The sequence below is a fragment of the Muntiacus reevesi genome, chromosome 10, assembly GCF_963930625.1.
Source record: "Muntiacus reevesi chromosome 10, mMunRee1.1, whole genome shotgun sequence".
Lineage (NCBI taxonomy): Eukaryota > Metazoa > Chordata > Mammalia > Artiodactyla > Cervidae > Muntiacus > Muntiacus reevesi.
The window spans coordinates 32,102,950-32,175,038 of NC_089258.1; the positions used below are offsets into that span (position 1 = coordinate 32,102,950).

General features: G+C 39.2%; 1 protein-coding gene across 1 annotated transcript; it reads left to right on the top strand.

Annotated features, from left to right (window-relative positions):
* Positions 1-20,035: 20,035 nt before the first annotated feature.
* Positions 20,036-55,478, top strand: UGCG (UDP-glucose ceramide glucosyltransferase). Its single transcript, XM_065947223.1, has 9 exons — positions 20,036-20,311; positions 38,145-38,286; positions 44,773-44,875; positions 45,520-45,621; positions 47,161-47,273; positions 50,324-50,502; positions 52,859-52,945; positions 53,437-53,626; positions 54,361-55,478. Exons 1-9 carry the CDS (start codon positions 20,214-20,216, stop codon positions 54,529-54,531), a joined length of 1,185 nt encoding a protein of 394 aa, XP_065803295.1. The 5' UTR covers positions 20,036-20,213; the 3' UTR covers positions 54,532-55,478.
* Positions 55,479-72,089: the final 16,611 nt, after the last annotated feature.

Below are 72,089 nucleotides of genomic sequence, written 5' to 3' on the forward strand. Positions count from 1 at the left end.
GGAAAAAAATCCCAAAATCTTCCTTGACTGCATGTCCCCTTTATGTAGTTCCCTGTTTTTCTGCTCTGCTTTATAGGACTCAAGTATCATCTATGTCTTCCCCAGAAAAGGTGGCACCACTCAGTCAAGTCACTAATGATCTAATTAGGCTAATGGTCTAATTAGTCACAAATCTAATGGTCGTTTCTCAGGACTTATTCTATTGGACCTCTACAAATGTTGGTATAGTTAACCATAATTGAAAGTAAAAGTGTTAGTTGTTCAGTCTATCCAGCTCTTCGTGACCCCATGGACTGTAGCCCACCAGGCTCTTCTTGGGATTTCCCAGGCAAGAATACTGGAGTCGGTTGCCATTCCCTTCTCCAGGGGTTGTCTCGACCCAGGAATCCAACCTGGGTCTCCTGCATTGAGGGTGGATTCTTTACCATCTGCGCCACCAAGGAAGCCGAATCACAATTACTCATAATCATATTTCATAATTAATCATGTTCTTCCCTTTTACCCCTTTCTTTAACTTTTTTTTTTTTGGCTGCACTCTATCGCATGTGAAACTGTAGTTCCTCAGCCAGGGATCAAACCCACATTCCCTTCTTTGGAAGGCAGATTCTTAACACTGGACCACCTAGAAAGTCCCTTACCCTTTTCTTTATCTGACTTCTATAACACTAAAGTCTTCTGATTTTCCTCCTACCTCACTAGTTATTCTGTCCCAATTTTCTTTGTTGGATTAATTTATTTTGCTAATTTTAAAAGTCTGAGTCTGAGTATCTCAGAGTTTAGTCCTCAGGCCTCTTTTTAAAATCAATACTCATGACTTTATCAATTTGTTCTAACAATTCTTTTAATGTCGATGATTTTTTCATCTTTTGGGCCTGTGGATAGAATGGTATTTCAAAATAATGACTTCTTTTGTTACAATTTATATTTTGCATCTAAAAACATTTTTTTAAAAGAAAGGATTCATAGAAATCTAGATTACCAAGAAGTTCTATGGCATAGAAAAGGTTAAGAACACCCTGCACTATTTGTTTCATGACTTTAATGTTTATTTACATTGAGATGACCCTCGGATTTATATTTTCAACACTTAAATTTTATTCCAGTTATTCACTGCTTTGTAACAAACTGTCAAAAAACATTGTGGCATAAAACAACAACCGTTCCATTATAGCTCATCATTTTGTATGGAAGGACTCTGATATTGACAGAGATCGTTCACTGGTATTCGACTGGCAGACGGCCAGGTCCAGAGAGTCAAAGATAGCTTCACCCTGGCAGTGATGGCTGAGAAAGCTTAGCTTATCTATCTGGGCCCATTAACTGAAAAACCTACTGTGGCCTCTCCAGCATATCTCCAGTCTGAAAGCAGTAAGATTTCTCACACTGAGAATTGGGGCACCCTGGAGTGTGTAACCGGCATGGGTAAAAATTGCAAGGCTTCTTATGGCCAAGGTTTTCCAAGATGCCACTTTCTTTACCTTTTATGGGTCAAACAAGTCTTTAAAGCAGTCCAGATTCAAGAAGAGGGGAATCAGGTTACACCTCTTAAAGGGAAGAGAAGCAAAGAATCCATGGTCATCTTTAATCTACCACAGATGTCTAATAAATATCTTACTTGTAACTCATCCAAGCAAAACTCTTAATTTCCTCTGCAAATCTCCTTCTGGTGATCACCATCCCAGAAAACTGGACCACTATGCACCCAGTTACGCAGGCTCTGTATCTCAGAGCAGACACAACTGTCCTCCTTTTTTTCATATTCTATATTTGGTTTTATTATATTTGCCAATCCTGTTGGCACCATCTTCAAAATATATCCTGAATCTGACTGCTCACTCTTTCCACCTCCATTGTTCTTGTTTTCATGGATCTTATATTCTAATGACACAGGCAAGCAATAAATATAAATATACCCTCACCATCCATACCATTTTCCCCCTGAACTATGTTAAAAGTCTCTCAAGTAGATGATTAACTCATATCCGCATTGTTTCTTCCTTATACAATAGCCAGAGAGATCTTTTTAAACTATGAGTCAATCCTGTCATCCACATGCTCATAATGTTCCAGTGACTTCACATCTCAAAGTAAAATCCAAAGTCCTTACTATGACCTTTGGAACCTTAGATTGCCTGGCCTCTGGCCACGGCTCTGTCCAATTTCCTCCCTTTCTTCCCTTCACTCATTCTACTTAGCACCACTGGTTTAACTGCTCTTCTTCCAAGAAGTCAAATGTGCTCCTCTGCAGGGCCCTTCCACTTGAGCTTCCATTAAATGGAACCCACCTTCTTTACACATTTGCATGGCTTGTTCCTTCACTGTGTTTGGGTTTTACTCAATTGTCATTTCTTCAGAGAAGCCCTCTCTTGCTGCAGCATGCATATTCACTCTCTCACACTACACTATGTGTTTATTTTTATTGTCTGCTGGCTTTACAAGAATATAGGCTCCCAAGGGATTTTCCTTGTGGTCCAGTAGTAAGACTCCATGCTCCCAATGCAGGTGGCTGGGTTCAATCCTTCATCAGAGAATTAGATCGCACATGACACAACAAAGATCAAAGATCTGGCATGCTGTGACTTAAGACCCAGTGCAGCCAAATAAAGAAATAATTTTTTTAAAAAAAGAATATAGACCCAGAGAACGGGAACTTAGTGATGCTCACTGCTATTTCCCCATCACTCAAAACAGTGCCTATTATGTTAACAGGTGCTCAATAAACATTTGTTGAATGAAATAATAAGTAAATGTGATTAGTCTGCCAGTTGGGTGATCCAACAGGAGCCAGATTTTCACTAAAATCTTGGGGATAATTTGGCTCAAAGTATCCAACATCAACCCTAATGGTAATAATGAGGAGATTCCATTGCAAATCAAAGAAAGACATAACATTTTTGAATCAGCTTCTCATTTATTTTTCCTAAGGACCTAATAATAATAGCACCTCTTGGAAGAGTTATGAATTGCCAAACATTAATGCAATTACTTTCCTTTTGTTCCTTCTTTAGAAAATTAGGTTCTTTCCTGTCTCTTTCTGGTGTATACATTTTATAATGCTCTGACAGTACTCCAGTTCCACTGATAAGTGTATGCACCCTAATCAAGGTTAATCAGTGATCTAAATCATGGCGTCAGTCAATGCCCATGGACCAGATGAGTTGGTCAAGGTGAGGGATGGCATAGACATAAGAAGGGTACGAGAATGGTGCTGTAATAGGACGTTATTAGTACTTGTGAAAATTTCCCTTTCCTAGTCAATGTTAAGTAAGGACATAGCCTGAGCCCCATTGTATCACATATTCTAAATGGTTAGTAAAATACTCCAAGCTAACATAAAAATATTTAATTTTGTATTTTTAAAACACTAAAAGCAATGTGAACACTATCAAAAATGGTCAAGTTTAACTAACTCTAAAAATTACCCAAAGACCTGCAACTATCTGAGGAGACTTTATTTAAGAAAAATGGCAAAAATCTAGGTAAAAAACACTTAGGTTTTTGACATTTTCATATGTACCTTATTTGCTTACCTTGAGTGAATGGACACAAACTCCAATACACCAAAACTTATGGGATAGAGCTAGAGCAGTGCAGAGAGAAATTTAAAGCTCTAAATACCTGTATTAAAAAAGAAGAAATCACACATCAATCATTTAAGCTTCTACCTTAAGAAGTTGAAGGAAAAAAAAAAAAAAAACAGAAGAAACTAGGAAACCGCTGGTGGTCCAGTGGTTGGGACTCAGTGACTCAGTGCTTAGAACTTAAAACTGTTTAGAAGTGCCATGGCCCAGGTTCAGTCTCTGGCCAGGGAATTGAGATTCCCACAAGCTGTGTAGAGTGAGCAAAATAACAAAATTTCTAAATGCAAATAAAAGGGGAGGAAGTTAAACCCAAATGTAAGCATAAGGAAAATTATAAAAATTAAAGTGGAAATAAAGAGAATAGAGAATTTTAAAATAGAGAAATCAATAAAGTCTGAAGCTGGTACTTTGAAAAGATAAAATTGACAACCTTTAGCCAGACTAACCAAGAGAAAAGAAGAGGATTAATGTTACTAAAGTCAGCTAGGAAAATGGGGCCATGACTACCAAGTTTACAGAAATAAAAAGGACTACAAGGGAATAATATGAACAACACTTTGTCAGCAAATTAGATAACCTAGATGAAATTCCCAGAAAGAAACAAACTACTGAAATTGATTCAAGAAGAGATAGAATATCTAAAAAGACCCATAACAAGTAAAGACATTGAAATGGTATTTTTAAATTAATTTATTTATTTTAATTGGAGGCTAATTACTTTAAAATATTGTGATGGTTTTTGCCATACATTGACATGAATCAGCCACAGATGTACATGTACCTCCATCCCAAAACCCCTCCTACCTCCCTCCCCATTCCATCCCTCTGGTTTGTCCTAGTGGTCTGGCTTTGAGTGCCTTGTTTCATGCATTGAACTTGGACTGGTGATCTATTTCACATATGGTATTATACATGTTTCAGTACTGTTCTCTCAAATCATCCCACCCTCACCTTCTCCCACCGAGTCCAAAAGTCTGTTCTTTATATTTGTGTCTCTTTTGCTTCCTTGCATATAGGGTCATCATTACCATCTTTCTAGATTCCATATATATATGTTAATATACTGTATTGTTGTTTTTCTTTCTGACTTACTTCACTCTGTATAATAGGCTCGTTTCATCCACCTCATTAGAACTGACTCAAATGCCTTCTTTTTAAGAGCTGAGTCATATTACATTGTGTATACATACCATGACTTTCTTATCCATTCTTCTGACAAAGGATATCTAGGTTGCTTCATGTCCTAGCTATTGAAAACAGTGTTGTGATGAACATTGGGTACACATGTCTCTTTCAGTTCTGGTTTCCTTGGAGTGTATCGCTTCCCTGGTGGCTTAGACGGTAAAGCATCTGCCTGCAATGTGGGAGACCCAGGGTCAATCCCTGGGTCAGGAAGATCCCCTGGAGAAGGAAATGGCAACCCACTCCAGTGCTCTTGCCTGGAAAATTCCATGGACAGAAGAGTTTGCCAGGCTACATTCCATGGGGTTGCAGAGTCGGACACGACTGAGTGACTTTCCTTTCTTTTTCCTTTTCTTCGGTGTGTATGCCCAGCAGTGGGATTGCTGGGTCATATGGCAGTTCTATTTCCAGTTTTTTAAGGAATCTCCACACTGTTCTCCATAGTGTCTGTACTAGTTTGTATTCCCACCAACAGTGTAAGAAGATTCCCTTTTCTCCACACCCTTTCCAGCATTTAGTATTTGTAGACTTTTTGATAGCAACTATTCTAACTGGCATGAGATGGTCCCTCATTGTGGTTTTGATTTGCATTTCTCTGATAATGAGTGATGTTGAGCATCTTTTCATGTGTTTGTTAGCCATCTGTATGTCTTCTTTGGAGAAATGTCTGTTTAGTTCTTTGGCCCATTTTTTGATTGGGTCATTTATTTTTCTGGAATTGAGCTGCATGAGTTGCTTGTATATTTTTGAGATTCTTTGTCAGTTGCTTCGTTTCCTATTATTTTCTCCCATTCTGAAGGCTGTCTTTTCATCTTGCTTATAGTTTTCTTCGTTGTGCAAAAGCTTTTAAGTTTAATTAGGTCCCATTTGTTTATTTTTGCTTTTATTTCCATTACTCTGGGAGGTGGTCATAGACAATGTCGCTGTGATTTATGTCAGAGAGTGTTCTGCCTATGTTTTCCTCTAGGAGTTTTATAGTTTCTGGTCTTATGTTTAGATCTTTAATCCATTTTGAGTTTATTTTTGTGTATGATGTTAGAAAGTATTCTAGTTTCATTCTTTTACAGGTGGTGGACCAGTTTGCCCAGCACCACTTATTAAAGAGATTATCTTTTCTCCATTGTATATTTTTGCCTTCTTTGTCAAATATGGGGTGTCCATAGGTGTGTGGATTTATCTCTGGACTTTCTATTTTGTTCCACTGATCTATATTTCTGTCTTTGTGCCAGTACCATACTCTCTTGATGACTGTAGCTTTGTAGTATAGTCTGAAGTCAGGCAGGTTGATTCCTCCAGTTCCATTCTTCTTTCTCAAGATTGCTTTGGCTATTCAAGTTTTTTGTGTTTCCATACAAATTGTGAAATTATTTGTTATAGTTCTGTGAAAAATGTCGTTGGTAGCTTGATAGGGATTGCTTTAAATCTATAGATTGCTTTGGGTAGTATACTCATTTTTACAATATTGATTCTTCCGATCCATGAACGTGGTATATTTCTCCATCTATTTATGTAATCTTTGATTTCTTTCATCAGTGTTTTATAGTTTTCTATATATAGGTCTTTTGTTTCTTTAGGTAAATTTATTCCTAAGTATTTTATTCTTTTCATTACAATAGTGAATGGGATTGTTTCCTTAATTTCTCTTTCTGTCTTCTCATTTTTAGTGTATAGGAATGCAAGGGATTTCTGTGTGTTAATTTTATATCCTGCAACTTTACTATATTCATTGATTAGCGCTAGTAATTTCTGGTAGTGTCTTTAGGGTTTTAGAAGCATCCCAAAGGAAAGCCCCAGCCCAATGGTTTTGATAGTGAATTCTACTGAACACTTAAAAAAGAATAAACACAAACCCCTCAAAAACTTTCCAAATTTTAGAACAGGAGTGACTACTTCTCAACGATTCTATGAGGCCAAAACTGCTGATTCCAAAACCAAAGATACTGCAAGAAAATAAAACTACAGACCAGTATCGTTTATCAAAGTGAGTACATAAATCTTCAACAAAATACTGGTGAGTTGAACCCAGCACTATATAAAGGGGATTACACATTATGAACAAGTGGGATTTACTCCAAGAATACAAGGTTGCTTTAACATCTGAAAAATCAAAAATGTTATACATCACATTAATAAAGCACAGAAACAACAGTAGAAAATGTATGTGGTGAAATTCAACACCCTTTATAATCATTTTTTAAAGCTTTTGTATTGGGGTATAGCCAATTAACAATGTTGTGATAGATTTAAGTGAACAGCAAAGGATTCAGTCATACACATATGTGTATCCATTCTCCCCCAAGCCTCCCTCCCATCCAGGCTGCCACATATTACTGAGCAAAGTTCTATGTGCTATACAGTAGGTCCTTGTTGGTTATCCATCTTAAATATGGCAGTGTCAACACACTTTTATGCTAAAAATATTTAACCATCTGTGAAAAGAAAGGAATTTCTTCAAGCAGATAAAACTCACAACTAACATTGTAATTAGTGGTGAATGACTGAGAGTTTCTTTATAATCAGGAATAAGACAATGTTATCTAATTCTGCCATTGCTATTCATTCATAGTCACATTATACTGGAGGTTCTAGCTGGGGCAATTAGGCAAGGAAAAGAAATAAAAGATACCCAGGTTGAAAAGAAAGGAATACAATTATTTCTTTTGGAAAATCATGATATTATATATAGAAAATCTTAATGAATCCTCAAAGAAGCTATTAGAACTAACAAACCAGTTTGAGAAGACTTCAGTATGATCAACATACAAAACCAATTTTATTTGTATACACTAGCAATGAACAATCCATAAATAAAATTAAGAAAGTAATTTCATTTATAATAGCATCAAAGAGGACAAAATACTTGGAATAAATTTGACAAAAGAAATATAAGACCTGTACACTGAAAACTAGAAAGCACTGTTGAATGAACTTAAAGAAGATCTAAATAAATGGAAAGTTATCTCATGTCCATGGATCAGAAGACAATTGATTAAGATGGCAATTATATCCAAATTGATCTAGTACCTCACCTGTCAAAATCTCAGCCATCTTTTTGGCAGAAGTTGATGAGCTGCTCCTAACATTCATGTTGAAACTCAAGAGAGTCACAAAAAACAAAACAATCTTTAAGAAAGAACAAAGTTGGTGAGCTCACACTTCCCAATTTCAAACTTACTACAAGTCTACAGTACCATATGGTACTGGCAAAAGGATAGACATATAGATCAATGGAATACAATTAAGAGTTTAAAAATAAATCCATATATATATGGTCAACTGATTTTTGACAAGGGTGCCAGGACCATTCAATGGGGGAAAGACTAGTCTCTTAAACAAATGGTGTCCAAACTGAATGTGTGTGTGTATTAGTCGCTCAGTTGTGTCTGACTCTGTGACCCCATGGACTGTAGCCCTCCAGGCTCCTTTGTCCATGGAATTCTCCAACCAAGAATACTGGATTGGATTGCCATTCCCTTTCCAGGGTATCCTCACAACCCAGGGATCAAACACAGGTCTTCTGCATTTTGGGTAGATTCTTTACCATCTGAGCCACTAGGGAAGCCCAAATAACTGGATATCCATGTGCAAAAAATGACAGTGGACCCCTGCCAAGCACTGTATTCAGATATTAATTCAAACTGGATCAAAGACCTAAACATAGGAGCTAAAATGATAAAACTCTTAGAATAAAGCATAGGAGTGAATTTTGTGACCTTGAGTTAGGCAGTGGTTTCATTGATATGATGCTAAAGCTCAAGTGACAAAAGGAAAACAAACAACAACAACAACAAATATATATATATAGCATTTAAAATAGAAAATGTTGTATTCCAAAGGACACTGTCAGGAAAAGGAAAAAGACAACCCACAAAATGGGAGAAATATCTGCAAATCAATATCTGATGGGGGACTTGTAGCTAGACTACATGAATAGCTCTTTGTGCTAAGTCGCTTCAGTTCTATTCAACTCTTTGTAACACTATGGACTATAGCCTGCCAGGCTCCTCTGTCCATGGGATTCTCCAAGCAATAATACTGGAGTGGTTTCCCATGCCCTTCTCCAGAGGATCTTCCCAAGCCAAGGATAGAATCCACGCCTCTCGTCTCATGCATTGGCAGATGGGTTACCACTAGTGCTACCTGGGAAGACCTGAGTAACTCTTAAGTTTCAATAATAAAATGATACAAACCCAATTTTTAAATCAGCAGAGGATTTTAATAAATATTTTTCTAAAGAATATATACAAATGGGCAATAAGCACATGAAAACATGCTCAACATCTGTCTTAGTCTGTTTGTGTTGTGAAAACAAAATACCATAAACTAAGGGGCTCATAAATAACAGAAATTTATTTCTCACAGTTTTTGTGGCTGAGGAGGCCACAATCAAGGTGCCAGCATGGTTGTGTTCTGATGAGAACCCTCCTCAAGGTTCATAACTAGTGACTTCTGACTGTTCACATGTGCTGGAAGAGGCTAGAGAGCGCTGTGGGCTCCTTTCTATTTTTTTTTTTTTTTCTTTCTTTTTTTTTTTTTTGTGGACAGGTCACACAGCATGTGGGATCTTAGTTCCTCAACCTAGAATTGAACCCACATCCCCTGCATTAGAAGCACAGAGTCTTACCCATTGGACAGCCAGAGAAATCCCTATAGGATTTATTTTATAAGAGCATTAACTGCATTTATGAGAGCTCCATCCTCACAATCTACTCACCTCTCAAAGACCCCACTTCTTAATAACATTACCCACTTTTAGGAGTTAGGATTTAAACATATGAATTTTGGGGATTTATGTTCATACCATAGCAACATTATTAGCCATTAAGAAAATACTACCAAAACCATAATGAGATACTCTTCACACATACTAGGATGCTGGAATTTCCTAGTTATGGTGAGGGAGTGTTGAAAGGGGAACCCACATTGCGTGCTGGTGGGATTGTACAATGATGCAGCCACTTCAGAAAGCACTCTGTGGGTTCCCCAAAAGATTAAAGTTCCCATACAACTCAGTACTTGTAGACTTAGCACCAAGAGAAAAATATAAGGAGATGTGGGATTTGATCTCTGGGTCAGGAAGATCCTTTGGAGAAGGAAATAGCAACCCACTCCAGTATTCTGGCCTGGGAAATCCCATGGACAGAGGAGCCTGGTGGGCTATATAGTCCACGGGGTTGCAAAGAGTTGAACATGACTTAGCAACTAAACAATAAACACAAAAATCTGTACCTGACTATTCATAACAGCATAATTCATAATAATCAAAGGATGAAAACAACCTAAGTCCAACTCAACTGATGAATAGGTAAACAAAATGTAGTATATTCATACAATGAAACATCATTCAGCTATTAAAAAATGTGATTAGGTTCTGATACATACTATGACAGGAATGAACTTTGAAAACATTACACTGTGAAAGAAGGTAGTAACCAAAGGCTACATATTGTATAATTCCATTTTTATTAAATGTCAGTGTAGGCAAATCTATAGACAGAAATTCCATGAGTGGTTGCAATGAGCTAGGGGGAAGGGGAGCTGGGGAATGACTGCTAATGGCTATGAGGTTTCTTTCTGCAGTGATGAAAATGTTCTGAGGTTAGGTGGTGATGGTTGTACAACTTTGTAAATATACATCAAGTCACTGAATCAAATACTTTAAAAGAGTGAATTTTACGGTATGCGTGTATCTCAATAAAGCTGTTATTAAGGGACTTTTTCTCTGGTGGTCCAGTGGCTAAGACTCTGCACTCCCAATGCAGGGAGCCTGGGTTTGATCTGGGAACTAGATCCCACATGCTGCAACTAAGAGTTCACAGGCCACATGTAAGAGTTTGCATGCCAAAACTAAGACTCAAGGCAGCCAAATAAGTTAATTAATTTTTAAAGCTGTTATTAAAAACAAAAAACTGAGAGTTTAACTAGGATCTTTCATTTTTAAAACATCCTAGCAATCAGTCATTATTTTGTGAAAACTCAGTGTAATGGGGATGAGGGTTACTTCTCCAGTTCTACTTTCCCCATCCATTACATAGCTGCCACGCAGTCTGAGTGAGATTATCTTTACCACCAGCTTCAGTGGGTCCTAATTTAACCATTCTGGTCTTCCTTGCCATAACATAAAACAGTACACAAGTGGCATCAAGGGTATTCCAATTGTGGGGATGTTGGGGCGGGGGGAGGCCAGATTTTTGTTAGATAGGTTGTGAATAACTAGCACATTTTCTCTTTTCCTGCCTGTGAAGGGAAAACCATGAGGTACAGGTTAGCAGCCATCTTCCAACCATGAGAGAAGTCAGCTTGAAGACCTAAGTGACACATAGAGGAGGAGAGCCAAGACCAAAACAACAACAACAATGGAGTCAGAGCCCTGACTGAGCCTTGCTGGACTCCTTTAAATAATCTTTTAAATACTTCTGTGTGACCATATGGCTAATTTGCCTATGACAGTCTCAATTTACATCAGATTTTTCTAGCTTGATAGTTTTCTTTCTCAAAAGTGTCCCATTGGACAATCATTTATATGGTCACCCTCAATATAAATGGATTTTCAACCACATATCAATTAACTTAGCAGTTAACTAAGGTGGACTGTTTTTCAAGCTGTGTTCATTTGGACTGTTTTCTGACTGCCTCCCAGCATCCTTCCAGAGGCTATTCAGTTGTCTCGATTTAAAAAAGTGACCATGTGAGACATTCTGCTTTCTTCTTACTCTTTCTTCAGGACCCAGGACCTCTGCATTCAGTCTTGCTAGACTTTTCTAAATAAAAGTAATTATTCCCAACTCCCACACAATTCTCCTCCTCCCTCTTTATCCACGCTTGTAACATTGCATTACCATGATCCTGTTCTTGTCTTTATCTCCCATAGTCAACTGTGAAATTCCCCTGAAAAAAGGATTTTTATCATTTTTAACTTTGTATCCAAAGCATGAGAACAAGGTACTCCTGGAACATAGTTTCTTTTGATGTGTGCTGAGGAATAAATGGAAGGAAAGCCATTCATTTGTTTGTCATTTTAACAGTCTGTTCAAATAATTTTGCTCAATATTTTCCATTGTATAGCAAATAACAATTAACAAGGTCTCCCAAGTCCAAATGATCTCAAAATAATTAAAATGGGTAATTGAATTTAGGGATGAGCTTAATATATAGGACCCCCAGTAGTTGTTTCTGTTTCTTTGAATTGCACAATGAATTGTTTCATGCTTCTCATATTTGAGATAATACTTCAAATATATTATACCCACAGTGAAATAAAACCTTAAAAACAATCTGATATGATTTCTGAACAATTAAATTACCAAAATGAGTGGAGGGCTCATCTTCTTCACAAATTCATTTTAATTTGGTCTCATTCATACAGAATATTACCTTTAAAAAAAAATTTAGACCTTTAAAAAAAATTGTCATGTAAACTAGACTCTGAAAACTGCTTTCTGTTAATGCTGATATCCTGACACATTTTATTCTAACTATTTAAAGGTATTTATTAGTGAAAATAACATTAACACTTATTCAATATCATTGTTTCATACATGTCAGAAGACCTCATGTGTATCTAAATACCTTTTAAATCTTATTCTTTGCTTGTAAGAATATTTCAAGGCCTGAAATTTATTTTTCTCATGGAATAAAAGTATCTTTGTTTGCTCTCTACTTTGTAATATTATTCCTATTCTACACAATTATCTATTTGCATTTGTTTCTGATTGACTAAGCCAGTTACGTTAGGAAAAAGATGAGATCTCTAGAACATCCTGGTTTGTGTAATAAGCAAAAATTGGGGGTTGTTGAATGCTTCTGCTTACAGAGAGACCAATTTGCTTTAAAAAGAAAATCCTTTTAAGTGTTGTTAATTTTGAAAAACAGTAAAGGAAGAAATTGAGAAAATAAAAATTAGTGATCTAGATGAAATTAGAATGAATGAATGCTTTCTACTAAGGAATAATAATAAAATTTCCATGAAATGTACATGCACCTGCAACCATTCTGAATATTTTATATATGTTAATTTCAGTCCTCACAACTCAGGTCATGTAGCTGGTAAATGATATAACTAGAATTTAAACCCAGCCAATTTGACATTCACAATGTATGTATGTATGGGCTTAACCAATAGTCTTCACTGTATCCTCAAACAAAGCATTTTGTAGAGATCCTGAACTCAAAAGACCTAGGTTTCCTGGACAGCCTTGGTTCCTTAGTAAAAGTTAAACTCACACTTTATTGATATTGCTATTAATACTTTGAAATAATATAACAAAAAATAGGTTTTATTGGCCTTTTCCTGATCTTTTAAATTCATCTACTTGTTGTGTACTCTCTTAGATGAATTGTTCTGAAATGACAATGTATTTCATGAAATTCCTCTCAACTGAAGAAAAAGATGTGGTAAAAGAGTAAGATGTTTAAATTGCCAGTGCAATTTAGCATGAAATATATGATCTATTCTTAATATACTTTCCCAGGTCTCAGATGTTGAAATTGACATCTACAGAATATTGGTTAGCAAACTAAATAATGTTAAACCAAAATCTATCAATACTTTGCTATCTAAACTTGAGGGTTGAACATCTACTATGTTTAAATTAACTTAATATTGGATTTTTTTTTTTAAATATAAAGAGCACTGGCTTTGAAGTCTGACAGACCTGGGTCCAAACTCCAGCTCCCTCACTTGTAAGATGTGTCACTCAGTAGTTACCTTTATCTTTTTGGCTTCCAATTTCATGACATTTGTGAAAGTCAAGTTAATATTTTCAAATTTGCCTGGCACATAACTTATGCTTTTGTGTTCAAATAAATACAGTTGCCTTCCGCACCCACAGGCTCTGAATTCATGGATTCAACCAACTGGAATTCAAACCTAGAATAGAAGATATTTGGAAAAAAAGTTCCAGAAAGTTTCAAAAAGCACAACGGATTTGCTGTATGTCCTGGCAACTATTTACACAGCATTTTATATTGCCTTAGGTACTATGAGTGATAGATGATTTAAAGTACCCAAGAGTTCGCTTCAGTCGTGTCCAACTCTTTGCAACCCTATGGAGTGTAACCTGCCAGGCTCCTCTGTCCATGGGATTCTCCAGGCAAGAATACAGGAGTGGGTTGCATGCCCTCCTCCAGTGGATCTTCCTGACCAGAGGACTGAACCTGAGTCTGCCTGCATCTCTTGCATTGCAGGCGGACTCTTTACCAACTGAGCCACCTGGGAAGCCCATACAAGAGTGTGTGCTTATATAATACATACCTGTAGTGCTTTGGTTATATGCAAACGTTATGTCACTTTATATAAGGGACTTCAGCATTGGTGGATTTTGGTGTCTGAGGGGGTCCTAGAAATAATCACCCACTGATACCAAGGGAGGAGTAGATTTCAGTCCCAGTCTCTGTCTCTCTCTCATTCTCCAATAAATCTACCAAGTTGATTTACATACACATATAGATGCACACACATGAAGCATAGGTGAAGGTTTTGACATTGTACATTTAAATAAATAATTGAATTGAGTCATGAATCTCTATCTTCAAAAAAGCAAATTCAAAAACATTTTGAAAAAATAATTGATATTTACATGGGATACATTTGGAAATCTTTAGAATTTAGCTTCCTTTAGGAACGAACATTGGTGCTTCAAGCTAGCACACCATGGATTAAAATAAAATCAAGTATAGCATTTAAAAAGAAATGAGTATAATTAACATTTTAATTAGTCATTTGAGTACCAGTTAGCAAAACAGCTGAGAATAAAATGAACTTTAGTAAACTCTTGACTCTACCCTGGACCACACCTGTAACATACAAACACACTATACCAGTGGTTTATCAAGATGAGGCCCTGAACTGACAATCTGCCTAGAAACTTTGTACCTCTGAAGTCTATTCATAGTGATACAGTATCTTAGGATCTGAAGGCCTTTACGAAGTTACCATTTTGTTATGGGTAACAAAATGACTGTAGGTTAAGCACCTGAGCTGATAAGTAAGATAAAGCATTTTTTCTACTAATTTCAAACAGGCTTAGGGGATAGGGGGGAAGACCAAGAATTAAATTGTTTCTTTGGGCATTAGCACCACAAATTTGTAGAATCAATTGATTCTAACTTTGTTTTTGAAACTTCAAATTTACCCAATTTCTGGAGGGTCACTTTTTACTTTTCAAAGAAGTTTTTTTTATAGGGCTGAAGATTTACAGTAAACTTATCTTTAAAAAAATAACACATCAACCACATTCAAACAACATCAGATCATGTAGCACTGTAGTAGTATTTACTGAAAAAAGAAATCTGTGTCTAAGTGGACCCCTGTTGTTCAATATTGAATGTCCAATATTGACATAAAAATGATGCTGTTGACTCTGCCAAGCAGAGCACGGGCTTTGGGGCAGGTCTTCAGATTGTGATTAGGTGAACTAATATGTAGTTACTCTCACCCTAACTCTGTGGTCTAACTTTGTAATCTGAAGGAAGGGCATGGGTAGTTAATGTGTATTTTTTTTTCTACAAAGGAAAAAAAAAACATGTTTAAAGCATTTGCAAACAAAGGAGAAAGTTGAGCAATGTTTCTAGTGATTTCTCTCAATGCAGATCCATTTAAATAAACTAATTCACTTGCTCAACAAATATTTGACTGCCTAGAAGATGGGAAGCCCTGGGATGTGATGACAAACTAGTTTATTTCATGAATTCAGACACTTGGAATGTTTCCAATACTTTTGTGTGTGTGTGTCTAGCACTCACTAATTTTTTTTTTTAATAGACTTTATTTTTTAAAGCAGTTTTAGGTAAACAGTAAAACTGAGCAGAAAATAGAGTTCCCTTATACTTCTCGCCCAACACATGCACAGTTCCCCACTGTCAACACCTTGCCCCAGACTGGTATATTTATTGTAGCTGATGAACCTATATTGACACATCACAGTCACCCAAAGTCCATAGTTTACATTAGGGTTCACCCTTGGTGTTGTACATTCTGTGGTTTTTTGACAAATGTGTAATACATATATCTACCATTATACAGGAAGTATTATACAGAATAATTTCACTGCCATAAAAATCCTCTGTAACCTGCCTCTGTTGCAGGAAGGGGGACCCCCCCGCCCCCGGACTCACTCCCTTCTGGCAATCACTGACATTTTTACTGTCTCCATAATTTTGCTTTTTCCAGAATGCTATATAGTTGTAATCCTACAGGTTGTAGCCTTTTCAGACTGGCCTATTTTATTATACTTAGTAAAATGCATTTAAATTTCTACATGTCTTTTCATGACTTGGTAATTAATTTCTTCTTAGCACTTAAAAATATTCCACTGTATGGATGGACTGGACAATAGATTTATCCATTCATCTACAGATGAACATCTTGGTTGCTTCCAACTTTTGGTGTGCATGCTTGCAACCCTATGGACTGTAGCCCACCAGGTTCCTCTGTCAATGGAGTTCTCTGGGCAAGAATACTGGAGTGAGTTGCCATGCATGCTCTCCTCCAGGGGATTTTCCCAACCCAGGGATCGAACCCACATCTCTTATGTCTCCTGCATTGGCAGGTGGGTTCTTTACCTGAGAAGTTGTGGCAATTAGGAATAAAGCTGCTATGAACATCTGTGTGCAGGTTTTTGTATGAGTATGTTTTCAGTTCATTTGACTAAACAACAAGGAATGCGATTGCTGGATTGTATGGTTAAGATTAGGTTTAGTTTTGTAAGTACATGTCAAACTATCTTCCAAAGTGATTGTATCACTCATAATTTTTATTTTAAAAATTTTCAAATGTTTATGTGATTTTTTTTCATCATTGATTAATTCATTTATAAAATAGAAAATGGTCATTTTTCTCTGTGGAAATAATAATGTTCAGTATAGAAAGTCAACAATATAAAAAGGTAGATTTTAAAAAATCAACATATTTCATTTCTCAAAGACAAGTAGTTATAACTGATGAACTGATGATTGATGCACTATCTTTTAGTCTTTTTTCTGTATGCATAGCTTTTGTGTCACATTTTAAACATGATTTTTTTTTAGAAATCTCACTAAATATGATTTTTCTTAGACACAATCCAAACTAAGAACCCTGATTATTGAAAATGTTACAACTTTTAAAAATGTAAATGCACTTTTAAATATAGGCATTTGGGGCACAGTGTAACGATCAACTTGCCAAAGTTTGTTTCATTGCTATAAGTTAACTTAAGTACCTATGTTCTCCCAGCCTCTATTCTTGTCTTTTCTGGGATATAGAACTAGAACCAATATAATTTCATTTCATTTGGAATCAGCTACAGTTATTTTGGTCTGGATTTGGTTCAAACCAAAAATGTGTTCCAACTACATGGTTGAACTAGACATTTAAAATCCTTTTCTTGTTAAGGTTTTAAAACTAAACTATCCATGGCCATTAAATGACAGTCTAATTTGCTAAAAACACTGCTCCTTAAAAATGTACGTATTTAAATCACTAATGCTACTAAATTGACACTGAAAAAAATCAGAGGCCCTAAACTTGGTAGAATTGGTGTTCAAAGAGACAGGAGAGCCCTTTAAGACAAGCAACCAAAACAATGTAAACTGCCAAAAGTAAGATCAGCGGACAAGCTTTTTACTAAACTTCTATGCTGCTATGCTACATGGAAGAAGTTTATACTTTTACCATATCTAAAGAATGTTGAAAGTGAAATAAATGTGTTAGTCACTCAGTTGTGTCCAACTCTTTGTGACCCCATTGACTGTAGCTAGCCAGGCTTCTCTGTCCCTGGAATTCTCAAGGCAAGAATACTGGAGTGGGTTGCCATGCCCTTCTCAAAGGGGTCTTCCCCACTCAGGGATTGAACCCTGGTCTCATGTCTCCTGCATTGACAGGTGGGTTCTTTACCACTAGCCCCACCTGGGAAGCCTATACAACCTTAGGATTACACATTCTAATGCTACTCCTCTAAAATCATCAACCAGGCTTGGACAGACCAAGTTTAAATAGGCTAAAGTACAACACAGCAAATCTTCTATCTACTGGTTATACCCAATTAGAGGAGTTCTGTTAACTCTTAAGAATATTTGATTCTTTCACTTTTCTTTGGTTTCATTTTCCATGTCATTGATTATACAGTATAAAATCCTTTGTTGTAAGGTTCCAAAAACAATTTGGATAAATGCAGAAGAAAACAAAATGCTTAAACTGACCAATTGACGTAGATCATCATATCTGAAGAGTACATTAGTGGTAAGATGCAGCATTATTTTACATACAACTAAGAAAAAAACCACCAATTAATTGTAAGATGCCATTGACTGTGAGATCCATTTCCATTTCAGAAATGTTAAAATGTATTCAAATGTTTCTTCTTAAGTCAGAATTGATCAAGGAAAACAGTGACGTTTTCAAATTTTCACTTGCAGTGTTATTTCCATGCTAGTACACTATTGGGCTATAATTTTATCAGCCAGTAACTCTCAGCAATGAAGTCTGGTTTCTAAGCCTTGTTCTTTCTTACTGACTTTACCCAGGTAAAACAAAGGATACAGCAAGTCCAGGACTGGTTCTCAACACAGACATTAAACTCTTTTCTGAATGTGTGCATACACTCAAGTCGCTAAGTCGTATGCAAGTCTTTTCTATCCCATGGACTCTAGCCTGCCAAACTCCTCTGTCCATGAGGTTTTCCAGGTAAGAATACTGGAGTAGGTTGCCATTTCCTTCTTCAGGAGATCTTTCCGATGCAGGGTAACCCCCATGTTCTTCATGCAGGTGGATTCTTTATAACTGAGCCACCTGGGAAGCCCCTTTCTGATTGTAGTTTATCATTTAATTGTAGATTGAGGTAGTTAATTCGATCAATATTAACTATATACATAACAATGATAAACAACCTCTTTCCAAAATTGAATTCTATTCTGAAATCTCTCAAGGAAGTCATGGATTATGTAAAAGGAAATCATTTGAAATAATAAACACTGTCTAAACATAAAACAATGAAGAAACTATATAAACTCATCTAGGCTAAAGAAACAAACAGAAACGTTTAGTACTAGATTAAAACATCTCCCTGGACTGATTTAAAATTAAGATAAACACTAGGTTACCTTACTATCCAAAATGCCACATTGCATCTTTCCATTTTAGAGTGCTATCCTCTTGTGTAACTTAAAATCTTCTAGTAGCTAGCAGAATTTAAAAAACAACAGCAAAGCCTGAATTAATTTTAATAATTTAACTCAACGTATCAAAAAATTCTTAAAATTTGTAATCAATATAAAATTAATGAGGCATCTTCATACCAGGTGTATGACTTACATTCGTAACACAACTCACTCAGTTCCTACTATCCATATTTGAAGCGCGCAATAGTCGCCTATGGCTATCATATCGGGCAGGAGTCTTAGAGGGCTTCAGAATCAGCTGACTATTTACATCCTGAGTTTGAGAATTTCTTGTACGTTACATGCTGCTTCTAAGGTGCTTAGAGATCTGTGAAGCAGAAGATTTCATTCTCGGTACGTTGTGATCCAAGGCTCGACAGCATTGAAAGTAGCAAGGGAGGAAGGCAATGGGACACCCGGACGCCCAGGAACATGCCTTGGAGGAAGGTCTGGGCTGCTCCGGGCAATGCCCGGCGCAAAGGCTGCGGACACAGCTTTGGAAGTTGCACTGCGAGACAACTCGGGGCTGCCTGGAACCCCGGGTCTTTTCCTAGGACGCCCTGGAACACCAGGGCAGGACAAAGGGAACGTGTCCTCCGAGCTGGACACAGGGTCGCGCTCCGCCGACAGAGGCGGGCTCACGGGTGCAGCGCGGGCTGCCTGGGTCGCAATCTCCGGTCACCAAGAGGTGGGCGGCGGCCGCAGCCGCGAGAGGAACACCCAGAAGAACCCTCCCAGGGGCGCGCTCACGACAGTGACGCCACCAGCGCGAGGGCGGCAGGGTGGGCGGAGAGGAGCGGCGCGCACCGCCCCTCGGAGGGCGGGACCGCGGTTTCGGAGGGCCGGGGCGGGGCGGGGTGCGCCGGAGAGTCGGGGCGCCTGCCGGCGGTTTCGATTAGTGCGCGGAGCTGCGGCGGCAGAGCAGGGCGCGGAGCTACGCTGCCCGGGCCCGGCGCCGGGGCTGCGAGAAGGCGGCGGGGCGGCGACGGAGGCGGCGGCGCAGGCGCGCGGGGTCCGGCCGGCGGCCGCGCAGGGGTGGAGAGGCGAGCGGGAGCGCGGGGCTACGGCTGACCTGACCACTGAGTCCGGCCACCGCAGCGCCTGCATCCGCGAGCGCGCCCGGGCCAGCGCGCGAGCGAGCGCGCGCGGGCGGGGGCGCGCAGGCCCTGCCCGCCCCTTCCGCCCCCACCCCCTCCGCCCCTTCCTCTCCCCACCTTTCTCTCCCCTTCTGCGCCCCCGCGCCGGGCGCCCACCCAGTCCTCCTCCTGCGGGAGCGCTGTCCGCTGCGGCGGCCGGAGCGGGCCGGGCCGGGGGATGGCGCTGCTGGACCTGGCCCTGGAGGGAATGGCCGTCTTCGGGTTCGTCCTCTTCTTGGTGTTGTGGCTGATGCATTTCATGGCCATCATCTACACGTGAGTGAGGGGCAGCTGGAGGAGCCCGTGGCGGGGTCCAGGCCTCGGGGACAGGCGAGGGTAGGAGGAATTCCGCTTTGGAGGAGATTGGGCTCGGATGGGGGTGGAGACAGCCAATTTTCAGACTCTTCTTCCCGGTCTCTCTAGCCTTGGATCAGCTGGGCCGGGGGTTTCATTGGAAGAGAGAAGTGGCTACTGAGGGGGTTGGCTGGGCTGCAGGCGACTTCACAGCCAGGAGAAAGAGACTGTACTCTTTTTATGTGTAGAGCGGAAGGTTGCTTGCTTGGTTTGATTGTGGTACGGATCCGTGTGGTTTTTCATCTGGGCCAAGATGTATGGTGTATTTTTTTTTTCCTCTCTCGACCCGGGCCACATTTCTATTATGATGATGATCGCTTCCACTCTTCTGGGAGCTGCACGGCAGCCACCTGGAGCCTTCCCTGTGGATTTTCTTCTTCCTGGATGAGCTCTCTGCCCTTAGATAGGTGTGAAGCACCTGTCCATCTTGAAAAACGTCCACCAAACCTCTGAACTGGTGTTGTAACCTTAAGTCATGTCAGCTTGTACATTTCAGCTTGTACATTTCACCCCCCCCCAACAATTCCTTGTTTTTTCTTCTTTAGCTTGGGTCCCCCGCCCCCACGCACATACCTTTTCATTAGATACCATTCACTGAAGACAGTAGCAAGCACGACAGAATTCTGTCCTCATAGAGCTTACATTCCAGAAGGGAGAGACATAATTAAGATCCGAATAAGGTTATTTCTGATAGTGATAAAGACTATGAAATAAAAATCGGGTAATGGGATGAATATGACATAGGGTGTGTAGCTACTTTTGATATTTCAATTGTTTGAATGTCTTTAAAGTGGAAAAAGTCTTTGTAAGGAAATGAAAGAATTGACACAGTCCATTACTCTTGGATTCACTAGACTTTTAGCTGGGGGGAAAAAAAAGATTGTGCATAGTGAGCTTTACCACAATTTAGAATAGGGTATATGTTAGTAGAGGAGAGGGTAGGACTTTAAGAAATTAATTACTTACAGTTTTTCTTTCCCTTTTCACTGCAGAAAAAGTGTACTTCTTCCTTTTAGAAATGCTGCATTTTATTAGTATAGTGTGGCCTTTCCTGGTAGTGGAGAAAGATGCTACTGATACATTGTAAAGACATGCTGGTATTTCTTTGAAGATGAAGGAAAAATGCTTCTTGGATACTGTTGATTTTAGGTTTTGGAGTTTGTGAGCTATCGGCAGTGAACATTCTGGAGTTCATTTTAAATATATGAGTTCTTTAAAAGCAATTTTGTTACTTTATCTGATCATAGAAATAAAGCAGGCTTACTGTATAGGGAATTTAGACTACAGAGAAGAAGAAAGAAGAAAGTTAAACACAGGCACCAAAACTCCACTGCCTGTCAACCTTTGTGCTATCCTTCCAATTATATTTCTGTAGGGGGAGGGAAAGGAAGGGAGGTCAGGAAGGAATGAGGAAGGGGCCATACCATGATTGTTCTGTAACCAGCTTTAAAATTCATCCATTTAGTAAGTACTTCCTAGGAAGCTGTTTTGTACAAGGCACTGTTCTAGGTGCTGGAAATAAGATTGAAGAACAGTATACCCAAGGCCCCTGCTCTCATGGAGCTTCCATGTAAAATGTCATGAGTAATTTTTTCATGTCAATAAATGTATGATCTCTCCATCATTTTCAATAGATGCATGACATTTTTGTTTATGAGGCACTAATATGTGTTCATTATTATTATTGGTAGGCGTTTAGGCTATTTTCAGTTTGTTACGATTACAAACAGCACCGTGATGAATGGCTTCCATCTTTGAGAAATGATCTCCTTAGTTTACATTTTGAAAGAGGAATTATTGGACCAGAAGTGGTGCACATTTTAAACTTGGATACATATTACCCTACAGAAATGTATCTGTTCCTAGTCCTGGTAACATTGTATGATGGTCCCCATTTCCCCTTACTAAGTATTAGGGTTTTTACTGTTCTCTGTTTTTATTTTCATTCCTTTAACTACTGGTTTCATCAAATGTGTTTCATATATTTAATGCCAGTTACAGCTAGTTGTAAATTTCATATTCATAAATCTTTTGCTTGTGCAATCTATTGCTATGCTAGTCTTTTTCATAGGAAGATTGTACTGTGATATGCTGCATTTTTTTCCCAACTTGTTTTTTGTCTTTCAACTTTGTACATGTATTTCACACGTAGAAAAGTTTGTGTGCCTGTGTGTTTTAGATAGTCTTGTCTTTCACCCGCCCCAACTGGTAAAATTTTTTATCTTTTCCATTTCGCCTATTATGTAATATCTCTTTTAATATTTTGAGTTTTCTTTTTCTTTTTTTTTTAACACTTTACCCCTTATAACGTGTACCAGTATCCACTGTTTTAGTGAAGTATTATTACCTTTATTACAGTGTTACTTGGTGATGCTGGCCCCTCCTTATTCTTTGGTAAATTTTTTGACTTTTATACATTTTTACTTGAACTTTAGAACCTTTTTCCCTCCAGACTCTAAGTAATCTTGTATTTAAATTGGAATTGTTAAATTCACAGCGCAATTTGAAGAAAGTTGCCGCCTTTTAACATAGGACTATGATGGAACACCTTGTCTCTATGATGTGTGTGTGTATTTGTGCATGCTCAGTCCTGTCTGACTGTTTGTGACAGTTATAGACTGTAGCCCACCAGGCTGCTCTGTCCATGGAACTTTCTAGACAAGAATACTGGAGTGGGTTGCCAGTTCTTACTCCTGACCCAGGGATCAAACCTGTGTCTCTTGCGTCTCCTGCATCGACAGGCGGATTCTTTACCACTGCACCACCTAAAAGTCACACTTATTTAACACTAGTGAAGTAGCTTAATACTTCAAGTAACCATCTGAGAGTATTTATACTCTTAGACTGTGACAACTCCAGAATTAAGTTATTTTGTAGTTAATAATAAACTGTAAAAAATTTTTAAATACCTTTTTGTTTAAAATACTTTCAGTTTTTGAGAATGGCACAAACTTTAGTTAAGATACTGTAGTCTTTGTATTTCTTTTTTAATGCTCCACAAAGTTACCTTTTATATTGACAGTAACAGGATCCAGAAAAGTTAAATGGAAATACAGCAAAGAAAATGCAATTAGTTTATAACAGATTAGTAGGAATCTTCAGAATATTTTTCTGAAATAGGTAAAAGAACATGAAGTAAATAATCAACAGCTTAATTTATGTATAAATTATATGCTGCCTTTAAAAAAATTAAGTTCCTTTCATCTCATCCCACCATCATTATTATTTACTGTTTGATTTGATTCCTTTCTTACTGAAGTGAAGATGCTTCCCAGTTTGAGTTGTTTTCAAGCAGAGCACTAAGGGTTTGTCCTCTTCTCTTTCTACTGTATTTAGTAAATTTGCAGGTTTGATAATCTCAACATTTTGATATTCTTAGCATTTTGACAAGCAAGGCAAAAGAATATTGGCAGTGATATTTTGGTTAAAATTTTATGCTAAGCATTCTGTATTTTATTGAAGAATATATTTCCTGAACATGTGTCTGTATCCTCTCAAATCTTTTTTGAATATGGTAAAGTATAAATAAATTAAAATAGCCAGATTTTTAATCAATGCGCCTCCTAAAACCTTGTGCCTGAAACTGGTGGAAATGGAGCCTATTATCAAACCTTATATGCTTCCATATCTGGTTGTCAGGTTAAGGAGCGTAATCTGTGAGCTACCAATGTTTAAAAATATTTAAGTAATACAAACATTGCAGTGAAATTGCTAAAAAACAAAACAATAGAACATTTTTTAAAAACCCATGATTATTTTTTTATAATTAAATACAGTGTGTTATGGTATCTAGTTAATTTGGATCCAATGTTCTATTGTATTGTAGCTTCTTAAAATGAGATTAAAAAGCTAAGTATTGGCCTGTATTTTTTAAATGGAGCAGAATGTAATTAATACAGTGAACAATTGTTCAATGACATTTTTTGCTCTGATTTCATAAATATTTTATAAATCGTATAAGCTTACAGTTTTAAAAATTGAGGTGGTTTATAACTAGAGAACCATTATTTTGAATATTTTGAAACTTTCTTTGCTCACTGGTATCTTTACCTACTGCTTTGCTCTTTTCCAGAATTAATATTGACTGATGCCTCATCATTTCATAGCATATTTTAGATGGCAGAGATTTGTGGAATTTTGCCTAAAATGTCTCTGCACGCACTCCCACTCCGCCCTACTCTCTACCCCCTCCACACACACAACTTGTGGGATCTTAGTTTCCTGACTAGGGATTGAACCCCAGGCCCATGACAAGTAAAGGCGCTGGACCACCAAGGAATTCCCCTTATAAGGTTAAAGATAACTTTTAGATTAGAGCATTCGAAATTCAAGACTCTTATTTTGAAGATTGTTTTCTTAAAAAAAAAGAAACTAATGATTATATCCTCTGTAGGCAGAGTTATTTAAGTGATTTTTGATGGAATTTTTTCTCTTTTGTTGAGAGCTCATGTGGTTTGATAGCTGGGGGACTGTGGCGAATTCATACAAAAGTCTGGAACCAATTTTTTTTCTTCCCTCTGTAGCTATTAGGAACCATTCTGCTAGATAAGAGTCTCTAAGCAAGATACCTTGCTTTTTTCTCCTCTCAGCTCCCCATCCTTCTCACTCCATGGACTTAATCATTTTTTCCCCTTTAGGTGTGGTATCCTCTTTAGTGATAGCCTTTTTATTTTCTATTAATTGACTGGAGGTGCCGTGATATGGTGGCAATACTTCTTGTATCCATCCAATATTAACTGCCCTCTACTAAACATTCTTTTCTTGAAGATTTTTTTTCTCAAGTTAATTCTGCCTTTCCTAATTTTTCCAGTATAACAACTTTTAAACCTGCTGCACAATTTTTCAGTAGAGTTTAAATACTCATTGTATTAGGATAACTGTGATAAACTGCCTGGCAGAAAGTAATTATGATTTTAATGTGAATTTTAGCATTTCAGATATTATTTTTAGATAATATGATTTTTTTTTAAGTTGGCCTTACATGTATGGTGTTCTGAGCCTTCGTAGAGTGTAAATCGAGGAGAGCTTATTTTCTGGGTTTAGTCCTGAGGATGCAGTTGGACTTTGAACAGATATTGCTCAGTCGGGGCCATTGCTGCCCAAACCACTTTTGGGTGCATGAATCAGGTAGTTCAGCCCCTTGAACCTGAGTCTTGGGGAGATATGGAATTGGATGATACTGTGATAGCTTTAAAAAGCAAACTGGACATTAAAAAAAAAAGCAAAATGGAAATTTACTATTTAGTGGTGGTTCTCTTAATTCATCATGCCTTCCTTTTCCTACCTGCATCATTAGTTCAGTATATATTATCTCTACCCTAGATTATTGAACTATCTCTACTCCCTGATATTTTTACCTACAGCTCTGCTCTTTATCTACTTTGTTTTTCTTACTGTAGCCTAATCTTTCTGGAGCAGCAATCTTGGATCATGTGCTTAAAATCTTACGGAGGTTCCCCACTGCCTTCAGGTTAAAATTCAAACTCCTCATCAAGGCGTGTAATTCTTGAGGAGGTGAGCCATCTCCTATGCCTGTTTCTCCAGCCACAGTGAATTACTGGCATTCTTCTGAATGTGCAATGTAATTTTCAGAATTCTCTTTCTCTCCTTTTTTCTGTTTCTCTCCCTTCTTCCTTCCCTTCCTTCCTTTTTGTTTTACTAACTCCTCCTCATTCAGCTTTAGCGCCTTACTGGGTTAGGCACCCCCCTCTTATGTCCTTCCATAGTATCTTGAATTTACCCATCTAAAAAACTATGTGTTCTGTTGTCTCTTTCCCCACTTACAATTATAAACTTTGGGGATTGGGGAGGTGTCTTATTTACTATTGTATCTTCAGTGCTACTTGGCAGCTGATCATTGCAAGTCGAATGAATAATCTTTGATTTTTTTTTCCCCAGTAGTAATGGTGGGATTTTTGTTCACTCATTAACTTAGTGTTATTTGGCCATTGTGATTTCAGGTAGATGGACAGAACTTGGGGCGAATTCAGTGGCCATGGCGTTTCATGAAATGAATTGGACCAAATGGAATCTTTGTCTCACTGTTTCTGATTGTGGGTTAAAACAGAAACAGGGCCATCCATATCAGTCACATGACCCTGATTGTGGTCAGTCGCGTCCAACTCTTTGGGACCCCATGGACTATAGCGCACCAGCTTTTTGGTCCATGGGATTCCCCAGGCAAGAAGACGAGAGTGGCCATTTCCTTATCCAGGAAATCTTCTCAACCCAGGGATCAAACCCAGGTCTCTTGCATTGCAGGCTGATTCTTTACCATCTGAGTCACCAGGGAAGCCCAATCACATGTTCACCTACAAATTACTTGTTAGATCTGAATATCCCCCCAGGGTTTTCCAAAGGGAATACCTGTCATGCCTTCAGTAGTCTGTGCACTTGGATCTACCCTTCGAGAAATGCAAAGCTACTTGTTGCTATTAGCAAAATACGTTGCTCTATTTCCCATACACTCTGGCTAGCTCTTTTGTCACCGAAGGGTTAGTGGGTTGTTTTGGGAGGGGGGACAAAGTTAACAAAGGTCTCCTCATTTTTTCCAGTGACGGAATCTTTTGTGTTCTGTAGTGTACAAGTCTGTTGTCCAATGGAAATAGTTTGTGTTTTCCTACAAAGGTAACTCACTAATGGGTTGTTCTGTGTTCTCTGGGGGATCTTGTGTCTACAGAGTTAATGTTGCACCAGAAGGTATGTTTTGTGATGTGGTGTGCTTTGCTAATTAAGCCCATTTTGCTTCACTACCATTTTTTGAAGATAAATGCTATATGGAGGTAACATTAATCATGACACTTACTGATTACAGACACGGTAGCAACCTTCTAGAGTACATTCATAGCTAAAAACAACAACAAAAGAAGCCTTTTATCATTTGGAATTGCTGGGATGGACTATATGAAGTGTGGGATCTGCTGATCAAGCAATCAACTTAATTTTACATGAAATATTAACAAGCTTGATGGCATGGAGCAAAGGAGAAAATTCCCAGTGTCAGAAAAATCACTTCAACTGACTTGCACAGCAGAGCTCTACAAACAGCACTGTCTGGGGCTGTTAAGCAAGGTGAACTTTGCCCTCAAGGAATCTATCTTCCCCTTCAAAGCTTTGAGGGAAATTCTTGTGCCTCTTTTCTGGTAGATGTAGCACTGTCTTAAGGTTGCTGCACTGGAGATGCAGGTTCGATCCCTTGGTGGGAAATATCCCCTGGAGGAGGAAATGGCAACCCACTCCAGTATTCTTGCCTGGGAAATCCCATGGGCAGCAGCAGCCAGGGGCTGATGAAGGGATGAGCAGAGTCTGCCCTCTCTCCCAGAAGTCTCCCTTCATTCCAGGCCCCGCTCCTGCTCAAAACATTTGAATACAAAGCCGTAAAATAAATTATTTTTAAATGGTGCCATTGACTACGCCAAAGCCTTTGACTGTGTGGATCATAATAAACTGTGGAAAATTCTGAAGGAGATAGAAATACCAAACCACCTGACCTGCCTCTTGAGAAACCTGTGTGCAGGTCAGGAAGCAACAGTTATAACTGAACATGGAACAACAAACTGGTTCCAAATAGGAAAAGGAGTACGTCAAGGCTGTATATCGTCACCCTGCTTATTTAACTTATACGCAGAGTACATTATGAGAAACGCTGGGCTGGAAGAAGCATAAGCTGAAATCAAGATTGCCGGGAGAAATATCAATAACATCAGATATGCAGATGACACCACCCTTATGGCAGAAAGTGAAGAGGAACTAAAAAGCCTCTTGATGAAAGTGAAAGAGGAAAGTGAAAAAGTTGCCTTAAAGCTTAACATTCAGAAAACTAAGATCATGGCATCTGAGCCCATCACCTCATGGGAAATAGATGGGGAGACAGTGGAAACAGTGTCAGACTTTATTTTGGGGGGCTCCAAAATCACTGCAGATGGTGACTGCAGCCATGAAATTAAAAGATGCTTACTCCTTGGAAGGAAAGTTATGACCAACCTAGATAGCATATTAAAAAGCAGAGACATTACTTTGTCAACAAAGGTCCGTCTGGTCAAGGCTATGGTTTTTCCAGTGGTCATGTATGGATGTGAGAGTTGGACTGTGAAGAAAGCTGAGCGCCGAAAAATTGATGCTTTTGAACTGTGGTGTTGGAGAAGACTCTTGAGAGTCCCTTGGACTGCAAAGAGATCCAACCAGTCCATCCTGAAGGAGATCAGTCCTGAGTGTTCATTGGAAGGACTGATGCTGAAGCTGAAACTCCAATACTTTGGCCACCTGTTGTGAAGAGTTGACTCATTGGAAAAGACCCTGATGCTTGGAGGGACTGGAGGCAGGAGGAGAAGGGGACGACAGAGGATGAGATGGCTGGATGGCATCACCGACTTGATGGGCATGAGTTTGAGTAAACTCCGGGAGTTGGTGATGGACAGGGAGGCCTGGCATGCTGCGATTCATGGGGTCGCAAAGAGTCGGACACGACTGAGCAACTGAACTGCACTGAACCATTAAACAAACTGTTGAGGAGGGGCCGAAAGGGGACTAAAAGATTCAAAGGATAGAACAGTAAGCTAAAATGATGGAAAGGACAGTAACAGTTTCAGAGACTGAGATGTTAGGAAATGAAAATCAACGAGGAAAAGCACGGCCATCCCATCAGTTCACACGTCAGAAAACCCTTGTGCAGGGAGGCACTTAAGAGTCATCAAGCCAAAGCATCCATAAAGTCCAGAAGAATGTTGCCGAATACTCCTTACCATCCGTTGGAGTTCTTTGACGTGTTCTCTGAAGAGATGTCCTTTTAGCTCACAATAGAAAAGCAAGACCCCGTGGGCCTCTCTCTGCCTGTGATTCATCTCCCCTGACCTTTTAGACTGAAGTAACTGGTACTCTGAGCGGCATCCCAGATGGTACCTGCCCTTCTGTTCCCTGGCCTTGCAGCTGGCAGGGACTGCCCTGCAGCAGCTTGCTGGGAGTACCCGCTCCCTGTCCTTGACAGTGACAGGCCTTAATTACATCAATTAATTTTTTTTTTTTTGATGGAGGAGTGACTCCGGCTCTCAATTTAAAATGTCACTTAGAAATAATGCCTTGGGAAAATAACACGTATTGAAAATTTACCATACTTTCCTGTCTTCCCCAGGTGCTCCCTTAGTTTCAAGATCATTTTGTTCTTCAGAAACGAAGCCAAGCAAACCATTGACTAGCATATACCTGGTCTATCCCTCTCTCTTTCTGAATGTGTTCCTGAAAATGTAATAAAATCAGATGTCTGACAGTTAATGGACAGGTATTGGGAGGGGAGATTTTGTTTCAAGAGAACTTAAGAATAGTATTAAAATCCCAGACTCTGGATCTGGTGGTCACAGTGCCTAGGATCTGCTCACTGCTGAGAACCTTCCAGGTATTAGAAGCTGTGGGGAGGGGCGTTTTCTCCCCAGGAGGAAGGGTGCATCGTAGTCTTTGTCCTGGGGACTGTGTTAGGTGTAGTGATTGAATGGCCCGCCAAAAAGAATAGACTCCTTTGGAATGCTTCGGAGTATCTCCATGATAGAAGGCGGTGTTGATTGGATTATACAGTAACCAGTAGTCACTCTGTGCCCTGTACCTGCTGCATTGTGGAAATTATCACGCCTCTGCCTCTCAGTTCTGAGGGGTACAGTCTTTTCATCCAGCAGAGCCAAGGGAATGGGGGGATTCTTGTGACTGCAGAATCCAACATTCTGAGCCAGGCTCTGAGCGTGGAGAAATTTCGAGAAGCCAGCACCTCTGCCCAGCTGAGAACCCTTTTAATAGTCTTAAAGGGGAGCTCACCTAAGAAAACAGTAACAGGTCATTTTTAGGCAATAATAATTTGTGTCATTTAAAGTCTCCCCGTCTCACACTTGCATTGTTTCTACACTTTTGGATTATACCTATAGAACTTTAAATTGGTTCCTAAATTTTGAGTGTAATTTTAACCTTGAATATAACTTTAACTTAAACACAGTATATATTAATACTTTGCACTAAATGTTTTATCCCATGTTTTGATTTACTCTGTTTTAACCACGATTTGAGACTTTTAATGATTCCCTTTCCCCCTTTAGACTTTTTTTTTTTTTTTTGCATTTTAAAAAATAGTTTTACACTTAAAAAAAATTGTGTATTCATTTATTTTTAGCTGTGCTAGGTCTTCCTACACAGGGTTTTCTCTAGTTGTCACGAGTGGGGGCTGCCCTGCCAGTTGTGGTGTCTGGGCTTCTCACTGGGGTGGTTTCTCTTGTTGCAAAGAACCACATAGGCTCATGGGCTCTAAAGTGCTCGGACTGCAGTCGTTGTGGCACGTGGGCTGGGTGGTTGCAGCTCCCAGGCTCTGGAGCACAGGCTCAATAGCTGTGGTGCAGGCATGGGACTCAGTTGCTCCGCAGCATGTGGGATCTTCCCAGATCAGGGATCAAACCCATGTCTCCTACATTGGCAGGTGGATTTTTTTTACCACTGAGCCACCAGGGAAGTCCCCGCCCCCCACCTTTTAATTTTTCTTAATACGTAAGAATTGACTTTATCTTTAAAAAGAAAAACCAACATAATGGATTACTCTTTAAACATATATGAAATAACTTTTAAGTATATGAATTTCCGATCCTTCCTTTTTGGTTATATACATTGCATCAGTGTTTGATCTCTCTAAATCTCTAATCAGAACTATGATATTTCAGAAGGGTTAAATTTAGTGGAAAATGTTCTTTTTGAAAAATTACTAGAAACAGCTATCGCTGAATGTTTACTTTATGGCTTAATCTCATCTATTTCTCACAACTACTTTATGAAGTAAGTACTCTTATCCACACTTGAAAAAACAAAGGCAACTTGAGATAAAGAAATACCTTGCCCAGGGATACACAGTTAGTTAACTTTGAAGCTGGTACAGAAATCCAAACAGGCTTCCTCCAGCCATGGCTCTTAAAATTCACTGTGACTTTCCTAGCGGACTCAGTGGTAAAGAATCTACCTGCCAATGCAAGAGATGCGGGTTTGATCCGTGAGTCAGGGGAAGATCCCCTGGAGAAGGGAATGGCCACCACTCCAGTATTCTTGCCTGGAAAATTCCATGGAGGGAGGACCTTCGTGGGCTGCAGTCCATTGGGTCGCAAAGAGTCAGACACGATTAAGCACACTAGTACTCACTACTTAAACCAATGTGCTGTATATACTGCGGGTGGTAACCTAAAAGTAACCCCGGAAGTAATCCATAGGGATAGAATATCTGTATGGAAATTTCTCCAGTTGCTCTGAATCTAAAGTTTTTGATAACCGACAACTTTGAGATCACTGTGGAGAGAACCCCATTCTTTCTCTCTTCTCCCACCCTTCCCCAACTTGAAGGGCTCCTTGGAGGCTTCTTGTTTTCCATCGGTCCTGGAACAGCTGATCTTTCTGAGAGTTTCCATCTCTGCCCTCTTCTGTTCTTACAGTAATCAGACTTCCTAGGCCCATGGGTCTCAACTTTGCACATTGGAGTCACTGGGGAAGATTTAAAAAAACAAAACAAAACAAAAAAACATGCTGCTGTCTGGGCCTCAACTCAAGAGATTCTGTAAGGAATTTACACACACACCCACCCACACCCACACCCCCACCCACCCTCCCAGGTGATTTTCTTCTACAGTCAAGGCTGAGAACAGTTGTCCTAGGCTGTTTATCCTTGTGCTACTTGACTTCACTGAATTCTCCACTACAATTCACTTCCTCATCTTGCCCTTGCCTTCCCTTGGATCAGTCTGCCCAGTTATCCTGAATCTATCTCATAATTTATAGCTTATAATCATGCAGTCACGTGGATTGAACTACTACACATTCATGGGCTCAGATCTCACCCCTGAGCCGGTGCTGGCATCAGATAATACTTTGTTTCCATTTTTAGCTCTGACACCCATGACTGGCAGCACCTCTTCTAAATCTTCACCATCTTACCCCCCATCCTTGCCACATTACCTTAACTCCTGCTTCACACTGTGTATCTTCTCAGGCCATTCCTTAGTTTTTATTTCCTCTCTCTTTACCTTTTGACTAGCTCTTTCTGCTAACCATTTATACTCAAGTTTTAAAAATTAAAAATAAGTAAAAATTAAACTGAAAAACTCTTCTCTATCTGGTTACTAAGTTTGACCTTTTTTCACTGTCAGATTTCAGGAGAAACTAGTGTTTATTTACTGTTATCACCACTCACCTCTCATTCATTTGCTTCTCAACTGTTTTTATTGATCTGCCCCTTGCCCAGAGGACTCTGAGGTCACCAGTGTTCACACATTTTAGTGGACATTTCAGTTCTGTGGATATTTCAATCCAATGGGCATTTCAGTTCTTACCTTGTCCTCTCGGCAGCATTCAATGTTATTCTTTCTTGAACCCGTTCAAAAAGAAAATAGCCCAGCCTAACAAACTCTTCTGTGGCTTCACTTTCTTCCTGACTCTTTCCACTCTGGGTTGTCTTCATGCATTACCAGTTATGTAAATATTAGTTATATTGATTTGTAACCAACTGCTAATGGCATGCCCCACCTAGGAGAGCTTATGTATTTACTAAACTGTGGATGGCTCGCGTGTTTTTCTCTCTAGACTAACCATTTCTTCCAACAGTATTTAGCCAACCACTTTTTACTCTTCATTTATTTAACTTTAAAAAAAAAATGCATAGCATGTCAATTTGTCTATAACTGAGTCACTTTGCTATAAAGCAGAGATTGGTACAACATTGTAAATCACCTATACTTCAACTAAAAAATAAAATTAAAAAATTTTGAGAACACACTATGTATCATTGTTTTGTTGGACCCTGGAGACTTAACAGCCTTGTGTCTAACAGTATTGTGTCTTCAGGTGCCAGATGCAGAAGAGAGCATCCCGAGGGACTCCATTTAGATAGATTTTGAAGCCAGGAAAATTAGTCTCTGGTACTTGAAGTCAGGATAGTGGTTACCTTGAGGAGAGGGTAGTTAGTAGAAGGGGACAGGCTTGGCCTTCTGGGGTTCTGGTTAGACTCTGTTTCTTGATCTGGCTACAGTTTCCATGGGTGTTTCACTTTGAGAAAATTCAGTGAGCTGTGTACTTTCATCTAACTTTATGTGTTATGTAGCGAAAAAAAGTACTCCCTGACTCCCCTACGAAAACATCAAGGTTGCAAGGCAAATGCATGAGGGGAAGGTAGAAGTGGATTCCCAGGATGGCAGCTGAAACTGATAAAGGATCCCAGGATCCTGGAAGGAGGCATATCACCTGATCAGGCTAAGGGTGGAAACAGGCACCCACAGGAAATCTTGTGCAAGGTGTGGGATCTGTAAGCTCACGTTCATGCCGTCTAGGTAACGCAGAAACCCTGACCTGAGATCCTTAAAAACTGCTTTGAAACCAGGAAACCTTGCAGGGCTCTGTCAAAGCCACTCATGAAACTGGCCCCCTTGGGGGATTTCACCATTCAGGCCACTTTTGAGACTCCAGGTAAATGGGCTGTTGTTCATAAATTGAAAAGCAGAGATTGGCTTCCAACACACCGGCCACGGCCAAGGCCAAGGTACCCATCAGCAGCATTTCAGTGAGTAGAAGAGGCCTCTGTATGTGGGCACCGCCCCCATTAAACCCCACTTCCTTGACAGTGTGGAGTTGTGCCTTGGGCTTCCCTGGTGGATCAGAGGGTTAAGAATCTGTTTGCAATGCAGGATACCTGGGTTTGATCCCTGGGTCAGGAAGATCCCCCAGAGAAGGGAATGGCTACTCACTCCAGTGTTCTTTCCTGTAGAACTCCATGGACAGAGGAGCTGGTGGGCTACAATCCATGGGGTCTCAGAGTCAGACACAACTCAGCGACTAACACTTCTTTTCTCATCGTGTTATCACCGGTGCATAGGATAATGCCTGATACACATTTGGAGTCAAAAGAGATTTATTCAGTAAGGGAATGCTTCGTAGAGCACCACTGTGTACACAGCAGAGTGCTATGTGATTGTATGTGCGTGTTGTATTACCTAAGTCAAAACCATGCTCTCCGGAGTAGTATTCTGGTATCCTAACTGGCATACTGCAAGGTGATCCCTTGGGGCGTGGAAAGACAATTGTGAGGCGGGGAGAAGGGAGGGAGAGGGCTAGATACATACCTAGATATTGGGAGGAGGCATAAATTAGAATTTTTTAAAGGCCCTGTAATATAATTGGACTTATGATAATCTTGAGTAGAAATTTCAGTCATGGTACTTATCAGCAATTCACTTTCACCATAAACCTAAAGAAAACTTCATGGTGATTTGGCAGGTCAGTCTATCTTTGATAAAATGCTGCATTCTTGATATGAAAGGATAGGAGGTATATATCTATATTAGCATTATGTAAATATATTAGCATCAGTAAGATGTCTTAATGAAGACAAAGAGGAAAAAAGAAAAAATAGAGTCAAAACTAGACTGTTTAGAAGTTTAAATTATTGTTGTTTTTAATCTGAAGCCTCCCCAAATGCAGTGTGTTCGTGGGCTAGGTTTCTCTGTAATCGGCCATCACCTTATATGGATGTTTTGTTAGTTTAATAGCACTTAATGATCATACTTCCCTGGTGGCTCGGACTGTAAAGCATCTACCTACAGTGCGGGAGAACCAGGTTCAATCCCTGGGTTGGGAAGATCCTCTGGAGAAAGAAATGGCAACCCACTCCAGGACTCTTGCCTGGAAAATCCCATGGACAGAGGAGCGTGGTAGGCTACAGTCCACGGGGTCACAAAGAGTTGGACACAACTGAGCGACTTCACTTTCACTTTCAATGATCATATGGTAGAACTAATAGATAGCAACTACTGGGATTTTAGACTTCTTACTCTTATCATCCATGTCTCAAACCCTTTCATGATTTCAGTTTCTTGGCCTCTTATTGTCTCTGTGCGGTAATCTGGATGATTTCTTCAAATCTGATTCCAGTTCTCCAGTTGTTTTTTGAACTGTGTATATGCAGCTTCTCCATGACCTGTCTATTGAGCTTTTGATGTCAGTGACCACCGTTTTCACTTCTCGATGTCATGTGGTTCTTTTCATGTATTCGTGGTCACATATGGTGGTGTCTCATTCCGTCTCTTGGGTTCTGTTCAAGCAACACCAGCAGTTTGTGTTCTGGGTTCTGGGTCCCAAAACCCACGTAGTCAGGTGTTTTCCAGGAAGACTTTTTGCTTTTATTCCATTTTATTTTGGACTGAATCCAATTTAGGCAGCATCCCCATCCCTCCTCTGTGGGCCAGGAGTTTTCTACTTTTGCCTTTCAAAGATTCCATATTTCTACAAGATTCTCGGAACAGATTTTCAGTCATTCCTGTCTCAGGCTTGTCATCATCTCTAGGTCACTAGAGACCAGCAGATGGTCCAAGTGTAAGTATTGTATCCAGCAGTCATTTACTCAGAGGTTGCTCTTAGTTTCTGAGCTGGGAGGTTTTCCTTTTTATTGTAACAGTTTAGTCACATATCTAAAAACATGCTTTTGCTTGTGTGCTAAGTCGTGCTAAGTCGCTTCAGTCGTGCCTGACTCTCTGCGATGCTACGGACCATATGTAGATGTGGGGTTTTCCAGGCAAGAATACTGGAGTGGGTTGCCATGCCCTCCTCCAGGGGATCTTCCTGACCCAGAGATCTAACTGGCATCTCTTACATCTCCTGCATTGGCAGGGGGCTTCTTTACCACTAGCGCCACCTGGGAAGTCCCTAAAACGTGCTTTTAGGATGCTTGTTTTAAGAAAGAGCAGAGAAAATTATAAATATTATATAAGAATTTCATGTATGTATGTTTTGACTTAGTATGCATTTTTTTAAAATCTCTGAAAATATAAGTAAGAAACTAATAATGCTGGGAGGGTAGTGATGGGAACAAGACTGATGGAGGCTAGAGATGACAGGGAGACTTTATGTGAATGTCTTAATATTTTTAGTGATATGAACCATGTGGATATATTACTGTTTCAACCGATTAAATATAAACTTCCCCCCCGCCCGGCCATCTAGATATTCTCTACAGGGTGGGTTTCTCCAGACATGTAGTCTACTATTTTGTTAGCAATGGAATAGTGATCATATTTGTGGTTTATATAAATTTTAGATCTTCCAGCCCTCTGGATGAACTCTATAGATCAATATTTGCCAGATTGGTCTGTGGCAGAGGATCAGTTCTTTTCAAGTTTTCCAATCTGTCATGGACTGACACTTTGGTAAACTGCAGTAAAAATAAATGACTGATCATATGCTTGGATGGCATGGCAATGTCAAATTGCTAGAAAAGTTTCTAAATACTTTCTCCCATTTCTTTTCATCACCCGCCAGCATAAAGCAGCTTGTGGACCGCTGCCACGCAGAGCAGCACCGCTGTCGATGGTGCTTGTTACTTTCTGGCGTCCAGTGTTGTGGATCAGAAACCAAGACCGCGCTACTCTTTCAAATTTTTTGTGTTGCTTTACATTTTTTTTCCATTGTAGATAGTCACCTGCTTTTCTTTCCACGAAGATACATTATGGTCTTATCTGAAACATGAGATATTTGCTGCAGCACACCTCTGCCTTAATTGGGGGAGTGAGCCTGTGACTAACTGCTCTAGACTATTGGTACTAGTGAACTTCCAGAAATCACCCATAGATGAGTAGTATATTTCATCTAACCTAAGATGCATTGATATGGGCATCTTCTTGATCTTCTAGAAGGGATGGTTTCCATGCTGCTAAGTCTGGGCTGCCATCTGGCTGCCAGCGATCGTAAGATGCCATTGATTTCAGAGATGTTAAAATGTGGAAGAATGTGTCTTAAAATACCCTGCAGATGGCCCTATGATCGTTCCAGCATCTAATTACTGTTGAGTGCTTGGAGACTTGTGTAGGAGAAGGAGGGAAGACGCCTTTGGTGACTTCCTTTAGAAACTTCAGCACTCTGCTGAAACACCCTTTATTGTGACTCACCTGGCCTGAACTGGGACACATTCTCGCTTCCCTAATTGGCAAAGCTTCCCTCTCAAGGAGCGCTGTGCTGCCTACCCTTTGGGCTGAAGCAGCTCTGAGAGCCTTCGCCAGCTTATCTGGGAATCGGTGGCACTGGTTTATCTTTCAGTGTCCTAATAGACATTTCTCTCATCACTGAGTTTTTGGGTTTTTTTTCCCCCTTACCTTCAGCTTCCCTCCATTCCATCACTGCCATTCTGAGCGTGTGAACACTGGGAGTTCTGCTGGGTATCCCATTTCCTTGGTTGCCATGCAGGCTGGCTTGGTAGTTTTTTCAATTAGTTGTTGTGTGGACTGTTATAGAAATTTCTCAAAATTTTCTGGTTACACGTCCATATTTTTCTGGTGAAGATAGGGATTTTTCCTTCTGCTCTTTTTATAGTTCTTTGGGCACCTTGATGGTGATTTGGGAGGAAAGGCAGTTAATGTCTGGGCTAATAACACTGTCATTCATTCCTTCACCAAGTATTTATTGAATGCTTGCTCCAGGGCTGGCATAGTTCTGGCTTCTGAGAATACAGCAAAAAGCAACAGTCTTAAGCTGCAGCCTTCATTGGGACATTCATTCTGCTTCCTTCAGGTTTTCCTCTCTGGAACCTTACCTCGTTCTATTGTTACTTTCTTTCATTTTCAGAGACCCCTTTAAAAAGATGCCACGTAATTTTTTTTTTTTAATTTAGAATTCAGTAATTTATTGGTAGCCTGATCCATACTTTATGTAGATTTGGCACTAAGATATTCTCCAGAAATGTATGTTAATATATATATCATTTGCTTTTTAGCCGATTACACCTCAACAAGAAGGCAACAGACAAACAGCCATATAGCAAGCTGCCAGGGGTGTCTCTTCTGAAACCGCTGAAAGGAGTAGATCCTAACCTAATCAACAACTTGGAAACATTCTTTGAATTGGATTATCCCAAGGTAAGTGCAGTGTTGTACTCATAGGAGTGGGCTGAACCCTACCTTTTTTTTTTTTTAAACTTATAGTAAACACAGGAATTTTGACACGGTATCAAGTGAAATTATTAAAAACTCATAATGGTTGTTGGCTTCATCAAATTTATGCTTTAGCAGTGGTAATAGTAGTGGTAATAGTAATACTAGTAGTAGTTGTCACAGAACAGAAACGGGATTGAGGAAGGGGTGTTAATTCCTTTTCTAACTACCTGTATGTTGATCTGAATTGAAAGTGAAACTGTTAGTTGCTCAGTCTTGTCCAATCCTTTGTGACCCCATGGGCTATAGCCCGCCAGACTCCTCTATCCATGGAATTCTCCAGGCAAGAATGCTAGGGTGGGTTGCCATTCCCTTCTCTAGGAGACCTTCCCAACCCAAGGATCAAACCTGGGTCTCCTGCGTTGCAGGCAGATTCTTTACCAGCTGAGCCACAGGGAATCCCCCTGATCTGAATGAATTAGAAATCCCTGAGTAAAGCTCCTGGAACTCAGGCATTGTTAAGTGCCTGGTAGTTTGAGTATAAAAATCTTACTTCATGAGAGTTGCAGTGAAAATGAAAAAGGATATGCATTTATCCTTGTGGAACTTGATCTCACATTTCAATTTTTTAACCATCATCCAACCCTTTCCCCTTTCTGTATTCAAACACTCTTGAAACTTAGTTACAAGAAATTTTTATGTTGCCACTCTTGTAAGATAATAGTCATGAAATTTAAATAGTTTCCGAAGTTAGCTGTGGATTTAAAGAGTTTCTTAAAATAACCCCAGGAAAATATGTATTAATTATGAACATGTGGGATGAATCAATAATCAATTTCTTCTTCTGAATGAAGTTTCTTGTTGTTTTTTTTTTAAATACAATTTGGAGTTATCTCCAGAGCTATAGTTTTTCACTTGGATTTTTGTCACTCAGTTCTTTTCCACTTAGTTATGTCATTAAGGCATTTATTTGGTTAAGGAGAAAGTTGTTTGGACACATTACAGAAATGCATAATGTTATATGCAAGAGATTGTTTTTATTCTTTTTTAGTTCATAATTTTATTTTCTAATTATAAAAGAATTGTTATTTGTGTAAATAGAACATTTAGAAAACAGAGCAAAAGTGCAGAGTACCTGCACTCTAAAGGAAAATGTTGATCTCATAGCATTTTATTTGCTTTTAAAAGAACAAGCACAGTGGCAAATATTCTACAAGAGACAAATTAAACCACTGAAATTGCACAAATCTGAGTGTGAAGCATGAGGTGGTTGTGTCATCAAGGAGGCATGTAGTCACAAAATGAACAGTTGTGTAACTGCCAAGCCCAGCAGACTTTAATAATTTGTCAAATGTAAACATTGTTTTCCAAAAGTACAGAATCGTTTTTGTTCTAGATATAACTCTTTTTCCCTATTAATTTGATGTGGAACTTTATAAGCCATTTGGAAATACATATATGACTTCCCAGGTGGCACTAGTGATTAAAAAAAACCACCTGACAATGCAGGAAAGGCAAGAAATGCAGGTTCGATTCCTGGATGGGGAAGATCCCCTGGAGGAGGGCATGGCAACCCATCCCAGTATTCTTGCTGGAGAATCCCATGGACAGAAAAGCCTGGCAGGCTACAGTCCACGGGGTCACAAAGAGTCGGACACGCGTGAAGCCACTGAACACACATGCATACACACACACACACACACATATATATAATATAAAAAACACGAAATTCTAAAATTTTGTTTAGTTTTAGACATGTGCAAAAAGGTTTATTACTGGTACTTGTTCTGAATTTCTAGGTTTAAAGTTTGGTGATACCGTTATTATACTAAGTGCCCTAAAAGATATCTGTGCTTTAAATATCTTATAAATCTACCTTATATTGATATTTATTCCTTGGGAAAATTTTTGTTAGAAAAATATAATAATAAAAAATAAATAAAACTCATTTTCACAAAATCGATTGTTTATTTGGCATCAGTGTAAAAGAAGGCATTTAGAGAAAAGTTCAGCCATATCAGGAAGATGCAGTAATCTGCATCTCAAGTGGCCCGATGGCTTTACTTTGGTAAATTCTGGCCATATGAAGAATTTTAAAATTAATGATCAGAGTTATTAACAGATTGAGGTTATGGTAATTGTGATTTTCTTTTCTTTTTTGCAAATAGGAGATGGGTTTACAGTGTTGAAAGTCCGGTGGCATACTTGGATTCTTTAATTGTAAAAGATTGAAAATAGGTTCAATTATTGAAAGATCAGCATAATACATGTAATAAAACTATTAATTCTGAAAGACTAGAATTTTATCAGATAAATTTGAAAAATTGTATAAACTATATAGTTCTTGAAAGCAAGTAAGTTGTAATAATAACTTGTCAAAACTTTGAATTCAGAGCGGTTTTCTTACAAAGTATCTTCCCTTCACTCAAAGGAAGCACCTATCTTTCACTCAAAAGTTACCCTAGGACAAATGTATTAACAAATGGTTCGTTATTTACTCAGTGGCAGAGACTGTTCTAGACATTTGGGGTCCAAGTCCATCCTGTTACAGAACTTATTATATTCTGCTGTAATCTAAATATCATCATAACATTTTTCTTTAAACGTGTAGTTATTTATAAATGGTTCAAGATATTCCTACTTGATATGCAATATAATTGATTAGTATGTGTTAAAATATTTTTCTACTTTAAGAAAATATTTTATGTGATTTACTACAGTACAGTTTTTAGTCCTAATATCTACAGGACTGAATCATTGAGGAGACTTTTCTAATATTAATTTATATATCTAAATTGAGTATCATTTATGCATCTAAATTTATTCATGGGAGTAACATGTATGATTATTGCAGTTTCAGATATTTCATTCTTAAATATCAAAGGACCAAATTGCAGTTTACAGATTGTCTATACCTCTCTTGGACTTAGGCTTTCAGTCATTTCACTGTTTGAAAAGAAAAAGGGAAATTTAGTTTAACTATTTGTATAGAAAACTTACTAAGATGAGACTAACCTCATCTACAATATTCTGGGGTTATTTCTAGATTTAATATATTTATTATTGTGCCCATTTATAGTGGAATTTACTATACCTTGTATTTCTTTCAGATTTATAAAATAAATGTTTTCTTAAAATATTTTTAATAAATGCTTTATTTTTATGTTTATGTTATTTTTATGTTTTTATTTATGTTTAGTTCTTTTGGTAGTATAAACATATCTGAAAAATTATTCTTGTGTCAGTCAAAAAAATTTTAACCAACTTACTATCTTGCGTTTACCAGTTGCAATGTAGTTGGCATGATTTAGCTTTCAAAAACAGAGATTCCTAGCAAATTACATGTTTGGGCTCTGGCAAACCCAGAGCTCAAACACAGAGCTGAAAATGAAGGTTCCAGGTTAAAATCTAACTCTTCAGAGAACACTTGGAATACTACCTCCAATTTGGTTTAAGTTTCAATATCAGAAACAACAAAGCAAAAGTTATTTAATAAGAGCCTGAACATTTTTTAGATGATGTAAATTGAATTTCATTTGCATTTTTTGGCCAATAAGGAGGTATTTGTTTTTCACTTGAAATTAAGTTTAAGATGTATAATCAATAAAAGAAAAATTCTAAATCTTGCATTTGAATTCGGGAAGATCCCTTGGAGAAGGGAATAGCTATTCACTCCAGTATTCTTGCCTGGAGAATTCCAAGGACGGAGGCTGCAGTAGGGGGCTGCAGTCTATAGGGTAGCAAAGAGTTGGACCTGACTAAATGGCTGACACACACACAGACACCTCCCTTGCTTATACTAACACTATATGCTTGGGAAAAGTTTTTGCTGCAACCTAGTATAGCTTTTATCTTCCCATCAAGTAGATATCTAGTCCTATATTACAGGGTTTTCTTTTGCTGGGGAAATAGCTGAAAGATTTTTAATAATATTGTATGGAATTGTATTACTTGTAAACATTTTATTTCCCTATATTCACTTACACCTGTAAAGCAGCATAAACTCTAAAAGCATAGAACTATGTATGCAGTGTTTGAAAAAACAGTGAACTCTTTAGAGCAAGCATGACTGAGAGGCTCACTTAGTAGGCAAGCGAATCGTCATTTACACCCTTTGAAAAGTCACTTGCGTGTGTGTGTGTGTGTGTGTGTGTGTGTGTGTGTGTGTGTGTGTGTTCAGTCACGTCCAGTTCTTTTTGACCTTTTGGACTGTAACCCGCCAGGCTCCTCTGTCCATGGGATTTCCCAGGCAAGAGTACTGGAGTGGGTTGCCATTTTCTCCCCCGAGGGATCTTCCTGACCCAGGGATCGAACTCGCATCTCCTTTGTCTCCTGCATTGCAGGTGGATTCTTTACCTGCTGAGCCATCAGGGAAGCCACTTAACCTTTCTAATCTTCATCATTAAGGTCACTGCCTCTTGGTGGTTCAAGCAAAAATTTTGGTTGGGAAGATGGCTGATGTTTTATGGGACTTAGACTCAACCTTTGAAGAAATTTTAGGTTGTGGCAGGAATGGTGCTCATCCTGTTCTCAGATTTTTATCTGATTTCTGGAGACCAGTGGCTGTAAAGTTGCTTAGTTATATTTCAGTGCCTCTCAGGTTGTAATTTTGGTCAATCATGAAGGTAGATATTGGATGGAATGTGTAATAACTATAGGTAGAAAGTATGAGGAAAGTGTACATTGCTTTCCCCTCTACTTAAATTATTAAGAAAACTTTTTTTTTTTCACTTGAAAAAAAAATCTTATCTTGTTAGCTAAACTTTCAATTACCTTAGTCCTGGTGCTTAAGTGCTCAACTATTAAATTCTATGCTGCCACTTTTTGCTGAGATAATGTATATTAGGCGGACAGTAATTAATTATTGCGCTCAAGGCACTATGCATTTTTTCCACACTTTTTACTTGTGTATGCTTATCAATGGAACTAAATCAAACAAGCCTTCCCATTACCTTCTTCCTCGTATGTTGTTTGTTTAGTCATTCAGTCGTGTCCGATTCTGTGACCCCATGGACTGTAGCCTACCCGGCCCCCCTGTGCATGGGATTTTCCCAGGCAAGAATACCGGAATGGGTTATCATTTCCTTCTCCAGGGGATCTTACCCACTCAGGGGTTGAACCTGCATCTCCTGCATTGCAAATGGATTCTTTACTGCTGAGCCACCTTTATATTTTTTAGATCATATAGCTTTGTTATCTTTTTTTTGTGGATATAATTAACTTTCCTCCTCTGCTTAAAAATGTTCAATCTATCTTAGAGAGTTTGGTAGGAAATTTGCTTTAGAGTCAGTGAGAATTTATCACTATTTTTGAAAAAAGTTACTGCTTAGAATACATAGCCCACATACTAATACAGTAACATCTTTATGTGTGAAAGCAAACACTTTTTTAAAAATTTAGTAGTTTACAAAATCATAACTTAGAGCTCCGGATTTTATAAACCTGATTATGTGTCAGAATCACCTCAGAGATTCTGATTCAAAAGTTTAAGGATGGGGCCCAGTATCACTCTTTTTGGAAAAAGCTGTCCCAGGATGATTTTGACCCAGCCAGCCAAGTGCTAAAGGAATGACTTCCATAATTTACTGTCAGAGTAAACATAGTTCTGAGCAAAATTAAATCCTGGGTGGTTTCATAGTTAAACGGCTAAGCATGCTCTTCAGGAGGAGATGTGCATACTTGTGTGTGTGTGCACACGCACACACTTTCAGTTGCTTCCAACTCTGCAAACCTCCCCCCGCCCCCTGCCCTGGCTCCTCTGTTTTGGGGATTTCCCAGGCAAGAATACTGGAGTGGGTCACTGTTTCCTCCTCCAGGGGATCCTCCCGACGCAGGGATGGAGCCCGTGTCCCCCGTGTCTCCTGCTTTGGCAGGTAGATTCTTTACCACTGGGCCACCCGGGAATCCCTCCATTTTTAATCAAGTCAGGTTCTATTTTACTTCAGAAAATTATTATTCAACAGAAAATCTAATGTCACTTTGTCTTGGGAGAGTTTGGGAAAGCCCTTTAAATGTATCGAAATGGTCTTTGATGTGTGATTTTTAGCACCTTGATGAAACAATAGTAAGTTCAGAGGCAAGGCTTCTAGAGAACGCAGGGTGTATTCGTTTCTCTGGCTTTCTGTGTTGCTTTTACACTGCTGGCCACCCTGTGAGCATTTGGTAAGTTGTCAGTGATGATGGCATGAAGAAGCTGGGAATCCAGCCACACTTCAGCTGTGGGCCCTGCCAATCTCTTCATTCTCTCTTTGGCTGGCAAACAGGCCCCTTCTGGAGAAGCTGCTCTCAGTTAAAGCAGCACTTGATAATCCCTTAAGTGTTTGCATCCATTATGAATACTCTCTTAACTTCTAAACTTTGTGTGTACAATTGCTTGCTTTTCTTAATGCTTTTTGATCCACCAGTAAATGCTAATAATAAGTAGTTATCTTTGTAAGAGGTTAATTTACATAAAATATGTTCTTTGACTAGTATGAAGTACTCCTCTGTGTCCAAGACCATGATGATCCAGCCATTGATGTGTGTAAGAAGCTTCTTGGGAAATATCCAAATGTTGATGCTAGATTGTTTATAGGTAAGTAACAAATTTTACAATAACCTTTTTGCCTTAATGTATTATGTCATCTTTGCATTAATCTGTAGATTAGGGTCCTAGACACCATTGAAGTTATTAACTTGTTTGCTTATGCATATTTGTTAGATATAGTGAAAGGTGTTTCTATCCTTTAGAGAAGACAAGTTATAAATACAAATTTTGTTTTTCATATCAGGGATTAACAAAATTATCCCAGATTTGTTTTACTCATCAGTCACACGTGACAGTCTGTTATTTTTCTTTCTTTAATAATTTCAATCTATGGCCTTTTCTATATCTCATTGACTATAATTGAGATTGAGTGGTAGAATTCATTTTTGTAATATGCCCTGTTGGAGGTATACTTGCTATTAAATGTTGATTAGTGTTTCCTGTTAACACAAGCTCTTAATTAGAAAACTGAAACTAATGAATTTTCAAAGATAAATGATGTACTTTTCTTTTTGAGAATGAACTTTTTTCTAATATGTTATTGTGAATAATAAGAAGCATGATGTTAAAGTATATTTGTTTTGATTATTAAATATGCAAGTACTTTTCACTTCTCTCTACTAAGTATATGTATAATAGAAAGTATTTTCAATATGGCATGAATTGTTCACTGCTATACTTTAAAATTTTAGGTGGCAAAAAGGTTGGCATTAATCCTAAGATTAATAATTTAATGCCAGGATATGAAGTTGCGAAGTATGATCTTATATGGATTTGTGATAGTGGAATAAGAGGTGAGGTTTTTTTCTTACTTATTTTATAAAATTATTCATTCAATAATAAAATGCCAAGAGCAACCTGAAAGTATGTTTATCAATCATATTTGTTTACCTAATAAAGTAAGTTATTTTATCATTATTTCATGGTAGTATGTCAAGTTATACTTACATTTTATCATTATTTCATGGTAGTATGTCAAGTTATACTGACTAAAAGTTTGTAGTATTTTTATGCTAAACTAGAATGTTACAGGTAGGAAAATTCTTTCATTTTGAAGAGGAAATTCCAACCATTAAAAAAAAAAGTTGTGGTACATCACACAGTCTATGAGCTTTTTCATAGGTCTAAGTTTTCCCTTATTCAAGTGTGTGATACTTATCTTTTACTTAAATCTGTTTGTGGAATGTGCAATATACTATCTCATGCAAAGGGACAGAAGTTAATTGGTACAATTTTTTACTGGAATTACATACATTTTTACAACACATTCATGGCTTCTTACTTAGCAGATTTTAGCAGGACACCTTTTATTTATTGAAATTATAATTTGTATTTTTGTATTTTTAAAACATTTATAATTTCAGTGTTCCATATTATTCCATTATATTCTAATACCTCAGTTTTTTCTGGGTAATTCTTTGTAGTCAAGGCCATCCTGCAGATGTTTAGCAGCATCCCTGGCCCCTACCAGTGGCACCTCTCAGTTGGTTGTGATGATCAGAACTGTCTCTGGACACACCACGTGTCCCCTGCAGGGCAGCAGTTGAGAAGCACTTCCCAGACTACGTGTATAAATAAGGCCCAGATGCAATTTTATACAGTAGATTGAGTTCTTAAATACTTGAAGGAAATAAAAATGAAGTCATGTAAAATCATATGAGATTTTTGCTCTTTAAAAATGGGACAATGATTTAAATTTTATCAGCTTAAAATCTGAAAGTTAGTAATAAATGTGGCACTTCAACTTAATTAGATCATTACAGGACTAACAGTTCTGGGTCAGAGATTAGGTTCATTTTTCACATCTGCTGTCTTAAATTGTTTACTGTCATATATTTGTTATGTTTTCAGTGTACAAACCTCCATCAGGTATATTCATTCAGTTCTAGTTAGCAGTTTTAAGAGAAAGAACATCTCATACTCTCAGAAAGAGGAGGCTCATTTCCTATGATTGCGATGCAGGAGCCAGAATGAACACTGAGGTCCTTTGACTTTTGATCCTGTACCTTTTCCACTAGGACACGTTGTCCATTCCAGTCTGGAGGTTCAGAAACAGGGACTGTTAACATTTTCAAGATACATCCCACCTCTGGTACATATCAGGTATTTAACAGCCTGCAAAGGTCCAGAGTAAATTCCCTACCATATATTAGCCTTTTTGAAATTTTCTATTCTACTCAGAAAAGTGATTGAGATTCATTTTATTAGACCTATATTCAAAGAAAACATGTATTAAGAATTTAGTAAATCACAGAACATATTACATTCATGGGCATTTTACTAAAAGGAAATTTTTTTCTCTTTCCCTCTGCACTTTTTCTTTTGCATCATAGTGATTCCAGACACACTCACGGACATGGTTAACCAAATGACAGAAAAAGTAGGGCTGGTTCACGGGCTGCCGTATGTAGCAGACAGACAGGGCTTTGCAGCTACGCTAGAACAGGTAAGTACAGTGCTTATAGATAATACCCTTGTTATCAGATCCCTAATCTCCCAGAAGCTTGAGGCTATGCTGAGTGGGCTGAGGTGCCTGGAGTTAACTGTATTAAGTCTGCTTTAACCTGCTGAGTGAGTGCCCCAAGTGGTAAAGAACCCACCTGCCAGTGTAGGAAACACAAGAAATGCAGGTTCCATCCCTGGGTGGGGAAGATCCCCTGGAGAAGGGCATGGCCACCCACTCCGGTATTCTTGCTTGGAGGATCCCATGAACAGAGGAGCCTGGTGGGTTATGTAGACTATAGGGTTGCGAAGAGTTGGACACAATGGAAGCGACTTAGCACACACACAGCGTGCTGAGTACTGGCAGCCTTAAGTTGAGAGGAGCTGTTTTCATTAGTGAAGAAATGCCTGGGGCCCCGGAATCCCTCCCAGCCGAGCTGTGCAAGGAACAGATGCGCCCCGGAAGCACCTCGTGGTCTTATCAGCAGCTTAGCACAGTATATTCTTTTGCCTTGTGGTCCTTACTTTCAATTCTTGAGTTCCAGATTACTGACTTACATAAAAGTATGTGTTATACAGTTCTTTCAAAGATCCAGTCTGAAAAGAATGCATTTTAAGTATCATGAAGTATTTCATTATATACAAAAAAAGGAAAATTGCTCATATGAATCATTGTAAAACCCACTTGATTTCCTTCTACAACAGATTTCTAAAAAGTATCTGAGCAACTCATGTTTTCCATTTTTACTCCACACCTTTTAACAGTATACAGACTTACGTGTAGGACACTTACTGTAAGTTAGGAGGAAGTATAATAAGCAGAACAAATCAAAACACAAACCACTCCCAGAAACCCTGCCAGTTAGAGGAAGTTTCTCTTTTTAAAAATTAGTTTATTTTAGCATTAAGACTTTTTTTCTCTGTGTACTTTCTAAAAAGCAAAGTTGAGATTATACTAAAAGTAATTTGTGTCTTATTCTTGTACTTCATAAACTGTTCCCCATATCATTAATATTATTTTATAAAAGTAATTTTTATTGGCTAGATCATAGTTTGTTATATAAGTGTGTCCTATACTTAACCATTCCTGTAGTGTTAAACATTAGGAGAAAAGTTGTCTTAAAGTTATAACAGAAGGGTATATAGTTTCAGTCTTCAAATATACCAACTTGAATCATATCTGTATTTATATTCTTTTGAATTGCAATCATCTGAGGGTGAAGGGTACAGTGTAGAAACTTGCATTCAACCTTTGGCAGTGTGAATCATACATGTATATGCATGCTCAGTTGCTTCTGTCTGTCCCATTCTTTTGTGACCCCATGGATTATAGCCTGCCAGGCTCCTCTGTCCATAGGATTTTCCCGGCAAGAATACTGGAATGGGTTACCATGCCCTCCTCCAGGGGATCTTCCTGACCCAGGGATCCAACCTGAGTCTCCTGTATCTCCTGCACTGCAAGCAGAGCTTACCACTGAGACCCTGGGGAAGCCCAGATACCACAATTTTTGTTTAGTAAAGAAACTCTAGGTAGTTGCTTTAAAATTAAATGCTTTTTATTCTTACGCTCCATGTTATGTTTTTGTTTTGGAAATATCCAACTTGATATGTATGTCAGTAATAGATATCTCCCAGATTATACTCACTCCCTTAGTTTAAGTTTAATCCCTAAAAGTCACCCTGTCATACTTAAAGTGAATGGAGATAGGCCCGAGGAATTATTCCAGTCTATAAAGAAATCATGGGAGCCTTCATCAAAGTGCCCAGTCCCACCTCATTCCTAAAACCTCACTTAATAACTGCTTAAGGAGTTAAGATAGGAATTTTTAGTTTTAGAAGTTTGGTTCAGTTCTATCCCACAAATACTAGGGCTTCATTCCAGTCTGGGTATAGGTTAGGTAGGAAGAATCGCATTCTTCATCTGTGATTATTAGCTTATTCTATGCCATGTATGTGATTTCTGCCTTTAAGAAAGATCACTTCTCTCCATTTCGAGCTGCTATTGCCCTCCATATCTGTGAGTTCTACATCTGTGGCTTCAGCCAACTGTAGACTCAAAGTATTTGAAAAAAATGTTACAAAAGCAAAATGTGAATTTGCCTTGAGCCAGCAACATTGTATTAGGTATGGTAAGTAATCTGACAGGTATAGATAATACTCAAATAGTGTTGGTGGATTTTTGGTCCAGGGCTTCTAGGACCAATCCCCCCAAGGATAAAGAGATGACTAACTAGAAAAAGCAACATTTCTAAGATATAAATAATAAGTATGTTTTATATCTGATAAGTTGGGTAAGTTTGGATGACCATTTTATTCTACCATTAATTTAGCAGTTTGCATTTTTGATGACTGCAAAGCACTCTAGGAAAGAGGCAGTAAAATGGGAGACAGAATATTAGTGTCCACCCTGTTAATGAAAAATACACTGAAAAATGGGGAATTTGAGAAGCTTAGTGACATGGGCAGGAAACAGCTAACTACAAAAATATACAGGAAAAGGAATTAAGAAATACGATTGTTCTCTTGGTTGATGTACCTGTGAGTGTTGTCTGTGTGTGTGTGTGTGTATAACCACATGCATACATATACACATACACACATGTCCACATACCTATGTATGTAGATGTGTACATATTTATGTGAACAGTATGAAAAGAAGACACATTAAATATTAATATCGTATATCAGTAAGTGATATTTTCACCTCTCTTATTTAAATCCAAGTTGTTTTACTTCAATAAATCTTTAAATCTTGGAGTTTTAAGAAAGACAGTATTTATTTGAGAATAAAGTATACTTTTCCCTCCCAGAAGTACATACTACTTGTTTGTAAAAGTGATAACAATAAGAGTAGTCAATCAAATTAGAAATTACTGACTGCTTGCTATATGTAAACATTATTTTGTACCACTGTTTATTCAGATAGTTTATGTAAGAGTAATAGACTGTTCACCCAATCATTCTTAAGTTCATTAGGAAGAGGAATTTATAAACATCATACTTCTAATGTAAACTTCTAATTGTATACATATGTTTTTGGTTTTGTCTTGGCAGGTATATTTTGGAACCTCTCATCCAAGGTCCTATATCTCTGCCAATGTCACTGGTTTCAAATGTGTGACGGGAATGTCTTGTTTAATGAGAAAGGATGTGTTAGATCAAGCAGGAGGGCTTATAGCTTTTGCTCAATATATTGCTGAAGATTACTTTATGGCCAAAGCAATAGCTGACCGGTAAGAAAATTAAATCAAATTAGGCTGTTGTATTTTTTATTTCCGAACTTATGTTGGCTTTTTCTGTTTGTTAAACCCATGGGTTAGAGCTATTTTATTTTTTGCTAGTAAGTACAGAATAGTTGAATACTTTTATAATGTAATTCCTACTAATTATTCAGGTACACACTAATGAAGCAAATAAATGTTCTAATTTCTCTACATTCTTCAAATTAATGCAGTTTCAAAAACAGTATGGAATTTACTTAAAAAACTAATATGCTCACTCCTGGGCATATTTCTGAAGAAAAGTCTTAATTTGAAGATACATTCACCCCAGTGTTCATAGCAGCATTATTTGCAATAGTCAAAACATGGAAGCAACCCATATGCCTATTGACAGATGAATGGATGAAGATGTGATCTGAATATATAATGGAATATTACTGTCATAAAAAAGAACGAAATACTGTCTTTTGCAGCAACATGGATGGACCTAAAGGTTATCTTATTGATTGAAGTAAGTCAGACAGAGAAAGACAAATATCATAAACTCACAGACATAGAAAACAAACTTAATGTTTACCAAAGGGGATAGTGGAGGGCGGGGGAGGAGATAAAATAGGAGTTTGGAGTTAATGTATATACACTACTGTGTATAAAATAGGGGGCTTCCCTGGCGGCTCAGTGGTAAAGAATCTGCCTGCAATGCAGGTATGATCCCTGGTAGGAAAGATCCCCTGGAGAAGGAAATGGCAACCTACTCCAGTATTCTTGCCTGGGAAGTCCCATGGACAGAAAACACTGGTGGGCTACAGTCCATGGAGCCACAAGAATCGAACAAGACTTGGTGATTAAACCACCACCATCAAGTAAACGAGGACCTACTGTATAGCACACATATATGTAGTATATTCCAGGTTGGCCAAAAAGTTCGTTTGGGGTCTTCGGAAAAACTTTTTGGCCAACCCAGTATATGCTGAATCACTTTGCTGTACACTTGAAAACTACAATTGTAAATTAACTGTACTTCAATTTAAAAAATAAAAACATGTAAACTCTTAAAAAAAATTTAGGTGATTTGAAGTGGTTAGATTGAAGCTTCTCTGTGACTGTAAATTTTCATTATTATGAATGTAAATTTTTATGTGTTTTAGAAGAATTAAAAGTATCAGTGCAATCATAAAGCCGGTAGGTGAAAATTTAAAGAATGAGATTTCAAATTTTGAAATTTCTCAGTAGATTATTTGATACTTTGCTAAGAAGCTACCTAATGATTCACGATTGACTTAATCACACTTCTCTATCACAAAGTGACACTCATTTGCTTCTTTAAAGGGGATTATTTCCTTGTGTGATAATTTACTGAAGGTGTGATCTTAAAAGCTGAAGGATGTTTTCAAACTTATCCTCTGGTGGTGTGAGCATGGTCCGTGGTTTCATATTATTTCCCATGAGATGTGGAATGCCACTTTTGTTTACATTTCTTCTTGAATATTCACATACATATCCCCCACTACTCCTTTTTTTGGATAATAGTGTTCAGAGACTATTAAATACAGGCCCCACTCCATTTAGTACTTTCAGAATGTCTGTATTTTAAGTTTATTAAACTGTGAACTGAGGGGTTGTAGTTCCTTCCAGTTCTCAGGTGGTACTGTCATGGGCTTCTGTAATGACTGAATGTTTTTAAGTATGATACATCCTATGTAAGGTGCTATCCTGGGATGAGGCTCACCCTGAACACTGGCAGTTGCTCACTTTAAAAAAAAAAGAGAGAACAGCTGATTTACAGTATTATAAAGTTTTAGGCCTACAGCATAGTGATTCACTATTTTTATATATTATACTCCATTTTAAAAGTTATAGCAAAATTATGACTGTATTTCCCTGTGCTATACAATATACCCTTGTTGCCTATTTATCTTATACATAGTAGTCTGTATCTCTTCATCCTTTTCGTCTATCTTGCCCCTCCCACCTTCCCTCTCCCCACTGGTAACCAGTAGTTCTCTAACTCTGTCTCTTTTTTGTTTAGTCACTCATTTATTTTTTAAATTCCACATATAAGTGATAACAGAATATTTATCTTTCTATGTCTCACTTATTTCACTAAGCATAATACCCTGTATGTCCATCCACATTGTTGTAAATGGCAAGATTGCATTCTTTTTCATGGCTAAGCAATATTCCATTGTATGCATGGAATGCATCTTCTTTATCCATTCACCTGTTGATTGACAGGTTGCTTCCATATCTTGGCTACTGTAAATGAAGCTGCTTACTCTTTACAGTAATGAATAAATGCATATACCTGTCATCCTTGCATGTATGTGTTCATGATCATAGCTCATTTTGTAACTGTCTTAATTTTCAGAGGTTGGAGGTTTGCAATGTCCACTCAAGTTGCAATGCAAAACTCTGGCTCATATTCAATTTCTCAATTTCAGTCCAGAATGATCAGGTAAGTCAGCTGGCTTTCTTCTTTTTATACTTCATTAAAAGAAAAAGGGGACGGGGAGTATTTTTACATGGTCTTAACTTGGTTAAAAAAAAAACAAACAAAAAGTCAGATTTTGTTTTGTTCCAGAAAAGAGAAGTTAACTTCTTCATTAAAATAAAGTTACTGTCTCAGTGTATTTTCTTTCCATTGTAAGCTTTCAAAAAAGAGATGTTGAGACTTTGGGGTTTTTTATGCTGACCTCTATTTTCTAACTTTTTTACCCCTGGAATTTTATGATCTTTACTCACCAGAGTATAGGACATGCAAATGAATTGATAGACATTTTTCTTTGAGACACTAAATAAAAATAGAAAAGAGATTCATTAAATACTCTTTAAAGCGTATATGAAAGGCCTTTAAATAACAGAGTATAATGTTGATCATTTTGAGAAAAATTGATCAGTCTTGTAATCAGGCTGTTGTTTAAAGAAAATTCTTTTTTTTTTTTCAAGGTGGACCAAATTGCGAATTAACATGCTTCCTGCTACAATAATTTGCGAGCCAATTTCAGAATGCTTTGTTGCCAGTCTAATTATTGGATGGGCAGCCCACCATGTATTCAGATGGGATATTATGGTATTTTTCATGTGTCATTGCCTGGCATGGTTTATATTTGACTACATTCAACTCAGGGGTGTCCAGGTATGTGGAGAGGTGTGCAAAATTGAAAATCTGTCTGAGCCATTTTTCAGCCCCCCAGTGAAGATTAAAGTCAAATTAAGCATTAGTTTCCTTAGTGGAATGTGGACATAAAACGGAACTTGATTTTCAGCTTTCAGCTGGTTATACAGTCACTTTTATTAAGACTCCAAAAAAAAATGATATTAAAGCAAATTGACAAGTCTTCAAACTTAAAATATGTTGGGGTAGCTGTTTATTTTAATACTGCTTCTATTCCTAATGAACATTTTTCTTAACCAGTATAATATGACAGTTACATTATCTAAAGAAGCAAACTTGATATTTTTTAAATAGTTTTTATTTATTTACTTTATATTTGGCTGTGCTGGGTCTTGTCGTGTGGGGTTTTCTGTAGTTGCAGTAAGCAGGGGCTCCTCTGTAGTTGTGTGTGGGTTTCTCATTGCAGTACCTTCTCCTGTTGTGGAACACAGGTTCTAGGGTCTACAGGCTTCAGTAGCTGCAGTTCCTGGGCTCGGGAGCACAGGCTTAGTTGCTCCATGGCACGTGGGATCTTCCCGGATCAGGGATCGATCCCATGTCTCCTGCGTTGGCAGGCAGATTCTTTACCACTGAGCCACCAGGGAAGCTCCAGACTTGATTTTACTTAATGTATTTAATAGAGTTAAATGGAAGCATTTCACTTTTTAACTGGGTCTGTAATCAGGCAGTAAATAATTTATGTTTTTACTTCCTAGGGTGGCACACTGTGTTTTTCAAAGCTTGATTATGCAGTAGCTTGGTTCATCCGTGAATCCATGACAATATACATTTTTTTGTCGGCATTATGGGACCCAACGATAAGCTGGAGAACTGGTCGCTACAGACTGCGCTGTGGAGGCACAGCTGAGGAAATTCTAGATGTATAACTACAGCTTTGTGACTGTACATAAAGGAGAAAAGAGAAGTATTATAAATTATGTTTATATAAATACTTTTAAAAAAATCTACCTTCAGTAGTTTTATCACATGTATGTTTTGGTATCTGTTCTTTAATTTATTTTTGCATGGCGCTTGCATCTGTGAAAAGAAAAAAAAAAAAGGAAGAAAAAAAAAACACATCTGTAGTCTTGGCCAAATGGTTGTATTTTATTTTGTGGAAGTAGAGAATCAAGAGAATTGGTTCCAGGAACCTGGGTTCGGTTTTTGTTGTTGTTGTTTATTTTTTTAAATAAATCTATATATAAATGAATGTTCTGCAACAAACACTGACAGTATCCTTCAGTAGAGAAAGTTTCTTACTGGTGAGTACACTCTTAGAACATGTATGAGATGGCAGCAGCTTTGTTGGGGTGGTTAGAAGAGACTAGAAGGTGTAATCCCTTTTCATGTCTGAAGTGAAAGGTATTATGCAGTGAAGCACCCACAACGAGGTACTAACTGAGAAACTTTTTCATGCTTCATGCCTACCTCTTGTAGTCGTTGCAGAGCAAATATAAATTGTAATATGGTAGCTAGGCCTTGCAAAAACAAACGGAAAAAACTTTAAAAGTAATAATAACAAGAGAGCTGGAGTCTAGTATTTATATGAATCTGTGAGAATTATTTTTTCGGTCTCACCGCAATGAACCAAAAGTGGTTGAGTTTGGTTTTTAATTGTAGCCATGTCTCGAAGGCGTCTTTTTGACCAACTCTTGTTGGTTCTGTCTTGAACCATTGTTAATCACTGTGCTGGTGAATCTTTCCTTCCCTGCTCCTCGCCTGACCCACCCCATCTTTCCTTAACTTTTTGTCAGGGGGTGGGGGGAGGGGGGTTTGTTTTAGTGTGAGTGGATGTTTTGATAGTTGTGAGGAAAAATGCATTTCAGACACATTTCACACATGAGCTATTTTCTTACACAGTCTGTCTTATTGTTAAAAAGAATGTAATTTCATGATACAGGTATTTAATATCTTTTTTAAGTAAATAAATATTCTAGCCATCAAGAAATAAATTGCAGTAGAGTATTAAGAGGGGACAGAATGAGTTTTACTCTTAAAATTAATCAGTATCCAACTAAGTCTACTGTGTGTGTGTGTGTTTTTTTTTTTTTTAATTCTTGTTAGTCTAGTCTTATTTAAATGGGGTTTTTGTATTCCAGTTTGTATGACAAAATAGACTAGAACAGTACCGGTTGTAAATGCATGCTCTGTTTCACTATTCTCTCCCCATCTTGCCGCTAAACTCGCTTGTCAGGTTGTGCTTAACTTGTGGTGAACTGGACTTATTTTTGTTTTAAAAAAAAAAAAAAAGGCAAAAATGTAAGGGACAGTGCATAAGCCTTTTTCTTCTTTTTTTGTACTGTTGTGGAATTTTTTTGCTTTTTCTTCAGGAACGGTTGGCATGTTGTCCATATGAACGCCTGCTGCAGGGCTGACACTGGCAATATGGCAGCTTCAAACACTTTTTAAGTTTCTGCAGTTTCCACGTCAAAACATAATGTGTCACTTATTAGCAATAACTGCATATTTATATGAAATACTTTTTCACTTTACTGAGCCAGTTTCATTTAATTGTGTAATGAGTATATACATGGTTTAAATTGCAGTGTATTGGTAAACCTGTATATACTGTGTGTACACATTATATGCAAGCTTTCTCTGGGCCAAACTGCTTCATTCTTTTTTTTTTTTTTTTTTTTTTTGCCTTATGATGAATTTGTTTGAAGGGCATTTTCTTCATGAACAAAGGCTTTGATGCATATTCCTTTGTATGTGAAATGGGGGGTAGTATTGTTCCCTGAGGAAAGTTGCACAGTGCAAACCAGTCTAGTTGTGACCCACTCTGTTTATTTAAGTCATTGTCATACAAGCTGAATTTTGCTGACCATGTTTGTGATTTGTCGGTTTTGTTTGATGAAGTTTGGTTGATGCCATCTTTTGCACTGCTGAAATGAAATCTTGCTTATTCCTTAGTTTTTTGCTGATCTCAGTATGGGCGGTGTAACAGCAAAACCAAAATGGCTGGACAAACTTCTTGTGTTTGTAAATATAAAAAAATGACTGTTCTGTATATGTGTTTTTTATGTGATAGTGGAATATTTCCTTCCAATGAAGCTTCACTTAAGCAGACAGAGCGATTGTTTGTTTATTAGCAAGTTTGAAGTGATGATAAAATGATAAGAAATTATGTACATGTTGAAGAAAGCATCACAGCAGAACTGTAGGAGTCCAAATTTAATAAACTGTCTAAAAAAAGTGTCTATAATATACCATGTTTATTATTTAAAATCACTGTCTTAAGTTTTTCAAAAAATAAAAAATTTGAATACAATCAAAACATTAGCAGTCATGTATTTTTGTTTCATGTCTTTTATATTTTTATAAATAACATGTTCTACCATTCATAGCAGAATTATTCAAAGAAAATTTGCCTGTGCTACAGATGAGATGAGAGTGAGTGAGTGAAGGTCGCTCAGTCGTGTTCGACTCTTTGTGACCCCATGGACTATACAGTCCATGGAATTCTCCAAGCCAGAATACTGGAAGTGGGTAGCCTTTCCCTTCTCCAGGGGATCTTCCCGACCCAGAAATTAAACTGGGGTCTCCTGCATTGCAGGTGGATTCTTTACCAACTGAACTATCAGGCAGTCAGGCTTTTCTGTATTGACCTAGTGTTAAAATCACCTGAAAAATCTTTTTTAAAGACTACAGATGCCTGGGCCCTGCCTCTGAAGTCTGGTCTAATTATTCTGGGTGGAGCCTGAGTGCTGCTCTTTGCTCTGAGCAGGCAGATTTGAGAATTCCTGGCCCATTAAAACATTTAGAAAATAGTGGTCCTTTAGACTCTTCTCACCTGCACTTAAAACCTGATCTCAGCCTTTGAGATCTTACCACCCAATGGCTAGGAAAGGCAGATCCAAGCAAACGAATGGAGTGGCTTTGCTGCTGGAGACCTGAGAGAAATAGACTACGTGCCACCCCGCACACCATCCACGACCAGGCTCCTCCCAAGCTTGGAGGCATCCCCAGGCCTGTTTTACCACCAGCCCTCAGAGAAGAATGCTTTTAACCGGTGAGCCAATCCCAAGGGAGAAAGACTAGAAGGGGTTTGGCTGTGACCTCCCAGAGGCCTCACGCCTCGCACCTTGACCCAGTAAACAAGCTCATTCCTCTTGGTCTGTGAAGTAGACTTCTAATCCTGATGTTTCAGAAATGATCAACAAAATTTGTGTGTAGGTCTTAGAGTTTTTATAGCTAGGCAAACTTTGAAGAGCCCTTGCACTTATTTTAGAGTGAAAAGCTGAGACATCCACTGTGAAAGCTATGATCACAGGGGGTTAGATATATAGTTGTTGGCAGAACTGGGAATGGCCCCCGCCTGCATCTTTCAGGTCACTTTACTAGATCCTGTGTTTAAAGTTCTGCCTACAAAGCTTTAAAACTCATTGTATAAACCTTAAAAAAAATTTTTTTAAGTCTGTAACTTCAATAACCATCCATATTTCAACTCTTAAGTTGTTCTAGGGAACCAAACTCAAACCTGCCAAACAAGAATATAATTATAAAGCTAGTTTAAATGCTTTACATGTATCATTTGATAGATGAGATTACTACATACCACAGAACTATGTTCATATACATGGAAATAGTTAAGACATTTCCTTCTCATGTTTATTAGGGTATGATGTTTGGATTATTTATTCTTTTCAAGTTATAGTTTATGACTGTAAACTTCTTTTGGTTGGAAGGGAGACAAACATTACAGAAAGGTGAGCAATTGTCTGTGCAGAACTGCAGGGAATGCATTTGAGTAATTTGTCTTAAAAATACAAACCTCTGCGAGATAGCTTAGAATCACTAGCTCCACATTTTTTAAAAAAACAAATAAAAATATATAACTGTGTGCTAAATTGCTTCAGCAGTGTCCAACTCTTTGTGACCCTATGAACTGTAGCCCGCCAGGCTCCTCTGTCCATGGGATTCTCCAGGCGTCCCATGGGTTGCCATGCTCTCCTCCAGGGGATCTTCCCGACCCAGGGATGGAACCCATGTCTCTTGTGTCTACTGCATTGGCAGGTGGGTTCTTCACCACCTGTGCCACCTGGGAAGCCCATATATAACTTTGTTTCTTAAGCAGCTAGTTGCCTAAGAACCAGAATGTGCAAAACACTTTGTATAATCCCTGCCCTGTCCTGGGAGAGATTGGGTGGTTTCATGTGCTTTTGTTGTCTAGTCTATTAGTCATGAAGACATCTGTGCTAACACCATGGACTTGTAATTAAACAACATAAGGATATCATTTCTTCATACCAGGACTGAAAGTCTCTGTTATGCCCACCCCTGCTGCCCCCACAGCTCCCATTGTCACCTTGTTTTTACTGTTTCCTTACCCTTGGCATCAACCCTGGAACTTGCGTCATCTTCCAACACCTGAGCAACACCAGGCCAGTGGAAGGAACACAGGCAGGAGGTTAGAGAATTCCACAGACCATTGATGGGCTGCTGTGAAGCATGGAGGCTTCCCAGGTGGCACAGTGGTAAAGAATCCGCCTGCCAATGCAAGGGACATGGGGTCGATCCCTGGGTCAGGAAGATCTCTTAGAGGAGGAAATGGCAACCCACTCCAGTATTCTTACTAGGAAAATTTGCATGGACAGAGGAGCCTGGCAGGCTACATTCCAGGGGCTTGCAAAGAATGACAAGGAGTGAGTTTGGAAGTGGAGACTTGGGAGTCACTTCCATAGAGATGATAGTTGAGAACCATTGAAAGCAATAACCAAAGATAGTGTCAACGGACAAGAGCTAAGGACAGAATCCTGGTCACCTATTTAGACCTTCATTTGGAGTAAAGCAGCCAGGAAAAGAGGCTGCCAATGTGCCAGACAGCCTTTTGGTAGCTATGGAGTTTGAGGCAGTTCACTTAATCTTTCTGACCCTATGTTTGTTAACCATATATATACATATATATATTTATATGTATACATACAGTGATGGCTAGTTCCTCTCTCCTTTCAAAGAAGAAAAGTAGTGCAAAGAATATCACAGGTGCCTTAGATTTCAAGAAGAAAATGGTCAGCGGGGTCATGGACAAAAAAGAATGAAGGCTGGTGAGTTCAGGACCAGACATACTTCCTGCAGTGTCACCAAAGTTAAGTGTCAGCCTGTGAGAACAGCAAGGAGATCCAACCAGTCCATCCTAAAGGAAATCAACCCTGAATATTCTTTGGAAGGACTGGTGTTGAAGCTGAAGCTCTAATACATTGGCCACCTGGTGTGAAGAGTCAACTCATTTCCCCTGATGCTGGGAAACATGGAAGGCAGGAGGAGAAGCGGGTGACAGAGGATGAAATGGTTGTCTGTATCACCAACTCAGTGGACATGAGTTTGAGCAAACTCCAGGAGATAGTGAAGGACAGAGGAGCCTGGCGTGCTGCAGTCCATGGGGTCGCAAAGAGCCAGACATGACTGAGCGACTGAACAACATGAGAACTTAGCTTCTTTATGAATGGTCTGTCTTGTTTTACATTGTGTTTTCTTCAGGGAAAGAGAAAAGGGCAAGGTGTTCTGATAGAGCTGGAAATGGCTCCTGACCCTGAGAGTAACCATCTTGACTCTTGTGCCAAAAAAAGTTTTAAGAATGACTGCTCTAGGAATTCTCTAGTTGTCCAGTGGTTAGAACTCTCTGCTTTCATTGTTGTGGGACCGGGTTCAATCTCTGGTTGGGTTGGGGAATTAAGGTTCCACACGTTGCACAGCAGGGTCAAAAAACCCCCCCAAAACGAGTGGCTGGCTGCTCCTCACACTCAGTAGAGTGGAAGGAACCAAAATCAGATTATTAGGAGCATGCCAGGAATTAATGAAAGTTTTGAGTACAGATACTTGGAAATTGCAACAATGATGCATTTTTCATCCAAGGTCCCAGTAATCCTCGGCTAAAAAGAATTCTGACTTGAATTCCTTACAAAGATAAGGAAGAGTCACTTCCAATCTTCCAGTCCAGTGACTTAATTTGAGACAGTCCAGATGCTGTCTATACCATGATCAATATCCAACAAAAATTTTTGACTTCCCAGCCCTGCCTATCTACCTATAGTCTGCACCTTTTAATTTTGCTCTTACTTTGCTTTTTATTTTTCTGCTTGTTTTACTCCCTGCTGTTTCTGTATTAACCTAGAGCTTAACCTCTCATTGACTTTGGCTTCTCTTTCTGACCCCATGTTCCTCAGCATCACTCGAGTCCTTCCTTTTTTCACTTCATTCCACCTGCTCTCCCACCACCCCACCTCCACCCCCTGTTCTTCAAATTGAGCCAGTACTTCCTTTTTCTCATGCTGTTTCCGTGGTCTGAAAGTTCCTCTCTCTTTCTCCAGTTTAATTTTCTCTATTAGGATCCTCTGCCCTTTAACCCTCAACTCACATCGAGTCCATAACCTCTCCAGAGTGCTGTGTACTCACATTATTGTCTGTTATGTTTTGTCAGGCATTTAATTTTGTGTCCTTGAGTTATTTCCAGCTTTTTAATGGCCTAAACTTGGCATGTCTTCCTTGTCATTTTTGTGTCCGTTTCTCTTCTCACCTTCCCTTCCCTCCAGTACTTTCACAAATGTGTCTTTATTGATAATCGAGGAGAAACTCCTTATCAAATATCACTTAACATCTTTTCACCTGCTTCTGTTAGCAGTGCATTTGCTGTTTCCTTCCCCCCTTCTGCTTGACAAAAGGATTTCTCTGCATGTGAGTAAAACACTAACATTTTGTTTCACTCTTCTGGAGTTGTTTAGTTCTGTTTTATTGTTTTGTTTTTATTTAGATTTAACTTTGAGAAGCCAGTGATTATTGGAAGGAATCAGAGGTGTCTGTGTCACCGACACCCCATAAGCCTATTGATTCTTGTGTTTTAGTTTTTTAAGGTAACATATTGCTTTTCAAATTATAAAAATAGTGCACGTTTACTATAGAAGAACGGATGCGTACATAAATAAAAGCTCTCCTAGATATGTGCCCTAGGGAATTTAAAGCAGGTAATCTATGTGTCCACAAAAAACTTGAACTTGAATGTTCATAGCAACATTGTTCATAATAACCAAAAAGTGGACAAAAACCCAAATGTCCATCACGTGATAGACGGATAAACAAAATTTAGTATAGCCGTACCATGGAATAGTATCCAGTCCCCAGAATGAAAGAAGTATTGATACATGCCACAACACAACCTTGGAAACATTATGCTACATAAAACAAGTTAGATACAAAAGGCTACAAAGTATATGACTCCATCTGTATGAATGTCTGGAGTCAGCAAATCTGTGGGGACAGGAAGTAGATCAGTAGCTGCCAGCGGCTGGAGGATGCTAGGAAAGAGGAGTGACTACAACAGATACAGACAGGGTTTCTTTTTGAAATGATGAAAATGTTTTGCAATTAGATAGTGGTGACCAGTCGCACAACATTGTGAATATACTTAAAAAAACCCAAACACCTCTGAATGGCACACTTTAAAAGGCAAACTTTATGGCATGGGGATTATATCTCAATTTTTTAAATAAATAAAAAATAAAAATAAGATGTTAATGCATAATTTCTTTCCAGTTTCTTTCTGACACATATTGCTGAGATGTTTCAGGAGAGGAGGTGTCTAACTGCTCATTACTTGGCATGGTTGCTAGAACTGAGAATTGCCTTTCTCTAAGTCATTTTAAATTTGACAGATTTTTAAATGAATGGTTGAGGAGTATTTTTGTATGTATGACTTTTAGCCACTGAAGTTTCTTGCATTTCTATTTTTGGGGGGCTGTGCTGGGTCTTTGGTGCTGCACGGGCTTCTCTATAGTAGTGGTGTGAGAGCTTCTCGTTGCGCTGGTTTCTCTTGTGGAGCACAGGCTCTAGGACATTGGGCTTCAGTAACTGGCACCCAGGCACAGGATCAATAGTTGTGGTGCACAAGCTTAGTTGCTTCACAATATGTGGGATCTTCCCGGACCAGGGATTGAACCTGTGTCTCCTGCATTAACATGTGGATTCCTTACCACTGAGCCACCAAGGAAGCCCCTCTTCCATTTCTTAGTCTTAAGCGTTTTAAGGCTTTCTTATTGTTTATTGCACACCTCTTTTTTTTTTTCCCCTAACCTTTTAAACCATATAAAACAATTTTCAAGGCCAACCGGAACACACTGTTAAAATCTTTGCCTTTAGGATATTTCCCCAAGGCAAGATGGGGTAGGCATGGAAATAATCGATTAGCCTTTGTGTAACTCAACAGCCCACGCAGGTGTCCAGATTAGTTTGACTTTTCCCAGATATTATTTCCCTTCCTCTTTTAAAAGAAAACCATTTTTGACTCTGAAGTAACATTATTTTCAGAGTCTACATATATTCACATTTCTGAAATAAAGTTTACTTAGAACTTTGGGGTACTGTTTTTTCAATACATTTCTGAACTTTATTTGCTGGTATTTTATGAAATGGGCTTCCTAAGTGGCACAGTGTCAAAGGATCTGCCTGCCAATGCAGGAGACACAGGAGATATGGGTTTGATCCCTGCATCAGGAAGATTCCCTGGATGAGGAAATGTATTCTTGCTTGTATTCTTGTATTCCCAGTATTCTTGCTGGGAAAATCCCATGAACAGAGGAGCCTGGTGGACTACAGTCCATGGGGTCTCAAAGAGTCTGACATGACTGAGCGACTGAGCATACACACACATTTTATGAAATATTACCAAGGCTATAGAGTGAGGTTATGCTGACTACAAAGTCAATTTGTTGTTCAGTTGTTCAGTCCCTCAGTCATATCTGACTCTTTGTGACCCTTTGAACTGCAGCACACCAGGCTTCCCTGTCCTTCACCATCTCCCAGAGCTTACTCAAACTCATGTCCATTGAGTCAGTGATGCCATCTAACAATCTCATTCTCTGTCATCCCCTTCTCCGCCTGCCTTCAGTCTTTCCCAGCATCAGGGTCTTTTCCAATGAGTCGGCTTTCATATCCGGTGACCAAAGTATTGGAGCTTCAGCTTCAGCATCAGTCCTTCCAATGAATATTCAGGATTGATCTCCTTTAGGATGAACTGGTTTGATCTCCTTGCAATTCAAGGGGCTCTCAAGTGTCTTCTCCAACACCTCAGTTCCAAATCAATTCTTCACACTTAGTTTTCTTTATGGTCCAACTCTCACATGCATACATGACAACTGGAAAAACCATTGCTTTGATTAGACGGGCCTTTGTCAGCAAAATAATGTCTGTGCTTTTTAATACACTGTCTAGGTTGGTCATAACTTTTCTTCCAAGGAGCAAGCATCTTAATTTCATGGCTGCAGTCACCATCTGCAGTGATTTTGGAGCCCAAGAAAATAGTCTGTCACTGTTTCCATTGTTTCCCCATCTATTTCCTTGAAGTGATGGGGAAACAAAATCTATTGTCTAGGAAAAATTTTTTACTTAGCTAGGAATTATCTGCTCCTTGAATGCTTAAAACAGTTTACCCATAAAACTTCAGGAATGTGGCACTTGAGTGACATTTTGAGTTTATTTCATTGATAATAATCAGTTCATATTTTATACATTATTTTAAAAAGTCAGTTTTAGTCATTTACACCATAGAGATGCACATAGCATTTTCATAATTCTTTACAAACTCTGGTCAAATATGCTGTTGTCCAGGAACTTTGTAGCCCCTTTGCCAACTGAACTTGGGCCTCTGGGATCTGAGAGGTGAGTGGCATGTGAGGCCACCCTTCCTGTGGCACCAGTATCCTCTAAATATACAGAAAAGTTGACCCTCTTACTCTTATAACACTTGAATGGCTTCATGTTACCTTTGGGTTAAAGCCCAACTTTTCTCATTCAGAGGCCATTTAAGTCCCTGACAACTCCTCCAGGGGCTTCCCCGGTGGCTCAGTGATAAATAATTCTCCTGCAGTGCAGGAGACTTGGGTTTAATCCCTGGGTTGGGAAGATCCCTTGGAGGAGGAAATGACAACCCACTCCAGTATTCTTGCCTGGGAAATCTCACGGACAGAGGAGCCTGGTGGGCCATAGTTCATGGGGTCACAAAAGAGTTGGGTACAGCTGAGTAACTAAACAAAAACCCCTCCAACCTCGTCCCCCATCACTTGCCCTAACCCAGTCAGAGAAACTCTCCTGGTAGTAAACTTCCTGCAGCTCCCCTGACATCTGCCCTTTCCTCCTCTGAGCCTTCGTTCTGCTTTGCTTCCTCTAACTGGGTCCCCCAATTCCTCTAACTAACCCCCACCTTGACCCTGAGACTCTACTCAGAAGCCAGGTCCTCCATGATTTATGTAACTATGGGTTATGTGCCCCCATGTCTGTACCTTTATAACTTCACCGCTCATTTAACATTTATTTTTTTAATTGCCTCTTTAGCTGTTTGTGTTCATCCTTAGATTGGGAATGTCATGGGCAGAGAGAGTCAGTAGTGCCTGACTTTTGTCCTAAGAACCTAGGTTAGGGCCCGACCCAAAGTCCATGGTCTTGAAGGAATTAATGAACAAATACAGATAAGCAAGCCTTGATCATGACTCTTATGCCTATAGCTAATCACTCAATAGCTCGGAATGCAGTCTGTGGAGCCAGCCTGCTTGGGTTCACTTGCCAGCATCACCACTTGCTCTCTGTGCCTCCACTGGAAACCAGTGTCCTTCCTTTTCAGATGGATCTGAAAATTAGAGATAATGCATGTGCAAAGCCACAGTCTCAAATAAAAGTGTTGTGTTACTATGATAAGGATCTCCAGTGCGAGGCTGTGGTCACTAAATGAAAATGAAAACTTGGTTACTCGAGTCCACAAAGTAGCTCTTCCTTCCTTCAAGGTTAGAGGGAAAAAATGGTTCAGAATCTAACGGAGGGGGATAGCATGATCTTCTCTAGACAATATGCCCTCAGCATGTGATGGTTCAGAATCAATATTCTGGTGTTCAAGGGGAAAAATCTGCCAGATTACCTAGGGTTATTACAAACAGTGCTACTGTGGCCCACATGGTACTGTCCAGAATGCTAGCACCAATGGACTGAGCTGCAAGGCATGGCGGGCAGTTACAAGAGCTCAGGACATGGGCCTGCATTCTTGCGAGAATAATCCATGAAGCCACGAGACCCAGAGAACCTGGTGTTTACCTAGGGTGTTGCACGTGCTCTGTGAAATGAGATGCACCCCGAGATGGGCAGCACCCAAGGAATTTTATCTGACCATAATGTTCCCAGCTATCATTCTTTAAAAAGACAACTGATTTTGTATAATTCAAAGGCAGTTTCCCAGGTGTTCTTGGACTCGGGTAACTGAGAGCTGTGAGTAATGGGGGGGAGAATGAAGTGGGAATCGGGGTGGGGAACTGAGATCTTTCTAGAACTGGGGGCTTTCTTCTGCAAGGCTTTATAGTTTCCATGGTTCCCAAGCTGTCATACGAGTAAGACTTGGTTTAAATGACAACCACAAGTTGAGAATGCTCAGCCTCGATAAGCTCTCCTGAGATTCTGATGCAGGCACTTTCCGGTACACTTTGAGGAGCATTCAGTGGAGGTCTATCACCAAGGGATGTACTTTAAGGAAGTCAAGTACATTGGAGCAGAGGTGGTTGCCTTGGGCACAGGAGGGTTGAGACTCCACTCTTAAGACATCATTTTGTTGATCTCTAGGTGAAGTGGCTGTGATATTGTGATTTATAATATTGTGATTTTTATTAGTGGCTGTGATATTGTGATTTATAATAAGAATATGATAATGAAAACCATATATTCAGTCTTCATCCCCATCCTTGGCACAGAGGTCCTAAAGCATTCTTTAAGGGATGAGAGTCACAAAACTGTCTTTTGTTATGTGAATAAGGTGACTTTTGGACCACCTCTAAATTGGGGACTGGTTGTCAGGAGAATCTGTGATGAGAGTTGGCACTTGTAGGCCCACCCCCATGACCTCAGGGAAAGGGAGAGAGGCTGGGAGTTGAATCAATTACCAATAGGTGTTGATGTAATCAATCGTGTCTTTGTGTTTGTCTGTGTCTCCGTAAAAAGTCAAAGGGACAGAGTTCAAAGGCCTTCCTGGTTGATGAACACATGGAGATCTGGGGAGAACAGCAGCCTCTGAGAGGGCATGGGAGCTCCATTGTTGTTGTTTAGTTGCTAAAGAGTGTCCACCTCTTTGCAACCCCATGGACTGTAGCCCATCAGGCTTCTCTGTCCATGGGATTCTCCAGGCAAGAATACTGGAGTGGGTTGCCATGCCCTCCTCCTAGGGGAATCTTCCCAACCCAGCGACTGACCCTAGGTCTTCCATATTGCAGGCAGATTCTTTATAGTCTGAGCCACCAGAGAAGCCCAAGAATTCTGAAGTGGGTAGCCCATCCCTTCTCCAGGGCATCTTCCTGACACAGGAATTGAGTTGGGGTCTCCTGCATTTCAGGTGGATTCTTTACCAGCTGAGCTACCAGGGAGCCCCCAGAGAAAGCTGGAAAGAAAGTGAAAGTCGCTCAGTCGTGTCCAACTCTTTATGACCCTATGGACTTAAACAGTCCATGGAATTCTCCAGGCCAGAATACTGGAGTGGGTAGCCTTTCCCTTCTCCAGAGGATTTTCCCAACCCAGGGATGGAACCCAGGTCTCCCGCATTGCAGGTGGATTCTTTGCCAGCTGAGCCACAAGGGAATTTCAAGAATGCTGGAGTGGGTAACCTATCCCTTCTCCAACAGATCTTCTTGACCCAGGAATCAAACCAGGGTCTCCTGCGTTGCAGGCAGATTCTTTACCAACTGAGCTAATAGGAAAGCCCAGAGCTATCAGAAAGAGCTAAGAGCTCCTTATTCAGCATCTAGGGGTAAGGATCCAGATCTGCCTGACTTACCTCCTCTTCCCTGCTGTGATCATCTCTGGGGAAACTGAGACCAAGGACACTAGAAAGCAGGTATAGCTTTTTGCATCTGAGAACAACGATCTCACCCCAAGCCACAACCTACTCAACTGAAGACTTCCGACTTCCTGTCCCAGTACTGCTGGCCCATGTTGCAGTGGCAATCAATCCACTCTGCTTGAGGGATTCCAACGGCTGAGTTGCCAAATTATCAAGCGAGAGAGATTACAGACAAAGGGAACATGTCATTTTTAGGAAGGAGTCCAAACTCAATGGCCAGGAGATGGGGACAAGTAGAGGCAGAATTCACGGGTGACACAGAAGTGAAATTCAATTAGAACATAATGAGGGAAGAATTATAATGAGAACTTTTAAGAAGATAGAATTAGAGCATAAAAAAATGAAATTATGCAACTAAACAGCATGATTGCCAAATTGAGAACTTCAGTGTAGATGTTAAAGAGAATGATAACTTATGAAAACTAAATGAGTGTTTGGTGTTGGGGGGGCTGTCCCAATAACCCAATACAAAATATAATAAAGCATACTAACTACTAAGAAAAATGCACAGATACAAGACATAAAGGACCAATTAGGTGAAGACTTAGTAGTCTAATAACAGGAGTTCCAGAAGGAGAAGATAGAAGAAAATTAAAGGAAAACTTGATTTTATTTATTGATTTATTCTTATTGGAGTATAGTTGCTTTACAATTTTGTGTTACTTTCTGCCATACAGAAAAATGAGTCAGCTATGTGTTTACATATATTCCCTCTTTGTGGAGTTCCTTCCCATTTCGGTCTCTACAGGGCATTGAGTAGAGTTCCCTGTGCTACGCAGCATGATCTCATTATTTATCTGTTTTATACATAGTATCAATAGGGTATATATGTCAATCCCAATCTCCCAGTTCATCCCACCACCTCTTCCCCCTGATATCCATGAATTTGTTCTCTATGTCTGTGTCTCTATTTCTGCTTTGCACATAAGATCCTCTATATCAAGAACCAGCTCACTGAAAAAGACCCTGATGCCGGGAATGACTGAAGGCAAAAGGAGAAGAGGGCAACAGAGGATGAGATGGTTGGATGGCATCACCAACTCAATGGACGTGAACCTGAGGAAACTCTAGGAGACAGTGAAGGACAGGGAAGCCTGGTATGCTGCAGTCCATGGGGTTACACGACTTAGCAACTGAGGAAAAACAATACCATTTTTCTAGATTGCACAGATATGCATTAATATACAATGTTTGTTTTTCAAGAAGGCTTCATTGCTTAGATTTAACAATGAAATGAAACATTGTTTAACATTTAATGAAAAGACACTCTCCAGTGTGTCATGGGTATCCTGGTGAATGTTCTCAGCTTCAAGGATTAATTTAACTCTGATCAACCGGAAAGAACAAGTTATTAGAAAAAAGAGAGAGAGAAAGAGAATGTCATTGGACTACCAGCAATACTGGAGGCTCTTGAGAGACACAAGGATGATATCAATAGGCTATTGCGGGGGGGTGGGGGGGGGGTAATGGTTTATGATCTGAAAATCTTATATCCAGTCAAAATATTATTATATAAGGACGAAAAGAAGGCATTTTAAAAACACATAGTGGCTTAGAAACTCTGCATCCATGTGCTCTGAGGAAAGTAGTTAACAAAATTCTAAAGAAAATAATCCCAATCAAAAATCTCTGCATGGAAGATGACAAAAAAATACCCCCCTCCCAAAAAGATGGTGATTAATGAAACTTGTATTGGTTATAATCTAAATGGACATTGCTAGCATGATGTGAAATACTAAGAATTTTTTAATCAGATAAGACCTACTTTAGGAGAAATTTCAATAGCCTTGGCTAAAATTCTAAGTTATCTCAAAACCTATCAGTAGGGGTGTGAAAGAAGAAATTGGGGAAGTAAAAGCTGTTCCAAGCTTTGATGAGGTTTTTGAGTTTTGAAGGAGGGGCTGCAGTGACAAAAAATAACCTGAACTTGCTCCTTAGACATGAAAATCCTCTGCTCTTTCACTGAGGATTTCTTACTGGCAGTAGTCTTTACCCTCTCTCTCTGTTTTCTCTCTTTAACCTAGCTGTCTCCTTTCTTTACCTTCTGAGCTCCTCATCACTTTTTGTCCCTTCTCATCTTCATCGAAGTCTTTACATAGGCCCAGTTAAGTATAGATTTCAAACTTAGCTCCACACTCACCTCTTCCCATCCAAAATTCACCAGGATGTTCAGCTGAATAAAAGGAACAGTTTATCCTTTAGTCATAAAAAAAACCTAGCAGAAAATTTGTGATTAGGATCTTCCTTTGGACAGCACCCACCCTCATTAGAAGGCTGTGGCTTTTTAAAGAACATTTCTCCCATCTGCTCCAGAGTCCTGTAAGAAGTTGTATCAGGGACTTCCCTGGTTGTACAGTGGATAAACATCTGCCTGCCACTGTAGGGGACACGGGTTTGATCCCCAGTTGGGGAAAATTCCAAATGTCAAGGGGCAACTAAGCCAGTGCACCACAACTACCAAAGCCCGTGGACCTAGAGTCTATGATCTGCAACAAGAGAAGTCACTGTAATGAGAAGCCTGTGCACCGCAATGAAGAGCAGCCCCAACTCTTTGCAACTAGAGAAAGCCTGCACACAGCAACAAAGACCCAAAAATTAGTTAATTAATTAAGAGGAAAAAAAAGACCTTGTGCCATCTTTCAGTGAGAAGCTGTAGGGTTGAGAATAGGGATAAGCATGGAGGTGGGGACAATGAGACGAGGCTGGAGGAGTCGGCAGAGTGGAGCGTGCAGAGGTTTGAGGGCCCGGTTAAAGAGTTTGGGCTTTATTCTGAAGGCGATGGGGAGCTGTAATAAGTTTTGTGTGTTTGAAAGATATCCCTGACTGCTGTCTGGAGATGAATGAACTTGTAGACAGGATGAACTTGAAGGCAGAGAAGCCAGCAGGGAAGTTGCTTCTCTAATCCCAGTGAAGAATTCTATTTATTTACAGAAACCTTATACAGCCCTGTGACCCAAGTGTGGATAGTAGCTTTTCTTTTTTTCCTTTTGTATGGGTCAGATGGGAATGTATCATTTATAAGCTGCTAACTTTCTACAATGAGAATGCTTTTTTTGTCTCATAAAAAGCCTGTCTGCGTTTTTTGTTTGTTTGTTTGTTTTTCTTTGCTCTTTATTTTACTTCTTTGGCTGCATAGGGTCCTAGTTGTGCCTCGTGAGCGCTTCCTTGTGTCATGTGGTATCTTTCCTACTGGTGCTTGGGCTCCCTAGACCCACAGCACATGGGATCTTAGTCCCCCAACCAGAGATTGAACCTGTGTCCCCTGCATTGCAAAGCAGATTCTTAACCATTGGACCACCAGGGAAGTCCCCCCAAAGTCTGCCTTTAGAGGGTCTGACCCCCTAAGATCCCAGAAGACTGACACCCAAGAAAAGTCCATGTCAGGATCACAGCCACTCCATCTGACTCCCCAACTTTACCAGAACAACCCAGGGCATCACTCTCCAGTTGATTCCATTGTATGACTGGCTGCTCTCAGTGCTAACCCTCTCACATATGATGGCCAGCTTGCATTCCCCGATGCTTTCCAACATTCAAAGTTTGATTCTGCAACATGTTAAATTCAAACCTTAGTTAAATTCAGAGCTTCATCAAGTCTATTGCAAAAGTTATGGCATTGACCAGAAAGAAGCGGGTGCCAAGAACTGACTTGGGGGAATTCATGTGACTCAGAGTATCCCAAATCCCCACTGAGCCTCTCTTGGCAGCAGACTCAGCTCCTCCTTTCCCCTAATACCTTCCCTCCCTTCTCCCTCCTCCCCCTCCTCTTTCTCCTCCTCTCCTGTCTGGGACCCACAGTGATCGTGCTATAGACACTTACTTTGCAAGAGGGAGCCAGTTCTCTCCAGATCCTTATCATCTCTGATTGTCTTCAGACTTACAATGAGAATTATAGCCTAGCATGTCCCCAGGGACCCAGAACCAGGAATAAGGTTAAGATATAAAAAGACTTTAAGTCTTTCCTAATTTACCAGCAAAACCCTGGAGAATGTATGTGAGATTAAGGGCTTGGCTAAGGAAAGAAAGACATAAATAAAGATTAGACTCTGTTTTTCAATCTGGTATTCTTTCCAGAGATGTGGGATGAAAAGATAGCTCCAGCAGCTGGAGTGAATCTAATTGTTTTTCTCAGCTGGCAGACTGCGAACTGACTCAAAGATGGACCACATCAAATAAGCCAAGAAGTCAGAAATTCCAGGGTTTAATAGAGAGGAACAAATAGAAAGACTTAGGAAGACAGGGATTTAGGAGTAGCTTTATCATAGGTGATTCAGTCTTCTTCCCAATAAAGATCGAGAATAATAGCCATTCCTCAGGATCTGCATGGAACTGGTTCCAGGATACCCCCATCCCCACTCCCCAGGCCCCAGGGATACCAAAATTCACAGATGCTCAAGTCTCTTATACAAAGTGGCATAGTACACAGTTGGCCCTCTGTATCCATGGATGCTGAACCCATATATGGAGCCCACTGTACTCATATCACAGTACCATTCAAAAATACATCGGTTCAGGAGAGCTAGAAACTTTGAAAAGCACATCCAGGCCAAGAATGCACATGGGAGGAACCAGCTGCGCTGGAATCAT

Excerpts from the sequence above, each read along its gene's own strand:
- UGCG (XM_065947223.1), top strand. The coding sequence starts at position 20,214 with ATGGCGCTGCTGGACCTGGCCCTGGAGGGAATGGCCGTCTTCGGGTTC. Across the intron at positions 20,312-38,144 it reads TTCATGGCCATCATCTACAC|CCGATTACACCTCAACAAGA; the intron begins GTGAGTGAGGGG and ends TTTGCTTTTTAG. Across the intron at positions 44,876-45,519 it reads TGATGCTAGATTGTTTATAG|GTGGCAAAAAGGTTGGCATT; the intron begins GTAAGTAACAAA and ends TTAAAATTTTAG.